Source organism: Mirounga leonina, unplaced genomic scaffold (assembly GCF_011800145.1).
Source record: "Mirounga leonina isolate KUSES-001 unplaced genomic scaffold, KU_Mleo_1.0 Mir_418, whole genome shotgun sequence".
Lineage (NCBI taxonomy): Eukaryota > Metazoa > Chordata > Mammalia > Carnivora > Phocidae > Mirounga > Mirounga leonina.
In genome coordinates, this window is record NW_023270739.1 from 7,635,948 (window position 1) to 7,704,966 (window position 69,019).

General features: G+C 54.7%; 3 protein-coding genes across 4 annotated transcripts in view; all 3 read left to right on the forward strand.

The window, feature by feature from the left end:
* The first annotated feature begins 25,597 nt into the window (after positions 1-25,597).
* Positions 25,598-42,850, forward strand: RAC2 (Rac family small GTPase 2). 2 transcript variants are annotated; one of them, XM_034987574.1, is made up of 7 exons: positions 25,600-25,766; positions 27,978-28,049; positions 35,061-35,178; positions 35,835-35,897; positions 36,294-36,453; positions 39,817-39,948; positions 40,571-42,850. In XM_034987574.1, exons 1-6 carry the CDS (start codon positions 25,732-25,734, stop codon positions 39,945-39,947), a joined length of 579 nt encoding a protein of 192 aa, XP_034843465.1. In that variant the 5' UTR covers positions 25,600-25,731; the 3' UTR covers position 39,948; positions 40,571-42,850. The 2 variants fall into 2 exon arrangements, with proteins under 2 accessions (XP_034843466.1, XP_034843465.1); XM_034987575.1 differs by lacking the exon at positions 40,571-42,850 and having other exon boundaries at positions 25,598-25,766; positions 36,294-36,460; positions 39,817-39,877.
* A 14,425-nt stretch (positions 42,851-57,275) lies between these two features.
* On the forward strand, positions 57,276-58,544 carry SSTR3 (somatostatin receptor 3). Its single transcript, XM_034987260.1, has one exon. The coding sequence runs from the start codon at positions 57,276-57,278 to the stop codon at positions 58,542-58,544; it is 1,269 nt and encodes a 422-aa protein (XP_034843151.1).
* A 10,376-nt stretch (positions 58,545-68,920) lies between these two features.
* The window catches only part of C1QTNF6 (C1q and TNF related 6), an 8,631-nt gene continuing 8,532 nt past the window's right edge, over positions 68,921-69,019 (forward strand). Inside the window, exon 1 of the mRNA XM_034987576.1 lies at positions 68,921-69,019. This exon is cut by the window's right edge and continues 98 nt beyond it. The gene's annotated coding sequence lies outside the window, so the exon portion shown is untranslated.

Genomic DNA, 69,019 nt, shown 5'->3' on the forward strand with positions numbered 1-69,019 from the left:
CTTTGCTTTCCCTCCATGGCATGTCTGGCTTTTTCCTATCTAGTGACCAATTGGCAATCATATGTTTAGTTTCTCTTTTCCCTCAGGCTGCTAGGAAACTCAGAGGCAAATCTGAGGCTCCTTTACAGCTGCCCTACTGTAGCATATGGACTTCGGGACCAGACTCAGCTGTGTGACTCTCTGCTCTGCCACTCGGGACCCGTGAGAACTCGGGCAAGGCCACTTATCTGCAATGAGCCACAGTTTACTTACCTATAAAAGGGAATGATAATGCTCACCTCAGGGTTACAGAAAAGAGGGTGGGAGAGAATGTGCGTAGGATGCTTGGGATAGTGGGTCCTCAATGAGCACTATCTCCTGTACCTTTTGGTTTCGATTTTCTTTCTGGATCCCAATTTTCTTGCTTGTGCCTTTCTGGCAGGCTGATCCAATTTCTTTGTGGAAAAAAGTCTCGTGTAAAGAAATATCTATAAAATAAATGCTCACTCGGTGTAACTTTTTGTGGCACCCATTGATTTCTTCATCTGTTTCCCTACCAGGCTGTAGGGGGCCCCATGAGGACAAGGTCACCTCCGTGTCTCCATGTCTGGTAAGAGCAATGAAGGAAGGAAGGAAGGAAGGAAGGAAGGAAGGAAGGAAGGAAAGGAACATAGGGGATAGTGTGGTTGATGCCAAAGCTGGCTACATTTTCCACCCTTCTCTGTGTGCACCCCCCTTTGCAAGGCTACCCTGCCACTCCGCCCATCAAGAGGTGGAGTCTATTTCTCTGCCCCTTGAATTTGGGCTGGGCTGTGTCTCTCTCTGGCCACCTGCCTGCCCAGCTTCCATGGGAACTAGCCTGGGCTAGCCTGCTGGGGAATGGGAGGCCATGTGGAGAAAGGCCCAGCCGTCCTGACTGCCACCTGGTTGCAGCCTCATGGATGAGCCTGGGCAACAGTGGGAGAAGGACCACTAAGTGGAGTCCCACCCTCATGGCTGTCCCATAGCACTGTGAGAAATAACAAATGTTTGCTGTTTTGAGCCACCAACTTTTGGGGTGGTTTGTTACGCAGCGAAAGCTCACAGGTGAAATCCAACGCCTTCCTTTCATTGAAGTGGAAACCGAGGCTCATTTCTGGGACATGCTTGACAAAGTTGGAACTTGAGTTAGTGGCCAGCTCAGGGCCAGACCTGCCAGTCTTGTGCTCTCAGGACTCTTGGAACCAGCCCCCCTGTTGCCCTTTGGCCCGTGCCTAACTCAAGGTCATTCTCTAGGAAACTTGTTGAAATGGTCTCCATAGTAAACTAGATTTTTCTCTACACATCTGGGTCTGAGGCACGAAAGCCCATTTCCTGGATCACTTCAAAAACAGAAATGGGGAGGAAGGTGTCATTCCCCATGCAGAAAAGTTAACACATCAGGATTGGGACTGTGATCCTTTACAAGGCCTGCTTGCAGGTTTGGCTTTTGGCTGGTGTCTGGGAACTTGGGTTTCTGGAGGGTTCCTGCTATTCCCTGATGAGAGTGGCTCACTGAGCCTAAACTGTACAAATACCGTGGGTTATGCTGAACACCTACTTTTGTTTTGGGCGTCTGCAAGTTTGGTATATGCTGGGCAGAGGGTGCCTACATGCCTGGCCCCCAATAAAAACTCTGGGTGCCGAGTCTCTATTGAGCTTCCTGGGTTGACAGCACCTCACATGCGTTTGCACACTTTGCTACTGGAGGATTTAGTGCCTCCTGGGTGGCCCCAGTGGGAGAGGACTCTTGGGCACTCACACCTGGTTTCCTGCGGACCTCACCCCAGGCACTTTCTCTGGGTTTGCTTTGTACCCCTTTGCTGTCATAGATCAGAGCTGTAGGTAAGACTATATGCTAAGTTCTGTGAGTCCTCTAGGTGAATCACCGAACCTGAGGATGGTCTTGGGGACCCCTGAAACATGCCCTAATGCTGCAGCCAGGCCCAACGGCTGGACCTTGCTTGGGGCTACAAGCTGGCATCTGGGGCTTCCCGTTCTGTCTGAAGGGCTGGTTAAATGGTTCAGTTATTATGACTAACTCATTCTTTAAGACTCAACTCAAATGCCACTTTCTCTGTGAGGCCTTCTGTGATCACAGCTCCTTTCCCTCTGCTCTTCCAGCCCTGGCCATGTCTAGCAGCTTGTATGCAGGTAGTCTGGGAGGGAGAGACCCTCTCATTGTGGGTGGCAATGGGTTTGGGAGGTTTAATTAGAGGGGAACTGTGGAGACCTGGATTCAAACCCCAAATCAGCACTGGCTAGTTGTGTAAATTTCTCTCATCTGAGCCTCTTTTTTTTTTTAATCTGCAAAATGGGGACAGATAAAATTAGGTTTCTTTATATGACACAGAAAGCCCAAATAACAGTGGTTTAAAGAAATTAGAGGTATATTTATCTCTTATGAGAAAGAAGCCTGAGGTAGGTAATATAGGACTGTTCTCATAGAAACCTGGGAATCAGGGATCCAGGCTCCCTCTAACTTTTTGCTTCTATCCTCAAGATCTCCTCATGGCCCAAAATGGCTGCCTGATTTCCAGCCATTGTGCCTGAATTTCGGGTAAGAAGAAAGATGAAGATGGGAAGGGCTTCCTTTAAAGGCCTCTTCCTGAGGTTCTTTCTGGCCTGAGGTCAGCCCTTTTCCCTGAAATTGGTGTCTGCTTCCTCCATGTGAACTGCATGGAGGTCCATAGTTGGCTATGGAACAACACACAGCAGTCTGCAGACATGGGGTCTGGGAGGTCTTTAGACAGCCTCCACCACCATCATTTATGGAGTGCTCACTACATGCCAGGCACTATGTTAAGTGCTTGCATATCCTTTCATTTAATCTTTTCCACAACCCAACAAAGTGTATTACTATCCTTGTTTTATAGATGTGGAAACTGAGTTCAGAGAGGTTAAGTTACTTGCTCAAGGTCACACAGCCAGGAAGAGGCAAGCTCAGATTCAAGCTCTGCGCTGTCTGACTTCATTCCCACTGTGAACTTACACAAGCATCACTTTCAAACATTTAGAAAGAAGTTTAATAGCTTGCCCACCCCTTGGGGGAGAGGTAGGAAAGGTCTGGCACTTGAATCCAACTGAGGTAAATCCATGTAGGTGATGCTTTCTGTTGCCCACAAGCTCAGAATTCCTCACCTGTTGGACATAGCTGACTTGAGGGCAAGAGAGCTGGAAAGAGCTTAGGAATGGTCTAGTTCAATGACCTCATTTACATGTGTGATAACTGAGACCTGGAGAGAGAGGGTCTTAACAGAGTGAGTAAGGGGCAGACCCTGCCCTTGAGCCCATTTGGGCTGTATAGTTGGAGTAAACCTTCCATCCATCCATCCATCCATCCATCCAGTCAGTAGATGTATGTACATTCACTATGTGCCATGTGCTGTGCTTGGCATTGGAACAAGACAGACAAAAATCTTGGCCCACGTGGGGTATGTGGTTGAGTCATCTGGACCAGGTAGGACACGGCAGGTAGTAGGCAGGGTGTGTGTCTGGGATGAATCATCTCTGAAGTCCCTCCCTTTCATAATTTTCTCTGATTTCTCATTTTTTTCTCGTGACTAGGTACTGGCCTGGCAGAAGGAGCACCTCTGAATCTTTTTTTTCTTTTTAAGATTTTATTTATTTATTTGAGAGAGAGAATGAGATAGAGAGAGAGCATGAGAGGGGGAGGGTCAGAGGGAGAAGCAGACTCCCCGCCGAGCAGGGAGCCCAATGCGGGACTCGATCCCGGTACTCTAGGATCAGGTCATGACCCGAGCTGAAGGCAGTCGCCCAACCAACCGAGCCACCCAGACGCCCCGCAGCACCCCTGAATCTTAGGACTGCTGAGGCTCTGGCCTATGATACTCCAGCTGCAAGTGGGGCTTCAGAGGGGACTTTCCAAACATGCCTGATATCCCCCCGACCTGTCATTCCTTGTCCAGGTTTGGCCGCAAGACTTACTGGGAGCCTGTAGCACAGAGGGACAGGAGGAAGCTGGGCCTGGGAGACAGTCCATGGCTCAGTAAGTCAAAGGCAGGGATGGGGGTCAAGGGCAGCAGAGAACACTTTGATGTCCAAGTTCATGTCAAGAAATTGCCCCTGATGAGATAATTGCACAAATGTGGAAAAGGACGAGCCCATGAAGATTCTTCCCAGCATCCCGTTGGTAACAGGGGAATTTGGGAAGAGTCAAATGCTCATCAGGGACTGAATGGTTAATAAATTATGCTGAGTCCAGATGATGGGCCAGTGTGAGTCACTGAAGAGAATAATGAGGATGTAGAATTCAAGCATCTTTTGGTTTTCAGTAAATGTAACTCAGTCTAGCTTAAGCTGGAGTTTACTGGCTCAGTTCCTGGAGAGTCGAGGATGTGGTTGACCTTGGGGATATGGAAATCAGAGACTTAAGATGTCTCTCTCTCTCTCTCTCTCTCTCTCTCTCATTTTCTTGCCCATTCTCTCAGTTTGTCTGAGTGGTTTCTTTCTTAGATGGGTTTTCTCCATGGTGCAGCCAGTCCAGCCACAGACAGTGCCAGACTCCCATTAGATCACCTTTGACTTTGGAAAGACAGCCTACCAAAAAAAAAAAAAAAAAAAAAAAAAAAAAAAAATCTCAGGGAAAGACTGATTGGCTAGGCCTGGGTCACATGCCTATCTCTGGACCAATCCCTGCAATATCATAGGAGGAACGCCATGATTGGTCAGTTCTGGGTCACATGCCCCGCAACCTGGTTGGGAGGGAGGTGAGAGGGGAGGGACAGACCTGCCAGAATGGCCAGGAGAAGGGCAGTTCCTTAAAGGAAGGAAAACTGGGTGGAAAAAGCAACAAATGTCCACTCTGGCTTTTTTTTTTTTTTTTGGTAAGTTTTGACTTTTTAGTTTCTCTTGTTTTTATGATACAGATGATCCTACACTGTATGGATTGGTATGGAATATTATCCTCAACCTCGGGCTGAGTGTGTGTGTCTACATACAGCACGGGGTCGGAGGCAGACTCTGGAGCCGGACTGCCCGGGTTCCAATCCCGACTTTGCTGCTTTCTCACCGTGGTCTTGGGCAATTGATCCCCAGTTGCCTCATTTGTAAAATGAGCATAATAATAGTGCCTACTTTGGGGCGCCTGGGTGGCTCAGTCGTAAAGCGTCTGCCTTTGGCTCAGGTCATGATCTCAGGGTCCTGGGATCGAGCCCCGCATCGGGTTCCTTGCTCAGCAGGGAGTCTGCTTCTCCCTCTTTCTCTGCTGTTCCCCCTGCTTGTGCTCTCTCTCTCTGTCAAAAATAAATAAAATCTTAAAAAAAAAAATAGTGCCTACTTCATATCATTACTTTGAGAATTAAAGAAGTTAACTCATGTCAAGCACGTTTGAGTGGTGCTTGGCGTGTTGTAGGTTTTCGATAAATGTTAGCTGTTGTAGATGCCTACAGAGAGGTTGTCAGCCTGACGGGGGTCAGGCAGGGAAGCGAAATGAGGACACAACAGGGGATGGTAGGACTGTGGCAAAATGGAGAGGCTTGTCTCATGTGAAGTGGGCAGCTGGTTCTCAGGGCCAGCAGACTGTTGCCTTGAAAAGACAAGAGCTTGGGATGGTAAGATCTCTGTTTTTCAAGGGTCACTGGATTTATAAATTTGTGTGTGATATTAATAAGCAATTAGTTTTTTTTTTTTTTTTAAATTACAAAATGCTAAGCTGGAGAACAAGGTGAAAGTCAACAAAATGGTTGTCTCTGGCTCATGGCTTACTTCTTTGATGCCTGGGCTACCAACACATGATGGAAGGATATTCACCAAAATGTTAACAGATAGTCTCTGGGTTATGGGATTTAAGGTGGTTTGAACTTTCTGCGCATTTTCTATGTTCGTCTGAGACTTGGGCTCAGATCCCAGCTCTACCCGTGTGGCCTGGGGCACGTGACCTTCCCCTGTGAGTCGGCTTCCTTATGGGCAAAGAGAAGATAGGAATGCCTCCTTCTTTTGTGTGGAGGAGATTGCAAAAGCAAAACGTGTAAAGGTCGGGGCCCAGTATTCAGGGCACAGGTGTGTATGGGATATAGGGCCAGCCGGTATCTGGCTGTGCCGCCCAGCTCAGACGTCTGAGAATGTGGGCCCTCCCCAAATGTTTGAGTCTGAGCATGGGACTCACAAAGTGGAGTTTCGAGGGGAGGGGAGTTGTTAGGTGAGAGTCATCATTTCACACTGAGTTCCTGAGTGTGACCCCAAGTGCTGGGTGGTAGGGACAGAAAACTCAGCAGCCACCACCAACACTCAGTGGTAAGCCTGCGGCTGGAGGGGCTCCGACCCACTCGGTGAGGACTTCCCAGAGCAGGGATGCCCGTCCAGAGTCTTGGATACTTGTACAAGAAAGGAAAGAATCCTGTGGGGGAAGGTCGATTAGGAGTGTGTGCCTCAGCGAAGGTGGGGGTGGGACGTGTTCCAGGTTGAAGGAACAGCATGAACAAAGGCTCAGAGGCTTGAGATGGGGTGGACATCAGAGGGCGGGATTGGGAGGAATCCAGACCCGGCCCTAGTTCTGCCTCAGGTTTCCCCCTCCCCCGGCTCCTCCTCCCAGGCCTCCACCCTCCACTCAGCCGCTCCCTGACTCCCACTTCCCCTTTCCAACACAGGCGGCAGGAGTTTCGGGTTGGGACTGTAGTTTCTGCTGGGGACCGGAATACACACATTTGCACATCAAGCATATGTATACATGCATGTCACGTGCACACGAGAGGTGGCCCCGGGCTCTGCCTCCTCGAAAGCTCACTTCAGTGGGGCCTGGAAGAGGCCCAAGCCTCCAGTGGGCCTCGGTGGCTGTGCTGTGGGGTAGGATGGGGCCAAGGTCTGGGGTTAGCCAGAGGCAGTGTCTCCCTAGGCTGGGCCTCCCTCCTGGTTGCCAGATGGCTTGGGCAGTTTCAGGTGTCTGTATCTGTTTGGCGACACCCGCCAGGGCTCTGCTCATCCCATTTGGTCCCGGCAGGTCTGTGCTCACACCTGGATGCAAGGCATCCTGGGAAACGGAGCACCTGGCATTTGCGGCATGTCGGTGGGAGGTGGGCTTCCCCCAGCCAGGGAGGCAGGATGGAAGGGGCTGCTGGTGGGAACCAGGGTGTTAGTCTGTGGAGCCCTGGTGGGAAATGCTACCACAGGGCAGGAGGCCGGGGAGGAGGGAGCAGGTGGAGGCCCAGGAGGAAACCAGGCATGTCCAAGACCCCGAGTTGAGGGCCTTTGAAGAAGTGGTCAGCAGTGCCTCTGGTGGGTGCTGGGGAAGTGAAGGTCTCTGGGCGCCCAGCAGCTCGGGGTGGGAGGTGGTGAGACAGGGGCCACAAGCAGGGGGAGCTGAGGATGTGGAGGCAGAGAGGTCGGGTGTCAAGAAAAGATCAAGAGGTGGGGTCCACTGGAGCAGGGGTGGGGGTGTGCAGAGTGTTTTTAAGACCAACACAGAGGCTCAGAGGGGTTGCCACAAACACGCAGAGATTCCGGCCCAGAGTTTGGTTCTGACTCGTGTGTTCTCGTGGTTAAGGTTGAGTCATATTTCTGGGACATCAGTTCTAGTTATTTGGGAGGCCACGCCTCTAGTTTTTGTCAGTCCTTCAAAGATTGAAATCTGATACTTGAGGATTTAAACTTATGGCAGGTTCAGTCTGCTGCAGAGTCTCATTTTTTTTGGCTCAAAATTGTGATTATAGACTTTGACAAAGTGCTCTGTTAACACGTGTTCTCGTGGGTCCCCTTTTGGCCATTTTGGTGTCATCTCTGGGCAGTGCTGGGGCTCCCTGGGACCTCCAGCTTTGGAAGCCAACCGATCACATCATTCTTCTGCAGGGGCTTCCCACTGCTCTCCGGATGGCATTGAGACTCCATAACATGACCTGGGAGACCCTCTGGAAGCTGACGGCTGCCTGCTACCCCATGCTACAGCACTATGGACCTTCCTTCTTTGTCTTGGTCAGACCATGTTCTCTCATGCCCCAGGGCCTTTGTATATGCCACTCCTTCCACCTGACTTACTCTTTCTCCTCACCATCTCTGGCCAGCTCCTACCCATGCTTTAGGTCTTTGCTTAAACTGTGCTTTCTCTGGGCATTGTGTCCTAACCCGAGTGCTCATGGCTCCTGCACACCCTGCCAGAATCCTAGGACCCATCTAACTGCTGGCTCAAAATCAGTTTTCATCACTAGAGCATAAGCTCTCTGAAGGATGAGGCCGGGTCTATCTGACTGGCCTGTGGTGCTAAGTAAGTTTTGTTGAATGAATAATAGCTGGGATGGGGGCCAGGGATGAGCTCTAAGGGCCTGTGGATCCCTGACTCATGATGGCCCGCAGTGGTCAAGCGCCATCTAACTAAGGCAGCTAGCTGCCCAGCAGGTCGGAGTCCGAGCATCTTCCCCGCCGTTAACCTCTGTCAGGTGGTAACGCTTCCTCCCACAGTGACCCTGGGAAAAAGCAAGAGCGGAGCCTATCAGCAGTTCCCAGCCATTTTCCAGCGTTGAGCTCAGGTCCTCACCCTCGCTCTGAGGTTGGCCATCCCCATGTTGGCAGGGTAACTCTGTTAATCCGAACCGATAGTTATCCAGAAGCTGGGTGAAATAGACCAGCGTGTGAGCTTGTGACCCCTGAATCCCAGAACATTCTGCTGGAAGGTCCTCAGGGGTGTCTGAGGTCTCTCCCCCAGTGAAGAGAAAACCGTGGCAGGGGTGGGAGGCTGGGGGCCTGAGCACCCTGAGGCTCGTTTTCATTCTCTTTTCCTACTGCCCTTTCTATCCCCTCAGCTGCCCCTCAGGCTCTGTGTGCTGGGGAGGAGGCCACGTCTGGTTTCTCCGTGTGGCCCCAGGTCCACAGGGCCCTGAGACAGGCCTGGCATAGATAGGGGGTGCACCTTGCCCACAGTCAGCACCAGGGGGTGTGGGACAAAGGACTCCTGACTCCCACCTGCTAGAACCTTCTATTTGGACCTGAGTTTTGAGGCCAGGACATGGGGCCTCGCAGGTGGGGGTCCCACCGGGTGGCGTGAGGGCACAGAAAGAGCACGGGGCTTGCGCTCAGGCAAAGCCAGCCTTCCCGCACTGGCTCTGTCCCTCCTGGCCACGCGATGGGAGCTGAGTCACTCAGCCTTGGTCTCCAACTCCGCAAGATGGGTCTTGTGCTCCCTTAAACCTTAGACATGCCCAGAGTGCATGTCCTCTCCCCCTCTGGGCCTCGGTTTCCTTTTCCACAAAACCGGGAAAAATGACGGCACCTCCCACGAGGACAGGTGTGAGGGGTTTCATGGAGGAATCCCCTAAAGGTAGCCGGCACTGGGCCCGGCCTTGGGGCAGTGGGAGGGCCTGGCCTGGGTCCTCAGCTTCTGGGAGCCTGGGTGGGGAGGAGGAGCCAGATGGGGGTGGGGTGGTGGGCCGGTAGATGGGGGGAGGGTGACCGGGTAGGGGGACTGGAGGGTCTGTCCCCTTGGTCACCCCCTTCCTGGGGTTTCCTGGGAGACCAAAGGCAGCTCGCGGGCTCCGCCCTGTGGTGGCCGGAGGGATGCCACTCAGAGAAGCCACAGCCTGGGACTGGGGGTGGGGGTTGGTCCTGGGGCGGTGACTGTGGCTGCGACTGAGCAGAGCCCGGCAACCCTGCCTTCCCTTTCTCTCTCTACTCCGTCCCTCCTGACCCTCCATTGCTGGCCTTAGGGTGGCGGTGGGGGTGAAGGGGGGGAATAGGGAGGTGCTGGGTTGGTAGGTAGGCCCCGACCAAGGGGAGGTGGGTGAGGTCATGAAAGGTTGGTTCAGATCCTATCTTTATTTAAGTGGTGGATGTTTTGTCCACCATGATTTATGGCTTTGATTTTGATTTATAAAGATATCACAAAATATTATTTATCTTGATTCATGAAGTTTTGGCCTCCCCCTAGGTTCTGCGCCTGAGGTGATGGGGTTTCATGCCTCACCCTCGCCCAGCCTTGCTGGGGGGAGGGGGCAGGTGGAGAGTGGCTGGGCTGCAGCTGGAGTTCTGGAATCCCCCTGACTGTTCCCTTGTCCCCCTTTCCCAGCTTCCCTCCATCTTCCACCGCCCATCCCTTCATCACCTGTCCATCTTCCATCTGTCCGTAGTTAAGAACCTGCATTCTGCATTTAGATGGTCTGAGTTTGCATCTTGGCTGCCCATCCTGGGTGAGCTATGAAAATTAAAAATTTTGTGCGTCAAAACCCACCATCAACAGAGTAAAAAGGCAACCCACGGAATGTGAGAAAATATTTACAAATCATATATCTGAAAAGAGATTAACATCCAGAACATACAGAGAACTCCCAGAACTTCTAAAATAAAAAAGCTACCTGGGTAGCTCCACTAAGTGTCTGACTCTTGATCTCAGCCCAGGTCTCAATCTCAGGGTCGGTCTCAGGGTCGTGAGTTCAAGCCCCACGTTGGGCTCCATGTTGGGCATGGAGCATACTTAAACAAAATGAAACAAAACAAAACAAAACAAAAACCCAGCCTGATTAAAAAATGGGCAAAGGACTTGAATAGAGGTTTCTCCAGAGAAGACATACCAATTGCTAATGAGCACATGAAAGGATGCTCAATATCGCTCATCATTAGGGAGAAGCCGATCCAAACTCCAATGAGATACCACCTCACACCCATTAGGATAACTTTTATTTTTTTTTAATAGATTTTTTTTTTTAAGATTTTTATTTATTTATTTGACAGAGAGAAAGAGAGAGACAGCGAGAGAGGGAACACAAGCAGGGGGAGTGGGAGAGGGAGAAGCAGGCTTCCCGCAGAGCGGGGAGCCAGATGTGGGGCTCGATCCCAGGACCCTGGGATCATGACCTGAACCGAAGGCAGACGCTTAACGACTGAGCCACCCAGGCGCCCCAGGATAACTTTTATTAAACAAACAAACCAAAAACAAGTGTTGGTGAGGACATGGAGAAATTGCAACCCGTGGGCACTGTTGGCAGGAAGGTAAAATGGCAGAGCTGCTGTGGGAAACAGTATGGCGGCTCCTCAAATAATGAAAAGTAGAATCACCAGATGATCCGGCAATTCCACTTCTGGGGATACACCCAAAAGAATGGAAAGCGGGGTCTTGGAGAGATATTTGTACACCCGTTCCCACAGCAGCATTATCCACAGTAGTTAAAACGTAGAGACACCCCCGTGCCCCTTACAGATGAACGGATAAGCAAATGTGCTGCCTCCTTACCCTGGAATATTATTCAGGCTTAAAAAGGAAGGAAATTCTGCCATCTGCTACAACATGGATGAACCTTGAGTTCCTTATGCTCAGTGAAGTAAGCCACAAAACTACAAACACTGTATGACTCCACTTATATGAGGTATTTAGAGTAGTCAAAATCATAGAGGCAGAAGATAGGGAGGTGGGTGCCAAGGGCTGGGGGAAGAGGGAGTGAGAAGTTATTGTTTAATGACGAGTTCTGGTTTCACAAGATGGAAAGAGCTTTGGGGACTGATGGTGGTGCTGGTTGTACAATATTATGACTATCGAATACCACCAAACTATCTGCATAAAATGGGTAAGATGGGAAATTTGATGTCACGTGATTTTATGGCTGTCGTAAGTATTAAAATTGGCTCCCTCAACAGATCTGGAGCTCCATAGCAAGATCTAGTTTGGAGAAATGTATCTGGGTGTCATCAACATGTGGGTGACAGAGAGGTCATAAGACAGCCTGCGCTTGTTCATGGAAGCTTTGGACAGTTGAGTTCAGATCCCTGTAGAAACCAGCATTATGGGGTCCAAGCTGTAAGAAGGGCCCAGAGCTGAGGATGAGATCCGAAAAGTAGAAGAACAGGAAGAGACTAGTCGAGGGAAGGTGAGGGAGGGAGCTAGAGGCCTTTGTTGTTGATACTTACTCGGCATCTGCTCTACCTTATTCAGACGTAGGTCTTTGGGAACCACCACACCTCCACTTCTAGTCCATGTGGTTTATGAGGCTCCATCCCTAGATCCAGGAAGGGGGTGGAGAAGGCAAGACAGACGTTCCATCTCCTGACTGTGGTGATTGGTTCAAGAGTGGACCTGTGACCAAAGTAGGGCCAATGGGATTCAACCGTGGGATTTTTGCTGGAACAACTAGGAAAACGGAACTCCTTTCCAGCTGTGATTTCCAGCCGGGAGGATGATGCAAATCTGGAGCTGCTCGTGCCCCCAGAGGGACCCTGACAGGAAGTGAGTGGGCAGATGGAGAGCAGGAGATTGAGTCTGGATGATATCCTATGAGCTTCTGGATCCACCAATGCCCGAAGCCTGGACAACTTGATTACATAAGCCAATGAATTGCCTTTATGGCTGTGACAAATATTAAAGATTGACTCCCTCAACACCTATTTCCAGTTTGTCTCCCAATTTCCTTCCTCTGCTATAGAGTCTGGAAAGCTAAATCATTTCCCAGTGTCCTTTGTGGCCAAGGTGGCCGTGTGATTCTGGCCAATGAGGAAGTCCCTGGGACTTCCCTTTCCAAGGACACCCTTTCCTGAATAGAAGGAAATTCTCATTAGGAGAATGCCATTTGGGCACCCCTTCCCCTCCCCTTTCTTGCCACTTGGCATGTGGGTATGGGGCCGGGAGCTGCAGCCGCCATCTTGCAGCGAGGACAGCGAGCATGAGATTTAGGACAAGCCCTAGGGGTGTTGGGGCCAAAAAACGGGATGAGCCTGGGCTCCTGATGGCATCACAGGGATGCGGCTCCAGGCCTGGGCTGCCTCTTCCTGACATCTCGAGAGGCAATAGACCCCTGCGTGTTCTGAGAGAGTCAGCTGATACCCAGAGATACCCAAAGGAGCCCAAAGCAATGCAAGGTGAGCATTTCAAAAGTACTTAAAAGGGGGTCGGTAGCCCCCAGGCGGGTGATGCAGAGAATCTGGGAGAATGGGGCTTGAGATGAAGCTGTGGGTCGGCTCACTTGCCTTCTGCTCTTCCCCCTCCCCTGTGCTTCCTTGAACCGTGGAGCCTGGAAAGCTCAGAACGCCATTTCTCCCAGACCCCTTGCAGCTGGGGTTCTGGCCGCACATTCGATTCCACCGCAGGAGATGGGGCCGTGGGGGTGCCTACCTGCCACTCTAGGCAGCTGCGCACACCCAGGAGATGCTGTAGCAGATGAGACGGTGGTCAGTGGAGAAGGTGGAGGTGCCTCCAGCTGGAGGAAGGAAGGTGGAGGAGGTGGAGGAGGACAAGGGCCGTCTCAGGATGGGTTTGGTGGGGGTGGGAAGCTGAGGTCATCTGAAGGAGAGGTTGGTGGTTCCAGAATGTGGTCAGGGGAGGGGTGTGTGTCAAGGAAAGCACTCGGGGCTCAACAAGGGCATGGCTGAGCACCTGGGGTCTTGCTGAGGCTGAAGTGGAGTCCACAGGGGTGGACGGGGTGGGTCAGGAGGTCTAGGTTCCTGGGTGGGGACCAGCCAGGTGTGTGGTGAGAAGGACAAAGAAGGAAGATGTTAAGGGTGTTCTGGGTAGCTTGTGTAGGACGAGGGATCTAAGAATGGGCTGTTGGCTGGGAGTGCAGGGGGAGGGGTCCCTGGGCAAGTGGCCAAAGAGAGGACTGCGCGGCCGGCGAGGTCAGGGCTGAGGGTAGGGCCGGGAAAGCCTGGAAGGGACACAGATATGCCCCAGATAGGCATGTGTGGTAGAAGAGATTTTCCTGCCTCCTATCCCCTCCCAGTTCCTCTGTCTGGTATTGGGAGGCTGGCAATGGGAGGGAGCTTCTGGTCATGCAGCTCAAGGCAGAGAAGGAGGCAGCCCCGTGGTCCTTCGGGTGGTCCTGCCTGTCTTCAGCGGGACTCGTCCCCTGGGTGACTTCCTGCCGCTTTGAGTATCTCTACCTCTGGACAACTCCATGCTTATGTCTACCCTGTATCTTTCCCCTTGCTCCAGACTCATCATGCAACATACTCGGCATGCATGCCTTTGTCTGACAGGCTTCTCAACCGAAATATCCAGAATGGAAGCCTTGATTCCTGACCCTGCAAACACTCTCCTTCCAGTCACTGCTTTCTGGTTAAAGGGCACGTCCATCTTCAGGGTCGCTAGGAATGAAACTGGCGTCATCCTTGGCTGCATCAGCAGATCCTGTAGACCCCACAGAATATATCTCAGGTCCAGCCACTTCTCCTATGCTCCACCATCACCTCCCTGGTCCCGGCCTCCGTCCCTCTCTCCTGGACCCCTCAGGGAGGGCAGGCTCTTCCAGCTTCTGCCCTTGTCCCACCAAGGGCTATTCCTCACGTGGCCGCCAGGGGGCGCCTTCGCGATGCGGATGGGGTTGCCCTGCTCACGGAAGGAAGGCAAAGGGGTCACTGGTGCCTCCAGGCCCTTCCGCTGCTCTGCGTGTACACTTCCCTGAGTCCCACCCGCCTTCTTGCTGCCCCTGAAAACAGTCTGAGCGCCTTCCCGCCTTTGCCCTCGGCGGGTCCTTCCGCCTGCAGTACCCTTCCCCCATCCTTGCAGAGCTCAGTCTGGCTTCTAATCACCTTGTCTTCTTCCCTTCTTGGTCTTTCTCTTCTCCCCGGCCTCCCTTGTTAGCTTTTCGTGACACTTTTCACCACGTGTATTCTCATTATATGTATTAACTTGTGTATTGTCTGTGTCCCTAACAGCAAGTGAACTCCCTGGGGCAGGGACTTGGCTTTGCCCACTGCCATGTCCTCAGGGCCTAGCACCCAGGACTAGCTTGTTACATATATGCTGCATGATGCATAGTGCGTGTCAACCTAGCACGGCCCAGGGGACTTGTCGGCAGGAAGCCATCCTCCCCCTCCCCGCCTCCTCCCCTCCCCGGGATTGAAAGTGTCTTCCCCTCCCTGCTCAGCATCAGTGTCCTCTGGCCCACCCAACAGTGGAGCCAGCAGAAAGGCAGGAGCGAAGGGGTCAAATGGCCTGGGAGTCCATGGAGGAGGAAGGGGACTTTGAGAGTCAAAACCCAAGACCTGCCCATTGGACAAGATGGGGAGGATGTAGTGCATGGAATGGAGAAGTTGCCCCAAGACTCCTTGCCTTGGTCTGTCTAGAGCAAAGGTGTGTCCATACCTTGGCTTGTTCTGTGCCCTTGTGTGCATGCCTGAGGGCTGCCAGGCAGGCTGGGGTTGGGGGTCTCTGCTCTTACCCTCCCATGAGAAGGCTAAGGAATGGGGAAGTAATCAGAGGGTGCTGGGGGTCAAGGGGGGACCCCTAATGCCGAGTCTTGGAGAAGAAATAAGATCTGGTCAGACAGAAGCGGAGGGCAGGGATTTGGGGCATCGGGAATGGCAGGTGCAAGGCCAGACTGAGTGTGGCTCTGAACCTTCCAGGGGTCTGGCCTGGGCGTGGTAGAGGGACAAAAGTGTAGGGGTAGGGACAAGCACGGGGACCCTCCCTCCCTGAATGAGAGTGAGCCTCACCAAGGGCGAACAGGATCCCATTCACAGGTGGGAAAGCTAGTGGCCCTCCTCCCGCAGCCCCCAGCACTGACACTCACCCACCTGCACCCCTTTTTTTTTTTTTGAGTTTTTAAATTTATTTTACAGAGAGATAGAGCAGGAACACAAGCAGGGGGAGTGGGAGAGGGAGAAGCAGGCTTCCCGCGGAGCAGGGAGCCGATGCGGGGCTCGATCCCAGGACCCTGGGATCATGACCTGAGCCGAAGGCAGACGCTTAACAACTGAGCCACCCAGGCGCCCCATCCTACCTGCATTCTTAATTAGAGCTGCGGGGTGGAAAGTGGGAGCCCAAGTGGAGAAATAATAAGGGGGGGACCGTGGGGCCCTGACGGGGCCTGGTGCTGGGACTGAGCAAAGGGAACGCTGCCCCATCCAGGAATATTCAAATGCATGAACGATCGGGTAGCTGCTGACCGCAGCTTTTCAGTCAGTGGGGAGAAAATACACTGTTAGGGTAAATGGTGCTGGTCGATGGGTAGCCACCTGGAAAAAAAAAACAAAGTAGCATCTGCTCTGCACGATGTAGCAACTAACCAAATGTAAAAAGTTAAACCTTAACACTGCACGCAGAAACACTGCAGGAGAACGCTTTCAAAATGTGATTTCAGAGGGGCAGAGACCTTTCTAAGAATCACAAATGACCTGAACAATATCAATATGAAAATGTCTTCATGGCTCAAACCGCCATTAGTTGAAGCCAGTGATGGAACTGGGAAAACACGACTTGTGTGATGGACAAAGAGCTAATTTCCCTAATATGGAAATCAGTGAAAAACCCAGACACCAAATAAGAAAATGAGCACCGGGTATGAAAACACAGTTCACAGAAAAGAGAAATACAAATGGCTTTTAACCCCCTGGAAAAATGCTCACTGGTACTAAAAGAAATGCAAGTCAACACCCCATCGCGATATCACTGCCTCCGGGAACATCAGAGATAAGAAAGTCGTCTGAATGACTGTTGGTGGGAATGTGGGAGATGAGCTCTCATGCACTGCTGGTGGGAGGGTGAATGGGTACAACCCCCCGGGAGGGCATGTAGCACAAAGGACACCCCTGTCACCCAGCAGCCCTCCCAAAGGGCAGGGCCTTCAGACGCTAGCACCTGGTAGAAGGGCGCGCGCACTGTGGGAGAAGCCAGAGGTGGAGGGGAAACCTACCTGCCCCTTCATAGGAACTAATCAGACTAATTCTGGCACGCCTAAGCAACGGAATCCAGCTGCGAAGATGAAGAAGGAAGCTCTTTCTGGATGAATACGGAACAAACTTCAAGGTAAACAGTAAATGAAAACCAGCAAAGTGCAGGACGCTGGGCATCATGGGCTCCTTTTGGGGTCAGAGAAAGGAAGTGAAGAATGCTGTTTTTTCTGCTGGAAGGTCCCTGGAAGGACACACAAGAAATTGGCAATGGAGGTGACCTTCTAGGAAGGACTGGGCGGCTGGGCGGCGGGTCAGAAGGCTGACCTATCATAATAAGCTCTTCTGCACGGGTGTAGGTGAATGTATTACTCATTCAAAGGTAATGTGAAAATATTAAAATATAACCAAAAAAACTAAAAAAAAAAAAGTTTGCTGTCTAGGTCCCAGGTTAGGGGAGCGGGATGGTTGTGTTGTACTGGGAGGAGGGTTGGGGGGTGCTGAGTTGGAGGAGCTGGTGGGTGTCTGGGGTAAGGGGAGGGCATCTTCAGCAGATTTCCAGGATGGCGATGGTGGCCCTGGAGTGGCTGGGATGGTCCCCAGGGTGTGAAGAGAAAGGCCAAGACAGCGTCCTAGGAGCAGGTATGTGACATGGAGGAGCAGAGTGCCCCTGCACAGGAACCAGAAGGAGCTGCTCTGTCCACCCATCAACGGGAGGAGGGTGGTCTGGGTGTGCACCCTGAGGTCCGGGGCAGAGGACAGTGGGAGCCTGGCTGTGCGGGGTCTCTGGGTGTGTCTGGGACAGAAGGAAAGCCCCTGATGAAGAGAGGGGTCTGCACTCGCATCTAGGGCTTCATGGGGGTCTCCTAGGAGAAAATCCCCTCCCTGAACCCAGAATTTGGCCCACGGAGCCCTTGGGCCCAAATATGGTCCCTCTACCAGGAAGGAGGGAGATGACTAAAACTGACAGGTGGCCCAGGAAGTTGGGTTAGGGGCAGGAGTGGGGGGAGGGAGGGGATGGGAAACAATCATCAGCTCTGTCTGAATCCACCTTCTGGTAATTTGAACCCAGTCACTACCAAAAGATGGTAATTTGAGCCCAGTCACTCTGCCAGGCTGGGGACCAGACTCCAGCCACTGGGGGCTGCTAGAACTGGCCACCCATCTTTGGCCGCCTCTCTTGGTTGTGACGCTGAACATGAAGCTGACCCAAAGCAGAGTGGACCTCCACCCAAATGGGTTCCCAGCATGCCTCCGGGGGGCCTGCCAGAGATGCCCACCTCCCAGGGGTTTCCTCATTTCTTTAAAAGCTCTCATTTCTATAATAATTTTTAAGTGCTGACTTAAAATATAATAGATATGATAAAGTCTTTAAAGATGCTGGCTGCTATTTTAATAAAAGGTTACACATTTTCAGTAAGATAAAATAATTCTAAAGTTGTATGCATGTGATGATATAGCCTAAAGGTTTATAAAGCAAAAATAAAAAGGGAGAGAGTTACAAGGAGAATTGACAAAGTCACCATCGTGGTGGAAGAGTGGACATACCTTTCTAGTAGCTGATGGATCAAGCAAGACAAATGAGAACAATTTGTAATGATATAAACGATTTTTTTTAAAAGATTTCATTTATTTATTTATTTATTTGAGAGAGAGAGAGAAACAGCATGAGAAGGGAGAGGGTCAGAGGGAGAAGCAGGCTCCCCGCTGAGCCGGGACCCCGATGTGGGACTCGATCCCGGGACTCCGGGACCATGACCTGAGCCGAAGGCAGTCGCTTAACCAACTGAGCCACCCAGGTGCCCGATATAAACGATTTGAGCACTGCAATTAACACCTTTGGTTTCTTAGACATATAGAGAACACTGAGTATCTACACATCTATGGAAAAATGAGCCTCATATTAGCTCATACATAAAGCAAGTCTCAACAAATTTAAAAGCATTAGTGTGATGCAGTCCATGTTCTTTGGCCACAATACCACTAAGAAAACTTAACAAAAAGACAACAATTCCTTCCCTGAATTTGAAAATGAACACACTTTCAAATAACTCATTGATCAAAAAGAAAATCAGGATGAAAATCTTAAGATACATAGAACTAAAACATAATAAAATGTTACATATCAAAGTTGTAGGTTGTGACAGATTGTATGTCTTTTTTTTACCACAATTAAGAAAAGATGGTAGGTTGCAGCTAAAGTATCTGAGGAAAATTTATAGCCTTAAAAAACTGCTATTAGGAACACAAGGCTGAGAATACATGAACTGAGCATTCAAAATTGAGAAGTAAAATAAGAACAATGCAATAAACCCAAAGGAAAAAAATAAGGAAAAATAAAGGTAAGAACAGAAATTAGTTAAGTGTGAAAAAATTGTATAATAGGATTAAAAAGGCCAAAAGTTGGTTCTTTGAAAAGCTTAGTAAAACTAACAAATCTGGGGAGCAATTCAGAACAAAGGTTGGAAGCAAAAAGTCAATATGGAATGAAAAGAAGGGATATAACAGAAATTAAAAAGGAGACACTAAAAGTTTATAAGATAATACTATGAATAGATTCCTAGCAATAAATTTGAGAACCCGAACAAAATAAAAAGCTATATAAACTATTTCTAGAAAAATATATAAAAGATGGTTCCAGAAGTAATAGAAATTCCAAATAGTTCTGTATCCACTAAAGAAATTGAATTAGTAATTTAGAGCTACTACTTTCTTCTCTCACATAATTCTAAAACCAGGCCCAGATGGCTTTATTAATGTTATAAAATATTCACGGTAGAGATAATTTCATATTATCCAAACTCCTCTAAAATTAGAAAAAGAGATAATGTCAGGCACCCCTGGGTGACTCAGTGGGTTAAATGGCTGACTCTTGGTTTCCGCTCAGGTCATGATCTTGGGGTCCTGGGATCCAGCCCCACCTGGGGCTCCTCCCTCAGCAGGGAGTTGGCTTGATGATTTCTCTCCCCCTCCCTCTGCCCCTCCTCCCCATAAATAAATAAATGATTTTTTTTTTTTAAAGAAAAAGAGGTAATTTCACCAACTCATCTAGTGAAACCAGCACAACCTTGATTACCCCTTTCCCTCCCCACCAAAAGACAAAACAAGAAAGGAAGGAACACGATTGGCCAATTGCACTGTTGAACATGGGACCCTCCCCGCCCGCATGTTGGCAAGTTAAAGTCAACTATACACACAAGACAATCATCTGGACAGCATTCCTTGGGGTGTAGTTTAAGCTGTGATAACAAAGAGCCACCAAAACACAGGGCCTGAAAGAAGACACAGTGTATTTCTGTCTCAAGTCCAGAGGGAGCCATCCTGATCCACCATCCCCCACCCATCCAGGATTGCACCAGCATTTCTATTTCCTAGCCAGTGGGGAGAGGGGCAAAAAAGATGGACAGGATAAATGGTTTAAGCCTTCGAGGAGATGGTGGCTCAGAAGTTGCCCACATTAATTCCATGCGCACCCTTTCCCTCCACACTTAATCACAAGGCTGCACCTTGCTGGGAGGGACACTGAGAAATTTGGTTGAGCTGGGTGAGCGCATGGCAGGCTACAAGTCCTTGAGCTCTGTTACTAAAAAGAGAAGGCTAGTGAGGGACTAGGGTCAGCAGCATTCCCCAGAGTGGCTAAATTGGATTTATGCAGGAATGCATGGGTAGTTGAACACCAGCAAAATGGATTAGTGTTGTTCACATCTCCATAGACACAGAAAAAAAGCATTCAATAAAATTAAACCCTTATGATAAAAACAGAACAAAACTGCTGTTACTAACAATAACAGGGAAACTTCTTTAATGGATAAGAATATCTGCCAAGAGCCTACATCATCTTTAATGGTGAAACGCTCAAAGCACTCTTTTAAAAATCAGAAATAAAACAAAGATGCCCATCATCACGGATTCTATTCAACACTATGGTAAAGGCTCCAGACACCCCAAGAAATTAATATTATAAAACTTGGGAAGGAAGAAGTAAAACTGTCATTTTCCACAAATGAAGGCTATCTACGAAGATAGTCTTAGACTTGTTAGTAGCAAAATCTCTAGATAAATTATAATAAGAATTTCCATCCATATGGCCATATATATAAGTCCAATATGCAAAATTTGACATTTTTCCGGCACAGAAGCAACCAACAGAAAATGCAATTTTCAAAGGTGTTCGTTACGATGACACTGAAAATAATAAGGTATCAAGGAATAAATCTGATGAGAAAATGTGCATGACCTTTCTGGGGGGAAATTATAAAACTTTATTGAAAGATATAAAGAGGAACTATAACACGTTAATGGGTAGGAAGACTGAATATTACAAAGATGTCAATTCTCCCCAAATTCCTCTATAAATTGAACGGAATTCTAATTAGAATCCTGACATAGTTCTTCTCGGAACTTGACAAGCTTATTCTCAAATTTATACGAAAGAGCAAATGGTCAGGGATAACCATTTTGAAAAAGTTCAAGAGAGGAGAATTTTTACCCTGCCAGATATAGAGAGACCTGGCATAGGATTTCGGTAATTTAGGCAGCGTTGTGCTGGCTTCAGGGAAGAGCCGACTCACACCCGGGCAGACACCTGCCAGGAGACAGGTGGGCGGGCTCACTGGGGAAAGGCAGGGGGTGCGCCTCAGCGCTTTGTGCCAGAGCAGTCTCAGATGGAAACGACAAAATTAACTCGGTATCTCCCCATATCCTAAAATCCACCCCAAGTGTGTAAAGCTTTGAACATGAAAAGCAAAACTTTAAAAGCTTTATTATTTTTTTAAAGATATTATTTATTTGAGAGAGAGAGAGAGAGAGAGAGAGGACGAGGGGGGAGGGGCAGAGGAGAAGCAGATTTCCCCCTGAGCAGGGAGCCTGATGCAGGGCTAGATCCTTGGACCCTGGGATCATGACCTGAGCCGAAGGCAGACACCTAATGACTGAGCCACCTGGGCGCCCCAAAACTTAAAGTTTTAGAAGAAAACATAGGAGAACATCTTTATGAAATGGGGGGTGTAGGGAAGGATTTCTTATGACTTACTCCAAAAGCAACATCACCAGGGAAGAAGTTTACATGAAGCTACATTCAAATTAAAAGTCACAACTGATAAGAAGACACCCCAAAGACTGGAAAAAAGATATGTAATGCATTTAGCAATTTAAGTTGGGAAATCAGAGTATACAAAGAACTTCCTCAAATAAATATAAAAGTATAGAAGAGTGGACCAAAAAAATATGAAGAGGTAATTTAGGGAAGAGGAAACACACACATCCAATAAATACTTGCAAAAATGCTCGATGGCACCAGAAGTAAGTGAATATAAATTAAAACCACAGTGAGATGGGCCCCTGGGTGGCTCAGTTGGTTAAGCGTCTGCCTTTGGCTCAGGTCATGATCCCGGGGTCCTGGGGTCGAGCCCCGTGTCGGGCTCCCTGCTCAGTGGGGAGTCTGCCTCTCCCCCTCCCTCTGTCTGCTGCTCTCCCTGCTTGTGCTCTCTCTCTGTCAAATAAATTAATAAATAAAATCTTTAAAAATAAATAAATAGATAAATAAAAAATCTAAAAAAGTCCCCCAGAACCCCACAATGAGATGCCAGTTCATATCCATGAGGTTGACTGAAGTATAAAGCCTACAAGGCCAAGTGTGGGCGAGGATGTGGACTCTGAGCGCCCCTGAAACATGACTCCTCACTCTATTGAAAGCCAAGATGTACATGGCCTCCAGTTCTGGGGCTCCATTTCTAGAGAGACCTCACCCACCACCTCCAGAGTCCACATGCATCATAGTGGAGCTGTTTGTAAAGCCAGCTTTGCAAAGCTCGCACAGATCCATTCACAGGAGACTGGATAAATACATTCTGATACATTCATATCATGGAAGATTACATCCCAGCAAAAATAATCAAACCAGAAGTAGAAGTTTAAACATTTATCAGCACATTACCGGGTGGAGGCCGTGCTTCCCAAATCCTCAGGCTTGTGGTGAGGAGGAGGGAATGCCCTGATCTGCATGGCCTCAGAATAAGAATGAGGACCTCTGTGAGGACCACCTAGGGAGGTGGACTGGGGCTGAAATGAACAAGGGTTTTGTAACAGGCCCAGGTGCCTGAGGATGGAAGAGACTGTCTCCTAAGGAAATGAGCTCCCCGTCACTGGAGGTATGTGAGCAGGGGCTGGGCGGCTGCTCTGTGGAACCAAGCGCTGGATACCAGTGGTGCAAGGGCGGGGCTGGGTAAATATGGCCTTTGGTGAGCTCTGCATGCATGCCCAGAGGCCCCGCGGTTCTGTGATTCAGTGTGGTTAAAAGAGGACAGGACTGAATGAATAACCAAAGTGTGACACATCCCCATGCTGGAACCTGCCCGTTGGCGCGAGGGGACGGGCCCGGCTCATGCAGCAGCATGGATGCGTCTCCAAAACATGCTGCATGAAAGAAGCCTTCTGCAAAAGGTCCCATACTGGGTGATTCCATTTCTGTGAAATTCTAGAAAATGTGAAGTAATGTAGAACAACAGAAAGCACATCAGAGCTTATGTGTGTGGTGAGGGGAGGGAAGGAGCTTTCCGCAGTGATGGAAATGTTCTGTAAGGTTCTGTATCTTGATCGTGGCGAGGGGTTCATGGGTGTATAATGGATGGAATCGTACACTTTAAATGGATCCATTTATTGTATGCAAACTATATCTCAATATGGACACTTAAAAAAGAAAGAAAAAGATCAGGTGGAGAGGATTGGCAAGGAGGCCTCGGCTGCTCATCTTCGCCTTGGTCACAAGGACTGGGCCTCAGTTTCCCCATCTGTGAAAGGAGGGAGAACCTGTAAGGAGAACCCACATTTATTTCCAGTGTAGTGGCCACAAGTGTGTCCTCCTGGGCAAGTCAGGGAGCCTCTCTGTGCCTTGGTTTCCTCCTCTGTAAAGTGGGGGAGCAACAGAGCCCCCTCCAGGCATGCGCTCAGAGCCACGAATGTCACGCTGGATGTCACAGTCGCGGCTACGGTCCTTCTAGTCCTGCGTCCACCTGGATGCTGCTGTCTGGGCTGCTCACTTCCCATCTTGCTCCTCTGCCAACCTTGGCCTTGTCCACACAGCCTGCGGGCCGCCTGCAGATCGGGACATCCCAAGAGAGGGGTTTCAGGGCACCTGGGTCACTCTCAGCGCAGAGCGCAGGTTCTTCGGGGCCAGCTTTCTAATCTGGGTTTTGTGTTCCCTGAAGTATCAAGCCCAATGCTAGGTATTCAAGTGATGTATCCTTGAATGCATGCAGGAGGGAGTCTGATGGCCCTAAGTCAGGGAGGATTTTGCTTGGGTTGTCTTGGAGAAGTGGCTTTCTCGGCCTGGAGGGCCACCAGGGCCCTGTATGGTTGGGCAGGCTGTTCACTGCAAAAGGAAGCCCCGCCCTAGAGAGGTGAACGGGGGATAAAACCCATACATATACCCCTTTGGAAGTCATACCGTGCCTTCCCAAAGAAGTGCATTATTCTTTCTTTCCTTTTTAAAAAAATAAACATTTTCTTCTGGAACAATTTTAGATTTACAGAAAAGTCACAAAGATAGTAAGAGAACTCTCCTATATCCTTCACCCAGTTTTCCCTTACATCAACATCGCTTACATAACCACGGGACACTTGTCAAAACTAAGAAATTAACATCGGGACAATACTGTCAACTCAATTTCAGACTTGATTTGGATTTTACCACTTTCCCCACTGATGTTCTTTTTCTGTTCCAGGATCCAATCCAGGATATCACGTTGTATTTAGGTTTTGTTGTTGTTGTTTAGATCAACAGGGGTTGCCCTAGGGGCTAGCAGGGGATGGGAAAAAGAAGGTAGGTACAGGGGAGCACCCAGAATAAAGTCCTAGGGGGTTTGTGAGGGAGAAAGCCCAGGGTGGGTCATGGGGGGGGCCACTGCCCTTCCTGACCGGGTCTGAGCACCGTGAAGTGTTTCCCACCATCTCAGCTCAGCTTATGCAAAGGACAGAGGAAAGATATCAAAGTTTGTTGGCTGGTTTTAATTATTGACTGGCCACATATTGGAGCCGGCCACTGTCTTGTGGTTTCCTGGTTCGTCCTAAGTGACAGTCCAGGCTGGGTGACCAGTGGCTCAGCTTATTTCTTCCCTTGGGTGTGGGGCGCAGTGGCAAAATGAACGGTAAGAGCCAGGTGAACTCGGAGCCCACGGGGAGACGCCGTGCTGCTCAGATCCCAAGTTGACTCATGGCTAAGGGGGAGCACTCACCCTCCCCACGAGCTGCAGAACTCCGGCTTTGTCCCCTCAGCAGCTGAGGTGCCAGAAGAACTTGGAGTCACCTGGCCCTGGGTTTGGTTTCAGGCCGGGTGGTCCTAGTGGGTCAGCTGCCTTCTCAGACCCTCCCATTTGCCCATCGTTAAAGTGCACCACGGAGCCTCGTTCCAGGGCGCCTGGTCCCCCAAGGCTGCCTTGAGCACAGGACTGGCTCATGTGGAGCACTGCCCATCATTTCCCTTTAATTTCCTCTTCTCCCTCAGCGGGGCCCCCGCCCCCTTCCTGCCCCCCTGTCCCCCTGCATCTCCCGTCCTTCCGCACTCTGGGATCCCCATGCTCGCACCTGCTTGGGGGAGCCTCGTGTGTTGCTCGTGCAATCCCCTCACCGGGAGAGTCCTCTCTCTGGCGAGCTTCCGAGTGCTGGCTCAAATGCTCACAGGCCCCAGCTCTCCCTCCATGTAGCTCTGAGGTCCCCTCCCTGGAGATCCCCCCTGACACGTGGCAGGTCGCATCTGCCCCAGGGATCAGCTGTGCCTTTTGCACCTTGGACTCACCAGCACCTGATACTATGCCTGGCACACAGTAGGCACTCATTAAATGCTTAACACTTAGAATTGAGATGAATTGGGTTCCTGGAAGCCTGACGTCTTTGGAGAACAACCCTGGCCCTCCCCCATGGGCAAGATGTGAGGCCCCAGCCGGCAGGGTACCCCGGTCTCCTGCGGGTGCCCCAGCCCAGCACCTGAGGGGCCCCGAGCTGTTCTGCCAGACCGCATGCTCCGCCTTCTGCAAACGGCTGTTGGGGCAGCAGCTTGGGTAAGTTCCCCTTCCGCTTCCTCCTACCTCTTGTCTTACTGTTGCTCCTCCTCTGCCGAGGCGCCTCGCCTCTCTAAACCCCTGGAGCCCGCAGAAGCCCTCTCTGCCCTGAGCAGTCACCAGCACTGCCTCCCAGGCCCCGGACGCCATGCAGGCCATCAAGTGTGTGGTGGTGGGAGATGGGTAGGTACCTGGCTGAACTTCCTCCCCTGGCTGAAGCTCTCTACTGGGGTATCCCTGACACCCGCCTGCCCTGCAGATGTAGGAGTCCCTGGGAGGCAGCGGGACGAGCTGCTCCCTTCTTGTCCCGGGGCCCAGAGACGGCCCCTGAGGTGGGCAGAGGACAGCTTCACCCTCTTTGCCTACTTTACTCCGGAAGCTGCCCGGGTGGCGGTGGGTGGAGGTGCCTGGGGTCCCTCCCCTGCACCCTGAAAGCTGGAGCAGGTCTCTCATGGGACCTGTCTTCAGCTCTGTGGATGCAGGGGCAGGGGTGGAGAACCAAGAATCTGGCCTTTGTCCTCCGGCTGACCCGGGCTCTAGTCACTGGCTCGCACTGCTGTGTGTCCTTGGGCAAGCCACAGAGCCTCTCTGAAGCTCAGTTCATCCATCTGGGAAGAGGCCACGCCCCCAGGATTGATGTGGGGTCACCTGACATAGTTTGAGTGGCTGTCCTGTGCATAGTGTGCTCGATAAATATTAACCTCCTCCCCCTCCCCCTTCCCTGGCTCTCCCCTCCCCCCTCAGCCTGCCTGGTTGGGGAGGATGTGTGGGGGATGTGGGTGATGAGCAGAAGGGGGAGGGGGACATGAAGGGAAGTTGGAGGGAAGAAGGCATGGGAGGGTGATTGGGAGGGTCAGTGTGGGCTAGGCTGGGCTGAGGGGCTTTCTCAGCTGCGGGATCTCAGGGACCTCGGGTTGTCATGTCCCCGTGGGCCTCAGTGACCTCAGGTTGTCATGTCCCCGCGGGCCTCTTTCTAATGAGGTCTAAGATGCCGATCTCTGGAGCCAGCCAGCAGATGTCTCAGGGCCCAGCCCACAGGTGCATCCTGGCATTTCCTGTGAGTCCAACCCAGTAAACCCCAGCATTTCTAGCTGGGCAGGCCTCCCTTCCAACTCTCCCATTCTACAGAGGGGCAGCCTGAGGTTGGAGAGACTCAGATCTTTCCTGGCCTGGGTCACAGTGGCCCTGACATGACAGACCGACTTTGGCTCTGATAGATCTCATGGGAGCAGGTCCATTTATCAGCCCTCAGCTGATTCCGACACACTGGCCTGGCCTCATCTGCCCGCCTGCCCAGCCCTGCTCACTTCCGCTCTGTATCTGATCTGAGGAGGGGAGGGCAGGAGCCAACGTTCCAGTCATTCAGTCACCTTGGTGGCAAGCTCTGGGGAGGGCAGGGGGGGAAGAAGGTGGCCGGCCTCCTGAGAACAGGAAGTGACAATGCAGGAGTGGGGCTGGGGGGCCCAGGGCTGCCCCTTTGGCTGCTAGCCTTCCCACCGCACCACCCGCGCCCCCGCGCAGCCCAGCCGACCCGCAGGCCAGGGGAGGACAGCGCGTGTTATGGCAGTTACTATCGTTTGCTGTGTCAGGCACTGGACTCAGTCACGCCCCCTCTATTTGGTCTTCCCACCAATCTAAAACTAGGCCCATTTTACAGGTGGGAAAACTGAGGCTAGGAGAAGTTAAGTAATTTGCCCAAGACCTCATGGGATATGAGGCCGGGTCTCTCTGACCTCAAAACTCCATGCTCTTAACTGCTGTTCTCTCTGGTGAGGGGGGAGGGAAAGAGGAGGGAGGGACAGGCTTCCCCTAGTGTTGACTACTAGCCGCTAAGCTCTGCCAGACACGGTGCTGGCTGCTTCTATGGGCTTCCTCTGATTTACTACTCAGCACACTCCTAGGAGGAGGAACGCCTCGGATCCCTATGTTCTAGATGGGGAAACTGAGGCCTAGGGAGGCTAAGTGCCTTGCCCAAGGCTGGGCCACTGGTAGGTGGTGGAGCTGGTATCTGGAGCCCAGGCGTGTGACGGCAGAGGCCTGGTTAGGTCCCTGGGTATTGTCTGGTTCAGTGGGCTCCTGGGCTCTTAACCCTATGTCCCACACTGGTGTCACCTGGGGAAGCTTGTTACAAATACAGATTCCCAGTTCTGCCCTGCACCCACGGATCAGAATCTCTAAGGGAGGACCCTGAAGTCTGCCCTTTAACAAACACCCCTGATGACTCTTACGACTCAGTTTTGGGACCCCTGATACTGGCGTTCTCAGGTGGGGAGACTGAGACCCAGAGAGGTGGGCCTGGGTCTTCCCTGAGGGCTGGGCTAGGGGACCCAGAAACCTCCCAGTGTCTCGGGCAGGGCCCATGACCGCTGTCCTCTCGAACCTCCTGTCTTTCAGAGCCGTGGGCAAGACCTGCCTTCTTATCAGCTACACCACCAACGCTTTCCCCGGAGAGTATATCCCCACCGTGTGAGTCCTGCGGGGGCCGGGGCGGGGAGCCGGGAGGATGGGGAGACACGCATCACCAAGCCCACCCCCTTGTCAGGCACTTCCTGTGTGCCAGGCCCTGTGTGGGCCCCTGGGGGGGTCTCTGCCTGGCAGAGCTGCCTGACGACCCCATCGGGAGGCGGTAAGCAAGGTTGAGCTGGGCAGTGACGACCAGTGCCCAGGCCCGCAGAGCGGGAGAAACTGGGCGGATGGGGCAGGACGAGCGGCCTCCCAGCTGGGCCTCGGCAGGAGAAGCGGAGGGAGGGTGGGCTGTGGAGGAAAAGGAGGCAGTCGAGGGCCTTGACACCAGGACACCAGGACTGCGGGGCAGCCGCTGTTAGGGGAGAGGGCAGTGCCATCTGGAGGCCAGGGGGAGGCCCTGCCCTCTTGCGGGTGTGGAGGCAGGGCCGTCGTTCGAGGCCATGTAGGAGTCCTGTGGGTGGCAGCCTCGGGACGGAAGGGTACCTGGGGAAGCACCGGCCCTCGGCGGCCCCATCGCTCCCAGGACAGTGTCCCCACCCCCAGCACTGCATTCAAGGCTCCGGGCGGGCTTCTCCCAACCTTCCCTTCCAGCATCACTGCCCTTACATTGCCTCATGTTCTGTCTACTTGTCCCCACCAAACACTCCCTGGGCATTTCCACCTCAGGGCCTTTGCTCAAGCCGTTCCCTCTGCCTGGGGTGCTTTTCCTTTGCACGTGTCTAAGACCTCCAAGGCCCGCTCCAGGGCCCCTCCTCCGGGAGCCTTTCTCACCCAGTCCGAGGGACCTCTCACTCCCCAGAGTGACTCTATCTGATCTTTCCCATGACTATGAGTCTCTGGAGGGCAGGGAGCCTCATCCAGTTCCTTTGGGTCACCCCGTGAGCTTAGCACGGTATGTTAGGCACACTATGATCCGTGCATTGTCTTAAACACGCTGGACGTGTTCTGAGTTGACCTGAACTGAACTTCATGGAGAGGCCCTAGGAGGATCCACTGGGGCTACCCTCCATCTACTGAGGGCCTACTGTGTGCTGGCCCCTGCATGAGACATCACACATGTGTGCCCTCACTTGATCCTCATGAGAGGTGGGCATTCCACCCAGGCTACCCACGGGGGAAGCTGAAGCTCACGGCTGCCAAGTGGCCTGACCCCCCAGGACACTGACCAGCACCCCGGCCTGGGACGGAGGAAGGCAGGCAGCAAGGACAGGGCAAAGAAACTGGGGTAGGGAGCCTGGAACACCGTTTTTTCGGCCCCATCTTGGCTCCCAAGTCCCCAGGGGGCCTGGGGATGGTGCTCATCTCTCTCCGCACCTGCCATATTTGCCCCTTGGCCATCAGTCATCAAGTGTTTATCAGGCACCGCCTAATGCTGAAGGAGGGCTGGCTCTAGGCCAGAGGAAAGGCAGCTTCTGCAGAAGGTCATTGTCACCAGCCGTGCACTGGCTGCCTGCTGTCCTGCCTCTGCCTGTCCCAGCTGGGCTGGGGCCCGTTTGCTGAAGGACCTTAGACCAAACACTTCCCCTCTCTGAGCCTCAGTTTCCCCTTTTATAAGGGCAGGGCTGGGCTGGGCAATCCCAGGCTCACTGCCGGGGCTCCTCCCCTGGGCAGGGAGCCGAAAGGCATGTTCTCTGGCGCAAGATGGTGGGAGGAACAGAGACCAGGCTAGACCCAGTTGTTCCCAACAACTTGGAGAACGCTGGCCCCTGGTGGCCCCTGGTGGCCTCAGGACACTGGACACCCTTGCGGGCCAGATAGAATGAACCAGGCAAGGTCTGCCTTCCCAGGACTCTGGGGAGTTGGGACAGACACTAGGGCCATCTTGAAATTCTTGACCTTTGCACAAGGGATCTTCCATTTTCATTTCGCATTGGCCCCTGCAGAGGATGTGCCGGTCCTGCATGTCACCCTCCTGTGTCATCCAGGACCGAGATGCTCAGCTCTGGACAAGCCCTCCTTCCAGGGCTCCTGCTACAATGCCTGTTACCCCCGTTACAGGGAGGGGGGGATAAGTCACGCTGAGCCCTTGACATTGGAAGGTGGGGGCCGCCGGGGAGAGTGGAGTTGGGGAAAACGGGAGATCTCTGGTACAGAGATAAAGACGGGGAGAGCAGCTAGGGCTTGGGGCCAGGAGGGTTTGCTGGGGCCGGGGGGGGGGGCACATGTGCTGGTTCACAATCAGAGAAGCAGGCGAGCTGAGCTCAGCTCAGGGTCAACCCCCCCATGCCGCACATGGGGAGACTGAAGCCCGCTGTGTGGGTGGTCTTGTGCGGGCCGTTGGGGACACCAAAACAAGGCAGGAGCACCCTGCACTTGCGTGCCTGTGACATAGGGGCTCTCTCCCTTCTGCCTCTCCTCCTACAGCCATTCTCAAAAGGAACCCCAGACGAGTTTTCAAAAGGGAAAATCAGATGCAGCCAAGCCCAGGCCTAAACCCTTCCCATGGCTCCCCTTCACGTCTGAAACCATCTCCTCTTCTGGCATGTGAAGCCCTGAATGACAGCTGCCCCCCAGCCTCATCTCCTACCTAATCCCCCTTACCCACTGACTCCAGACTCCTGGGCTTCCTTGCGGATCCCAGACGCACCAGCCTCCCCCACTCCTCTGTCCTCCTTCCCATCACTCAGTTCCCTGCTCAGGGATCAGCTTTCTGACCCTCTGTCTCAAGTGGTCCCTCCCTCCACCCAGGCCCCATCACCCCACCCCCCCTGCTTGATGTTCTTTATGGCCCTTCCTGATCTGACTTTCCCTGCTGGCTCTGGGAGGACAGGGCCCTGGTCTGTCCAGTTCACGGCTATCACACCAGCTTCTAGAACAGAGCGAGCACATCAGTGATGCTCTGGAGTGACTGGATGCTCTGGTATGTTCTGAGAAGGTGTCAGAACTCGGCCACCAGTGGGTGGCTCAGCTGGTGGGAAGAAAGAACACACGGTTAATTTAGGTCCCACTGGCCAGTCCTCGATTTTCACCTTCAGTTCACCTCCTGGCAAGTCAAGCCTGGAGCTGCATGAACTCGAGGACACCCAGCGTCTTCTGCTGGGCGCTCACTGCCCCTCGCCCATACTCTTGGTGCCGTGGGCGGGATTCCCTCACTGCCTCGGCTGGCTCCAGCCTCCCCTGCTCATGTACCCGCTCCTGTCCCCTCGTGCCCTGCCTGGGAAACCCCCCTGCCTCCCCCCACCTCCCCCAGCTAGAAGTGATAAAACTGCTAGCTCTGTAAGCCTCCCACTGGCCCCCCCAGCTTCCTCTCTGACCTTCCTCCCAGGCTTCTCCATCCAGTGGCCAAGAGGAGCCTTTTCTAAGTGCAAATATGATCACATCAGCCCACCCCATCCCCGCCCGGTGAAGCCCCTCAACGGTGCCCCATTGCCCCGAGGACTGAGACCCGAGGCCCAACAGGGGTCCACGCCCACCTGACCTGGTCACTCCTCCTTGGTCCATGTGTCACCAGCCAAGCATGCCCCCTGGCCCCTGGGTTCCTTGAATACACCATCTTTCTTTCTGAGGGTGGGCTTGGGTGGGGCGATCAGGTGATGCTGGGTGCTGGGCCCCCTTCCTCCTGCCCCTAATCCCCTATTCTACTCCATTCCAGGGTCAGGGCTGGGCCTGCAGCCCTGGGAATGCAGAAAGAGGCCACACGGACTCTGGGTGAAAACTCTCCATCCGTGTAACCTCGGGCAGATCACTTCCGGTTTCTGAGTCTGTGCCCTCATGTGTAACATGGGGACAAGGGTAACACCGGCTCCCTGGGCTCCCTGGGCCCACTGAAGTGGTCTAAGTAGGAAGGGCCTGGAACAGTCATTGACACCCCTGGGTGCTCAGCAAACGTGAGCTCTCTGCCTTCCCACAGCTCAGGGAAGCCCCTCACCCAGGCTCAGACCACTGACTCTCCAGCCATGAAACAGCTCCCATGTTTAGCCTGTGAGATTTTCTGAATTGGGGAATAGGGCTAGGCCTAGATCTGCTGCCAACTGACTGTTAGATCTTGGGCAAGTGCCTTCCTGTCTGTGGGCCTGTTTCCTCATCTGGAAAAAGGGGTGAGGGCTGGCCAGGGTGGGGGTGTAAGGTTCTTCTGGTCCCCACTGCCAGTGAGTCTCAAGTAAGGGGGACCCCCGGGGCATGGATCCCGGCTGCACGTGTGCAGTGACCCCTCAGGCTCTAGTGGCTGGGCCTCTGGGGAGGGACCAGCGGGTTATGTGTGAGGACATTGAAAATGAGACCACTCAGCTGCTCAGCATCTCCCCGTGGGATGGCTTGAATGTTTTCTGTCTCTTCGGATCCTCCTAATGGCCCCAAGAGAAAGGACTTTTTTTTTTCACATTGAAGAAAGTGAGGCTCAGAGAAGGTAGGTGACTCACCCAGGGTCACACAGCCAGGACGAGGCTTCGCAAGGAACTCTGTTCCCTCCTAGCTCTGGGTGGCTGTCCCTGGGGAAATCAACCCCCTGCAGTTCATTTGTCCACTTGCTCACTAACAGGTGTCACAGAAGGAGCAAGGCCCGAATCCCAACTCCTTTGCTTATGAGATGGTTGGCTTTGGAAAAGTTACTTGACATCTTGAGGCCTCGGTTTCCCCATCTGTCTGATGGGAATAACTTGAGGTTCTTTTGTCTTCGGCTACCTGGGACTTCAAGACCTAACATAGAAAAGTCCCTAGATTTCTGCCAAGCCCCAGATCTGGTGCTTGGTGCTGTTACGAGGTCCCAGGACCCTGCTCTTTCCCCATCGCCATGGCCCCTGAGACCCTGGGGATGGCTCCGTGAGGACACGTGGCTTTGGCTCAAGGAATCTTGGGAGGCTTTTTGGCACCAGAATTTCAGGCTGGACATTAGAGAGGAGAGTGTCCCAACACCCTAAGTGTGTCCGGAAGGAATGTTTCTGACGGAAGCCAAGGACAACCCAGGTGCTTCTTTTCCCATCATGCCCTGCGGTGTCTCCCTGGACAGTGCCTTCTTCCTGACGTCCCACGGCAGTGTGGGTGGTATCTAGAGTTGGTACACGGAGCACCGACTATGTGGCATATGTTGTGCTGGCCTCAGGGCGCCGTGAGGAGCAAGCCAGGCACGGTGCCTGCCGTTGGCGCAGATTGCTGGCCTGGGGCCTGGACTGGCTGGGGGCCAGGAAAGGCTTCCTGGAGGAGGTGACCTTGAGATGGGGCTAGAGGCGAGTGAGTAAGAGTCAGCTGGGCACCAGGAGGGGTGGGTGGGGAGAAGGAGCAAGGGGGAAGAAGAGTGGGAAGTCAGAGGAAGAGAGTCTGTAGGAGCTTCCAGGCAATAGGGAGTGGGTCATCTGTGGAACTGAGAGGTGACTGGAACACTCCATGGATGAATAAGCACGATGTGTTAAAAATGTCAGGCTACTCACTTTTGGGTGTGTGTGTGTGTGTGTCTTTCTCAGAACAGGTGTCTTTGGAGTCACTCTGAAGCATTAGGGCTTCTTCAGCCTGTCCCTGAGCAGCATTCTGTGAGGGCTTCCTGGAGGAGGGGGCATTCCAAGGGCTTCAGTTCAGTTTGCTTTAATTCCGATGCACTCACTGGGTGCCAGGCCTGAGCCTGGAGATGAAGCAGGCATGGGTCCGGCCCACATGGAGCCTATGGCCCCTGGCAAGACAGAGACACACTAACTGCCTGTTTAAGTCGAGATAGAGCGGTTGCCTGAGGGAGGGAACAATGAGCTCCTTCCAGGTGGGGCACAGGGAAGGAGGTGGCCTGGAGGTTTCCCCACAGAAGAGGAACTGCCTGGGCACGATGTTGAAGCATGAATAGGAGACAAGGGTCAAAGGGGGCAGAAGCGTATTCTAGAAGGAGGCACAGACAGGAACAAAAACCCTGGAGAGTGGGTAGCCTGCATGGTCAGGGTAAGTGGGAATGTTTGGACAAAGAGAGGTGGGGAAGGGCATTCTGGGCAGGAGCAAGTACAGGGAGGTGGGCAGTGCAGGCCTTGCCCAGAAGACAGCTTGGCTGGTGTATGAGGGGAGGAGAAGGAGGAGGAGCCTGAGGTCTCAGTGGGCCAGGTCAGGGGACGCAGAGCAGGGCCTTCATGGGTGGCCTCAGTGAGGAGAGACGAAATGATGATCCTGGGCCCTCACGGGCAGGAGGTGAGGGCATCTGTGGAAGCATAGCTGGGGCACGGGGCAGGGAATGCTAGAATCACGCACAACTGGTTTCTCACTTGGTTTGTTCACTCACTGGCTGTGTGGCCTTGGGCAGGTCGCTATACCTCTCTGATCCCAGTCTTCCTTCCCACAGGCTGAGACACCAGCACCTTCCTCTCAGGGGTATGTGTAGTGAGAAATACTGTTGGGTTGAATTAAAAGAAAACCTGGAAGCTTGTTTGATTGCCCTGGAGGCCTCTCTGGTGCTGGTGGGAGATTTGGGCTATCACTGTCAGCACCCCCTGTCCCAGCACCCCTTTGGCGTGTGTCTTACCTGTGTGTGCTGGTAGCATTTCTTGACATTGTCTGCAACAGCTGGCTTTTGGTGTGCACTCGGGGGTGGGCTGGAAGACCAGGGCTTTAGCGCCACAGGACATCCTTCTGCCAATGGAAGACAGAGACCCCAGGTCGTGCCCCTCAGGGGTGCCCCGTCTTCAGTGGCCCCAACAGTAACAGCTCACTGACTGACCCTTCCTTGTCTCTTCCCCACTCCCCTCCCAAGGCTGCCACTGTACCAGCTACTCGGCTCAGGGTTTGCTTCGGGGGGCACCCCACCTGCCGCGGGGGTGACCGACCTCAGTCCAGCATAGGAGGTGGGGAAAGTCGGATCAAGCCCTAGAGGGAACGGCGTGCAGCCTCACAAAATCACCTCTCAAAGGGCAGGCCAGGGCAGACAGGTGATTGGAGACAATATTTTCCTCTTGATGCTTACCTGCCTTTAACATTTTTTAATGTAATGAATCAGTAAGGAAACAAAAGAAAAGCTGAGCGCCCAGCGCCGTGTGGCTGCCCGTGGCCGCCCCTCCCTGGGTCTCGGCCTCCGCACGCAGCAATACTGATCCTCCTGTCCCCCCACAGGTTCGACAACTATTCAGCCAATGTGATGGTGGACAGCAAGCCCGTGAACCTGGGGCTGTGGGACACAGCAGGGCAGGAGGACTACGACCGCCTCCGGCCGCTCTCCTACCCACAGACGGTGAGCTGCCCTGCCCTCCTGCCGCCAGCCGGAGCTCAGCCCGCTGCCACTGGGGGCGACGCCCTGGGGCCAGTGGCTTCGGACCCTGCCCATCTCAGCAATGCCCTCCCAGGCGGAGCCGGACCTCCTCCCCGCGCCCCTGCCCGCCCTCCTTCAGTCTCCCTGCTCTCACTGTGCCCATCTCCCCAGCCCCTCTGCCTCAGGGGCTCTGGCACCCCCTGGCTCCCCATGGGTGGGGCAGGCAGACCCTGGATGGGGCCCCAATAGGGAGCCCCGGACTCTGCGTCCCAGGGGTGCTGGGGAGGGGAGGAGAGATGGGGGGCAAGCCTGCAACTGTGGTTGCTAGACCCTGGCGTCCTTGGTTCTCCCTCCAGGCTGGCAAGGGAAGGGCTTCTGGCCAGATGACCGGTAGTGAGCGCCCGGTGGGGAGTACGGGTTCTGTGGCAAGCCCTTGACCTCACTTTCCCCATCTGTAGAACGGGGTGGTAGTGGCACTGACTGCAGAGGGTCGCGTGAGGATTCACCACTTAGGACAGGCCTTTCAGAAGGGTTGGATAAACAAACAGCTCAGGGGCTGCCCAGGTGTGGAAGGGCCCAGGCGGGATGCCTCCAGGCCCCCTCTCATGGGTGACCGTGGACCGTTGCTCTGTCCCCAGGACGTCTTCCTCATCTGCTTCTCCCTTGTCAGCCCTGCCTCCTATGAGAATGTCCGGGCCAAGGTGAGCAGCACAGAGCGGGGCCTTGGGGGCTTGGGGGCTTGGGGGCTTGGGGCAGGTGACCCCGACAGAGGGAGGGGCCGCAGAGGGCGTGGGCAGAGAGCGTCCCCAGTGCCAACCGGTGCTGGGGTGAGACTCAGAGGGGGTTCAGAAGGGGCTGGGGTCATTAGCTGTCCTGCCCACCCTCTATAACCGTGCCCCCTCTCTCCTCCCCGCACGACCTCTGCCTGCCTTTCATCTCTCACGAAATCTTGCTTCTTTTCCTGCAACCACGCCCCCTCCTGTACCACCTCACGCATCTTCTCCTCGCCCCCTCGCGCCGCCTCTTCTCGTCTCGCACTTGGTGCCCCTCTTCTCCGCACACCCTTGCCCCCTCCGGCCCCCTGCCCGCCTGCCCAGTGGTTCCCCGAGGTGCGACACCACTGCCCCAGCACACCCATCATCCTGGTGGGCACCAAGCTGGATCTGCGGGACGACAAGGACACCATCGAGAGGCTGAAGGAGAAGAAGCTGGCTCCCATTACCTACCCGCAGGGCCTGGCCCTGGCCAAGGAGATCGGTATGGGGCTTCGGCTCAGAGAGGGGAGCTGGCTGCAGGAGGACCCCGACTCGGCCTCATTGGGGATTCAGGGGGCTCCCGGGCCGCTGTGCCATGTGCTGGCTGGGTGACCCTGCCTGTGTCTCTGTGCCTGTGTTTCCTCACCAGCAGAACGTGGCAACAGTGATCGTTCCTGGTGGCTGGGGGAATCAAATGAATTCACACCCAGGAGGCCCCTAGCTCGGCGCCTGCATGCAGGCAGGACCCGGGGCTGGGTAGTGGTGGTGGGAGTATACACACTCCATAAGCAGATGCTGAGGTTAGCGCACTGGAGCTGACAGGGGCAGGGAGAGAGTGACGTGTGCTGTGGTTGCGAGCAGCCAAGTCAAGCTTAGGTTTTCCAGGAAGGCTTCCTGGAGGAGGTGCTTCTGCCTTAGTTTGAAGGGTGGTTTCCCTGCTGCCTCTTCCTCACCACCTTTTCCCCAGCCCCCCTCCTCAGCCCAACTGCTCTTTGCCTCCTGATCACTGGGCCAGAGAACTAAAGTGACTTCTCAAGGTCACACAGCCAGGAGGTGGCAGAACTGGGATTTGAATGCAAGACAGCAAATTGCTGGCTTGGGGGCCTCCTCGCGGGGGCTCAAGGCTGCCAGCACCAGGGAGGCCGTGACTGGTGGGTCTGGCCTCTCCCATGGCGCCTGGGCCTGCTGTCCCAGGTCAAGTCCTGACCTGCCTGCAGCCGGGGGTTGGGACACTTGCCCAAGAGCCTGGCATCCCCAGCCGGGTTTGACCACTATGAGCCCTGGCCCAGCGGCCCGGGGCACTCTGCCTCGCCACAGGGTCCTGCAGGCCCAGGGTTTGGCCCCTGAGTAGGTAGGGCCTCCCCACCCCAGGCCTGCCTCAGCCCCACTGCTCTTCCTTCCACCGGAACTGGGAGGGCTCTGGGGACTCACATCTCTACAGGAAGAGAAACCACAGCTGCCACCTCCCCTTTCCTGTGACTAGTCCAGCGACATGGCCATCTTCCTTAGGGGGCCTTGGGCTGCCTCTTAAGCCTTGGGTCCCGAGCCCCACCCTGGGGTCTTTGGCTCCTCGGCCTGCTGGCTTTCCTCACAAATATGGGGGTGTACCCTTGCCTTCTCTTGTTCTCTGGCCAGCGCATCCCCCAACTCCTTCTGCCCAGGGCTGACGCTCTGGCCAACATGTGACCCGTCCCCTTCTAAAGCCTGTGCTTTGGGACAAGGAGAAGGGGGCTGGAAGCCTGGAGGCTGGTCCTGGCTCTAGCACGATGGTGTGTGTGACCTTGGAAAAGTGGCTCCCCCTCTCTGGGCCTCAGTCTCTCCATCTGCACAAGCTGGCCCGAGTGATCCACAAAGGTCCTTTCTCCTCTGTAAGGAGGTGGCTCGGGGTCCTGCCTTGGTCCCTAGCCGATCCCTCTGGGAGCCGATCCCAAGTGAGGGTGGAGCAGGGGCAGTGACTCTGAACTTGACTTGGACCAGCCTAGGCCAAAGGGGAGGCCCAGGAGACCTGCGGGTCTGATGAGGCGGACAACAGCTGTCTCTGGCCGAGCCTGTGGTGGTGAGTTGTGGAGTCGAGGCCCCAGCCGATAATCACTATAATCACGGCTGGCTGACCAAGACCGAGCACTTCCTGGGCGCTGGGTCGCTGGTTCAAGGCCACCCAGCCAGGCTGGGGCAGAGCCCAGATTCAAAGCCGGGCTGCCTGGCTCCATCAGTCATGGCGATCAGGGGCACCTGCTGCCTCCTCGCCTGCCCCCACACCCGCTGCAGCTCCTCTGCCCCACCTGCCTCAGCTTGACAAGCTGTCCCAGGTCACCATGTCCTAGACTGATGGGAGGCTCAGGCACAAAGAGGGGGACTGACCAGAGTCCTAGGGTGGTCAGGAACAGAGCTGAAAGGAGCGCAGGATCCCCGCTCAGGACACTTGCTCTGGATGCTGCTGGGCCAAGAAGAGCAAGAGGGCAGCAGGTTCCAGGGAGGAGGCAGTTGGTGGGTGTGGCAGAAGTGGACACTGGCTATGGTCCCTTGCAGGGAGACAGTGGCCAGATGCCCAGCGACACCCTTCTAGGCACAGAGGGTTATAAGGTGATGAGGCTCCCGGACTGAACCAAAGGGAACTCTGTCCCTCCCAGCCAGGCCCTGGGACCACTGCCCATGCTCCCTTGTGGGAGTATGCTCCCAAGTAGAGGGGAGACATCCAGCATGTGACTTTGTGCAAGTGACATGCTCTCTGAGCCTCAGAGACAGTTTCCTTGTCCCCACCCCACCTTTTCTTTCTTCCCAACCCCAGGTCATCTGTGGGCTTCCTCCTTCCAGGGGCTGCCCCCTCGGAGGTCCTGGCTTCCCTCTCCCCAGCTGTGTGTCTCTGGGACCCAGGCTTCCCCCCTCTCTTGCCCTGTTTCCTCATCTCTAAGTGGGGAATCACAGTATTTCTTCACATGGTTTTTTGGAAGCACCCAGCTCAGGGCTTGGCAGGGAGCAGGTGCCCATCAGAGTCGGTCTGCTTCCTTCCCCCCAGAAGAGCCAACTCCAGCATGGGGACAAAGTTCTCCTTCCTGCCCCTCTCTTTCCTCTTGTTCCTGAAATCAGCCCCCAGCCCTCTCAAAGAGGGGGTTTTGTGGTTCCTTACTTCAGGGAAACTGAAGTATGTGTGGGAACTCACACAGGTTCCTTCCAGAAGGTCAGGGAATGCTGCCCCTGGCAGTGGGGGCTCAGCTGGCCTTTCTGGCTGTCTGGGCCCCAGGCTCCTGCCCTGAGCCATAAGGTGGGAGAAGGCCAATCCCCTCAGTGAGGAGGGAAAGCTCTCTCATCCCGTTCCCTCACTGATAGCCCCAGCCACCCCGAGGTGGGGAGGAGAAACATCCAGCATGTGGCTTTGGACAGATGACTCCCCACCTATGAACCTCGGTGTCCCCGTCTGTAAAATGAGGTGATGCTAAGGAATGGTCAGATGACATTTGGAAGGTCCTGGTGCCTGAGCCATGAGCACTTCAGGCCTCCTGGTGGAAGCATGGAGGCAGGTATGCGGCTGTTTTCTAGAAGAAACTGAGGTGTGGAGAGATTCAGTCACGGTAGCTCGAGCTCCCTGTCCCCCCCCCCCCCAGGAATGTATCCAAATGCCTCCCTGCCTTCCACAAATTAAGGGCTGCTGTGTCTAAGAAAGATACAGACCTGCCTTTGTGGGTCTTAGCCTCTCCTTTTGAGATCAAGCTCCTTGTTCCAGGCATGAGGAAGTGGAGGTGAAGGGCAGTGGTTACCCGACCCCACGGCCTGGCACTGTGTGGCTCGGGAGAGGTTTCTGCCCAGGGCCGTCCCCTGACCTCGGCTTCTGCCCTCTTGCCACCCCCCCCACCCCCCACCCCGCCAGACTCGGTAAAATACCTGGAGTGCTCGGCCCTCACCCAGCGAGGCCTGAAGACCGTCTTTGATGAGGCGATCCGGGCCGTCCTGTGCCCCCAGCCCACGCGGCCACAGAAGCGTCCCTGCAGCATCCTGTAGGGTAAGAGCGCCTCCTTCACTGCTCCGTGACCCACCCGACCCACACACGGCAGGCTGGGCAGGCTCCGGCCGGGAGGGGCAGTCCAGCCGCAGCTCCAAGGCCTTCTGCTTCACCGGGAATGGCATTTAGGCCAAGACAGGACGGGGAGTATCAGAGTGGCCTCAGTTTCCTTATTTGCCTGAGCCAGTCCGACTCGGTGGGGCCCGGGTCCCAGAAGGAAGGTGCAGGGTGTCAGAAAGTGCCAGAGCCACGGCAGGGCTTCCACTCTGCCAGTCCTGCAGGAGGGACAAGGGATGGAAAGATGCCTTTGGCCCCTGCCCTCAGGAGAGCCCAGCGGAGCCAGGGAGACCCGACACCCACCGATAAGGGTGGAGGGGGGGCAGGTGGAGCTGAGACTCCTGGGGCAGAGGAGGGACCTGAGTGTGTCAGAGGCAGCCTGGAGAGCTGGGACAAGAAGGATGGAGGGGCCTTGGTGTGGTGGGCCCGCAGGGTGGGCTGGTGGGAGGGTCAACCTGGAGAAAAAGATGGGAGGTGGCAATGAGCTTTGAGTGGGGAAAGCCGTGAAGGGGCAGGCGATTCTGCTTGTCCCCAGGGTCTTACCCTCCGCATGTCTCCCTTCCAGGTTGCGCCCAGCCCTCCCAGCCAGATGGCTGTGACCTCCAGGGCCCTCACCCAAAGCCCGGTGGCACCCGGGCTGGCCCTGCTGTCCCCTCCCTGTGGTGTTTCTTAGCAGATGGCTGCAGAGCTTGGTTGCTCATCTTCTCCGGGCTGGAGGCCCCCTGGGGCTGGAAGGCTGTGAATTTGCAGGCTCCGCTCCCGATCCCTTCATGCTCCCACCTTCACAAGGGCCAGAGGGGAGCCACCCTTGCATTAGTGTGGCCAATGTCAGCTGCCGCACGTGACAGCATCTATCCCTTTACCCCAGTCCCACCTGATGCCTGAATCCCCTCTGGAAATTTCGGGCCGGAGGGTTGCCAGCCACCACTCGCATACCTTCAGGGACGGGTCGCTCACTCCCTCCTGAGGCAGGCTACTCCAATATTGATGGTCTTGCTTGTCTGAAAGTTCTCCTTCTGAGCTAAAATGAGTGTCTCAGACGTTTGCTCCTGCGGCCTTAGCTCTCCTTTTTGGAACAACATAAAACAGATCAAATTCTCTGCATGTCGGTGGGTACCCGCAACAGCCAGTCAAAACCCTCGGCCCAGCTGTCTCCTGCTGTCTCTCAAGTCTTTCTATGCCACTCACAGGATCCTGAGCTACATGTGCCTGTGGGAGTCTTGAAACTTTCAGACCCTGCCAGGCAGGACTTTTGCTATTGCAAATGGAAAACCTAATTCAACCTGCTTAAGCAGAAAATAAATCTATTGATCCAAATTTGGAAATATCATGACTTCAGGTGCAGTTTGATCAAGGGGCCTCAAAGCATGTCATCAGGACTTGCTTTCCTGTACCTCTTTCTTTGCTCTACCTTCCGCTGTCTGGTTCATTCTCTGGCAGTTGACTCTCAGAGCATCCTTCCAGGTTCAAGGTTTGGAAAAAAAAGAAAAGAAAAGAAAAAAAGGGGGGGAGGGCAAGTTTCTGCCCCAGGCGAAGTTCTAATTAAGGTTTACTCTGATTGGACCAGCCCAGGTCTTGGACCCCACTTCAACCAATCATATTTGTTGGGGGGGGTGCTGAGCTCTGATTGGTCCACTTGTTATGCTAGAGCAAGGAGGGGAGGCAATGGTGTAAAAATCTTCCATTCTAGGATGGAGGGGTTGGTGCCCAAATGAAGACTGAGACCTTGCTGGAATTTGGGTGTGTGGGTGGGTGTCAGGCAGCCAGAACTTCCCAGCCTCCACTATTGGAGCTCACGGGAAGTGTCCTAACAGTGTAAGAAAGCAATGCCTGTACGGCAGGCACTAAGCTAAGGCGAGTTTCTTTACGAGAGAAGGTGGGGCTGTTGTAAGGAGTTAAGTTCACCCCTCAAGTCCAACAGCGCCTGGTGTGGAGCTGGTCCCACTGTAGTGTTTGTTACGTTACAAGTGCCGGCCTTTCCCTCCTGTGGATGATTGCTCTTCTCTATCCCAACTTCATCCATGCATTCAATGCATATTTATCAAGCACCTTCTCACTCTGTTCTAGGTGTGGGGTCCAGCGCTACGCACGAGTTCCTGCCCTCGTGGGCTGACCCTCTAGAGAGGCTACAAGGAAGGAATAAAAAGAAAGATCTAAGACCCCACCCCTGATAGCACAGAAGTCTCCCGATTCCCAGCCAGCGAGATGCTTTGGGTTTCTATCTTCTGCTCCCCCAGAGCTGCCCCCTAAGTCCTGAGGTTCGGGGACAGGGGCTTCCAGCTCACTGGCCTCCCTGTATCCCCACCCTCTTGAAAGGGGCTGGGCTCAGGGGGGAAACCCCGTGGCGCTTCTCAGTTTCAGCTCAGACAAGGCCTTTATGTTTTTAAGGTTACTTCTCCTTGGAAACCAACCACCCCCGTGAAAAACCCAGATAAGCATGAAGCAAACACAGACCCCACACCGAATACATTTGTTGTTTAGAAGCCCTGGGGCGCCCCCTCCAGTTGGCCAGAGTCTGAAGAGAGCGTCTTTTGCTCCCTGCTCTTCTGGAGCCTCCAGATAAATCTGGGGCCCCTTCTAGTGTGCCCCCGGGGCCCGGTCACGCTCGCCTCCCTCTCTCCTCCCCTCCACCCTGAGACTAAACTTTCGTTTCCTCAAAGCCACTTTGACACCTCTTTCATCCAAGCCCTTCCACACCCTGGTCTGGTCCTCTTTCCTCGAATGATTTCCTCTGCTCCTCGAACTTCCTGCACATCGAGGGTGGGAGGGGGGGAAGGGGCCTAGGCCGTGCGCCTCTTGCTCTGAGCCCACCCCAGTGGGCACAGTCCTCGCTCTATGCCAATAATAACGTCAGCAAATAAATTCTTTTGCCACTGTGTGTTCTCACCTAGCACAAATGATCTCCTTTAATCCTTAGGGGCCTTCCCATGTAGGTTCTAGCAGCTGGGTTTTGCGGATGCACAGGAGGGCCCAGGAATGGGAGCTAGAGCTCAACTCACCATGACAGACCCTCTACTTTCCCACCTTCTCCCACTACCCCCATCCTTCTTGCTAACAGATACCTAGTTTCGAGCAGAGCAGCAAGGTGTCCAGCCCCAGACCAAAACACTTGTTTTCCCCGCCTGCTTTGCAGTGGAGATCCCAAGGTGCACAGCGCTGGCCAAAAAGACAAGTGTAAGTCAGCTAGAGAGGTGACTTCTGTGACAGTGTTTGTTTTCTTCCACAAAAAAAAAAAAAAAGGACACTGCCCTTTGTCCCCAGCCCCTTCCCTGATGAATACTGATGCAATGTCTGGAGCCGCAGCAGCCATCTTACACACTTGAAACCACAAGCATGAAGATACAAACTACCATGCTCAGAATGGAGGAGCGGAAAGATCAAAAGAGCCTGGATCCTTGACAACTTTGGTTGGCAGCTGAGCCAATGCCAATGGCTGTCTTGTTATGGGAACAAAAGGAAAATGAAACCACCCAATGTGTATGCCACTGTTGGTCAGGTCTCTGTTACCGTTAGCTGACAGCATTTGTAACTAAGGTCTTAGGTTGCTTAGCCCCGTGCTCTTTCCACCATATCATTGTGTCCAGCGGTCACTGGACATGGGGTGAGTCACTCATTTCTGTTCTGCGAAGTGGCTGAGCACCAGAGGCCCTTTAGATAGGAAAGAGAAACCTCAAGGGGAGTAGGTGAGGAGCTGGTTTTGAAACAGGAAGAACTGTTGGTTTTGGCAGAAGCTGACAACTTGGTGATGCTTCACTCCGACACCAACCACCCCCGAACACCCACCTAGTGGTGCCAGGCCTGGGCTAGGCAGCAGGGCATCAGGCTGGGCACCTTGCAATGACAGCACTGCCTGGTGGGCCAGGAAAACACCTGCCAGATGAACTGCTTCATTTGGGGCTTTTGGTCTCAGAGCCTGGCTGCTCCTTGCTGCTTCCTCCAAAGCAGAGGCCTGGGGGGCCCCCTGGCACCTCCCATTCCCCCCGCCCTGCATCCACTGGTCACCAAACCTGGAAAATCTGGCCTCTCATTGTGTGTTAAACCCACCCCTTTATCTGGACCCACTGCCACTCCCTGCTCCAGGCCTTGCATCTCTTCCCTGGACGGTAGCCGTGACCACCTTGCTGGCCTCCCTGCATCTGCTGTCTCCACGGGGCAGCTCAGGGCTCCTCTTCATTTACAAACAACTGTGCCACCCAGATGTCACGATGTACACCTCTTGCCTTAACACATGCTTGTACGACCATGGATTCACTCAGTCACCCACTCATTTAGCAAATCATTATTGGGACTGTGCATGAAACACGGGCTTTGAGGGTGAGTCAAGCGTGGGCCTGCTCCTAGGAGCTTGCAGCCCTGGGGGGAGCCAGCGGAGAGCCCTGAGAAATGGCCCCTCTGCTTGGATTGCTCACCATGACTAGCAAGTATCTGGCACCTTGCAGATGCTGGACAAATGTGTGTTGTTTATGTAAAGGAATAAGCAGATGGAAGAATAGACTTCAATGGAGAGAGAGACCCAGACTTTCCAGTGACCCAGGTGAGCCCAGCCCTCCAGTCATCCTTGCCAAGGCACCTGTCATGTGCGTCGGAAATCTTGGATGTGCCAGCCCAGTCAAGTCCCCGGATGACAGTGGTCCCAGCCAAAATCATGTGTGGCAGAAGAGCATCCAACTGAGCTCAGCCAACTCGTAAAATAATGAGAAATAATACCAGGGTATACTGAAACAGTGACTTTTGTGGGGCTGAGGTCCCTTTTATCTCTTGGTGGGGGAGTTAAGAGGGTAGGGAGGAGAGGGAAAAGATCAAAGGAGCAGAGAAGTAGTCACCTCTGGGGACATCTGACTCCATCCAGGTCTCATGAGATGTAAGAGGCAGGCAGGGTAGGCTCTGGGGAGGGAGACAGGAATCTAGGATGGTTCTTGAAGACTTCTGAAGGCCCTAAGGTAGGTGAAATGATGAGCAGTCATCCATGTAATTCGAAGTTCAGTTCAGTTCAGTTCCCATGTACTAACCCCAGGCTCCATGCCAAGCTGTGTGGGAGCTGGAGGTGCAGAGATGATGAGATCCAGCCCTCTGCTCCCCGGGGGCTCAGGAGCTAATAAGACAGACAAATGAGCAAATCAACACCTGCCATGCGGTTGATCCACATACCACAGAAGTGTATGCCATAGAGTAAGGAAGAGATTCTGGTCTCAAGGTGCCAGGGTAGAGATTTTTCTGCCCCCTTCCCTTGCTGAAAAGCAGCCATGACAATAAGGAGAACATGAAACAAAAACACAAACTCTCATCTTCATAGAAACCAAGAGACACCTGTGACCCCAAACCACAGCATACGAGTCTGGAGAGCAGATGGAGGGGTGGTAAATGATTTAACAGAGCTCACGGAAGGCAAACTTCAGTGCCTGCTGTTTTGTGGTGGGGCGGGGTGAGGGGTTTGGAGGTGGGAGAGATGCAAACCGACTGACCTTGCAGAACCCCCAGGAGTCTCTGAAGTAGGGGATCCAGACACCACAGATGGCAAGGCAGGAGGCTTAAACCCAGTGGGTTGTTTGTAAATTTGTTTAAGGAGCAATCAGACCCGCAGGGCCTCCCCCATGCACTATGCAGCCAGGCAACCATCCCTCCCTAGCCTGGGCAGGAAAATCCAACCAGAGATTTCTGGACCCAAGGACACCAGCTACAGGGCAGGTGGGGGTGAGGCCCCAGCCTGATTATTTGGGATGTAGTGGGTTTGATCATGCTTGGCAGATTATCACTCCTTCCACACCCACCTCCAGGGGCAGACCTACTTCCCCATTCCACTGATGCTAGCTTTGGCTTTGTGACTTGCTGTTTGCCAGTGGGATGTTAACATATGCGTCATAAGGTGAGCCTGATGTGCTTTCACCCTTGGGCGTGCTCTCTTGTGCTGATGAAAGAACATGCCCTGGGAAGCCCACCAGTTCCAAGAACATAAGGGCAGAGGTGTCCAGCTGACCTGCAGCTCAAAGCAGATCTGCCTAGCTTAGCCCAGCCTAGATCAACCCATTCCAGCTGAACTGAAGGTGTGAAGTACAAGAAATGCTTATTGTTTGTGTGGTTGTTTGTTACACAGCAATAGCTGACTGATGCAGGGGGATTCAGTGGAAGTCTGTATACTCATCAAGGTGACCCTAGCCCCCTTCCCTGGCTGAGTTCAGGAATGCTAGCACCCAGGCAGACACTTATCCCAGACAGGAATCTGTGGCCAGGATCTGACCATCCCAGAGAAAAGTCTTACTGATGCTGACATTCGGTAACATCTAGGCATCTTTGACAAAAGAGCCAGCTGTCCCCAGAGATGTTCGCTATCTTGCAAACTCTGCCTTTTGACACAGAGCTGCCAATCCAAGTTTTAATGTTTCATTCTGAAAAATGAATAGGTAACAAAAGATGAATGGACAATTGAGGAAAGCTCTGTCATGAAAGGGACCCAATCAAACAAACAGAGAAAAAGGAACTAGCAAGAAATAGAGACAAGGCAGTGAGCAGAAGAAAACTTAAAAGAAACCATCACTGCTATCCTTGGAGAGAGAAGGAAACATATTACACCCACAAATAAATACAGAAGACCACAACAAGGGAACAATCAGAAAACAGAGAAGAGCTCTTAGAAATTAGAAATGTGTTTATTAAATTTTTTTTTAAATAGAAGGTTTGGAAGATAAAAGAGAGTGAGCAACAAAAACAACAAAAACAACTCCTAGAAGGGAGAATAAGATGGTAAAAGTAAACAACAAGAAAATTACAGGGTTAATCCAGGAGGCCGATAGTCAAGTAATAGGAGATCCAAAAGAAAATAATTGAAATATCTTGTCCAGGAGCGCCTGGGTGGCTCAGTCGGTCTGATTCTTGATTTTGGCTTGGGTCATGGTCTTGGGTTCGTGGGATTGAGCCCCACATCAGGCTCTGTGCTTAGCTAGGAGTCTGCTTGTCCATCTCCCTCTGCTTCTCCCCCCACCATAAATAAATAAATAAAATCTCTAACAAAAGAAAGAAAAAAAATCTTGTCCAGAACTGAAGAACACAAATCTTCAGATTGAAACAGTTCACCAAGTGCCCCCAAACACTTGGTGCTGGGACCAGATGGGGAGGGGGGTTGGTAGAGAGGGCACAATGCAAGTATTACAAAATTGCAGAAATTTAGGGGTAAAGCAAATATCTTAGAAGGTTCCAGAATAAAGGGAAAACACCTAAGGTTACACACAATGGATTGAGAATAAGAATAGTACTGGGAAGCCAAACTATGGAGAGAGTCCAAATCTCTAGTGACTGATGAATGGATAAAGAAGAGGTAATATATATATAATATTATATATATATATATTATATATATATACATAATAGAATATTACTCAGCCATCAAAAAAGAGTGAAATCTTGCCATTTGTAATGATGTGAATGGAGCTAGAGTATATGCTAAGTGAAATAAATTGGTCAGAGAAAGACAAATACCATATGATCTCACTCATATGTGGAATTTCAGAAAGAAACAGATGAACATATGGGAAGGGATGGGAGAGAAAGGAGAGAGGAAAATAAAACATTAGAGACTCTTACAATAGAGAACAAACTGAGGGTTGATGGAGGGAGGTGGGCAGGGGGATGGGATAGATGGTGAAGGGTATTAAAGAGGACACTTGTTGTGGTAAGCACTGAGTATTGTATGTAAGTGATAAATCACTGAATTCTACTCCAGAAACCAATATTGCACTGCATGTTAACTAAGTAAAATTTAAATAAACATTTTAAAAATGAAAATTTTAAATAAAATTAAAAAAAATTAAAATTAAATTAAAAAAAAGAATAGTACTGGGAGCTAGACAGATGGACAGATGCCTTCCACCATCTGAGTCAAAGTAATTCTCAACCTAGAATTCTATACCCAGCCCGGCTATCAGTTGACGTGTGAGGAGAATGAACAATTTTCAAACACGCACACTTGCTCAGGAAATTACTGGAGGATGTGTGCCCACAAGATCAGGGAGCAAACCATTAAGGAGGAAGATTCAAGACATGGGATCTAACACAGGAAAAAGCTGAAGGGAACCGCTGATAGAATGGTGAAGAGAGACTCTCAGGGCGGTAGCCGCACACAGGCATAGAGGATAGCCGGGACAGCAGGGAGGAGTTTAGATGCCTCCAAGGAGAAATCTTCACAGAGCTCAGACCCTGGAAACTCCCCTGCGAGGTTTTGACACAGCAGTAGGAGTGTGTGCAAATATGGAGTCCTAGAAAACTGAGATATTTAAAAAAAAAAAAAAAAAAGCAACTAAGTAAATGAAAAAAATGAAACAATTATGAACTCCGGGCTGGGCAAGAGAGAATATTTGCAGTGCATTGCTAATGAAAACACCAAACATATACTTAACCGAAAATGTCGTCTTGTGGAGAGGGTGGAGAGGAAGGACCAGAGTGTAAGAAATCTACAGTCCTCGTCTTCCATAATAGGAAGTCAGTAGATAATGGACAAAATTGGGGGATCAAGAGACAGAAAAATAAATCTGGTATTTGGCAAGATGGAGAAAATACAAGGAGAAAAGAGCCGAGAGGGTGGAATTGCTTCTGGGATCAGGGGTGGGTCGGGGCCATGGGAGGACTGCTGTTTTCTGCTCTTGTAAGTCTTTTTACCACTTTGGTTTTTAAAATTTAGTTGCAAACAGTACTTTGCTAAAAATAAAACCAAATAAAAAATAATTGCTTTACAGATTAAAAAAGAAGCCAGAAGAGGGAGCGTCAGAGAATGGGAAGGCTTCAGAGCAGCTGGTGCCTACACCTGCCAAGGGATTAAGAGAGCGACAAGGAAAAGCCTGTGCAAAGGGCCTGGGGCACGCACGGGGTGCTGTAGAAAGAGAGGAAGGGGCGGGTGGGAAGGAAGCAGGCAGAGGCAGTTTACACGGACTCCTCAGGCCACAGTAAGGATAGCAGATGTCAGTCTACAGCAACAGGTGGCCCTAGAGGGTCTCAATGAGGAAGCAAGTGGCTTGACTTGTTTTTTAAAGGACTCACTCTCCCTGCTGAGGGGGCGGGGCGAGGGCAGAAGGACGGGACGGATGAGGCAATGGTGGCTTGGCCTAGAAGGGAGGCTCGGGGGATGGAGAGCGGTGAGCAGGTCAGAAAACAGAGAGTCCGAGGTACAAGCAATGAATCGTAGTGCTGGGGGCCGCAAGCTCACAGCCATTTCCTCCGTTTGACCATCATAAGAACCCGGGGCCAGACAGGAAGGTGGACACATTCGACTGAAGGAGGAAGTTAGCAGAGGGGTTTCACAAAGTCACGCTGCTTGACTGGGCCAGGGAGGGGCTGAGACTCAGCTGTGCGGTCTGCTGGCCCCTCCCCGCCCACATAGGAGGCCGGGGGTGGGGCTGGGGGCTCATGCTGCGTGTAGTTTCTCAGTGTCCCTGGGATTAACTAATTCTGGTCTCACCACCCCTGTGCAGCAGGTGCTGAAGCTGAGGGTCGGAGGCTCAGAGAGGTTAAGTCACATATCCAAGGTCACACAGCCAGTGAGTGGAGATGCTGAGATTCGACCCTAGCAGGGAACAGCAGGGGCCAATGAACCCAAGGACACCTTTAATGGGGACTCCTGTGGCAGAGGCCCAGGCGCTGGGCCAGGAAGGTATTTTGGCTCGCCTTGTCTTATTTGAAGGACAGACCTCAGCATCAGTGGCTCAGGCCCCCAGCCTACACTGTGGTTGGCTCTGGCCCAGGCATTGGGGGGTGGGGGGGGCAGACAGTACTGTCTGGGCTCTCAGGAGTGGGAGGAGCCTGGGCCCCAGCTTCTGGAAAACTGCCTGTCTGATGGCAGAGACACAGCCCCTGGTCACAGGAAGCCCTCTAGTCTGAGGGTGGAGACGTGGCTCCAGTTTGGGGGAGGTCAGGGTCTGATGGGGCAGACATAGCACTGTCCTAGTTTTGAGAGGCAGTCCAGGCAGCCCCTCCAGGGTACCAGGCAGACATGGCAGCACCGAGTGCCAGGCCTGAGGTCAGAGGTTCTCATGCTCCAGGACCTCCATGCCGAGCAAGGTGGGGCCACCTCCCGGCTCCGACACCCAGCAGCCCCAGCCTCCCAGGGCTCACAGGGATGGAGTTGCACTTCCTCTTCCTGCCCTGCCACCCCCAGAAGGAGAGGCTGATCAGGGATCCCTGAGTTACTTCTGCTCGGGGAAGGCCCCTGGGTGGCAGTCGGTGTCTGACTCAGGCCACACCTGCCCCCAGCCTGGTGCCGGGGACCCCTTACCACCCCTCAGCCTCCAGCAGACATTCAGCAGATTATAGTCTCTCCTCCTCTGTCACCCTGTTGCTCGCCCTCCACCCATCTTCTCTTCCATAGACACAACACCTGCGCTAGGCCAGTGCCAGGCCTGGGGACATGGTGAGGCTGGGGGCTCTGGGGAGGCCTAGCTCATCTAGGACAGGGAAGGCTCCAGGAGGAGGCCACCTGAAGGAGGACTTCAGCTCACATGTAGGGGTGGGGTGGGGTGCGTGAGGGGAGTGACCAGGGCTGGGGCACAGCCTGTGCAAAGGCCCTGTGAGAACCAACACTGTCCCCGGTGCCTGACTGGTAGCCCCTGAAGAACAGAAATTAGGTCAAGAAACTCCTCTGCTCCCGCCTGTGACGCTCCCGACCCACCCAGCCTGAGATAGGGCCCTCCGTGGTGTGGCCTCCAGAGGCCTCCCCTGCCTCCCTCCCCTCCAGCCACCCTGCTCTCTGCCTGGGCCCTCCCCCTTAGTTACTGCTCGGGCCTCTCACTGTCTCAGAGGCCTGAGCCACCCCTCTAGAGGCAGTGAATGAATGAATGGGTGAGGCTGGGTGTGCCTGGAGCTCGGGGAAGAAGGAAATGAGCAGAGCAGGATGAGGCAAGACTAGTGGGATATAAAGCCTGGAGGGCTGCTGGGCGGGGGCGGCTAATTCTGAGGCGCCCTCAGGCAGGGGAGGCACAGGGCCATGGAAACCCCTTCCTCACTCCCAGGAGCTGCCTGGAGCCCTCCTACTCTTCAGGAACTTGCACGGCAGGCAGACGGACAGAACACCGGGAACCCCTGGCAAGCGGAAGGACAGCGTCAAGGAACGGGGTGTCCAGGAGCCTCTGGAAGCGCGTGTGTTCCTAGTCCTACCGTGTTCTGCGGTAGCCAGAATGGCTCTTCTGGAAGAATCTGATGCCGGGCTCTCTGAGGACCTACTCCACCCCATCCCTGGGTGCCTAGTGACAAAGCAGGTCCAGCCCCGGCCCTGAGAAACGGCCCACGATGGGAAGGGGCCTGGATGGTGCCTGGCACGCTGCAGGTGCTCAACCAAGACCCCCTGCCGTCCTTCCTCCCTCCTGGGACTGGTCCCGCCTCGCCCTCTGAGCAGGGGCAAGGCCGCTCCGCCGGGAAGGTGCTTAGCGGCGCACCGTTAACGTGGGGCCGGCCCTTCTCCACTCGCTGGCTGTGTGATCGGAGTAAACTGCTTTCCCTCTCTGAGCCCCAGCTTCCCACCCGTAAACCAGATACACTGTACTGCTCACCGGGGGCAGTGTGGTGGCCACGACGAAGACGCAAGGCAATGCGTGTGAAGCAGGGGGCGGGGCTTAATACCAAGCGGCCATTGCTCATTGACCCCCCGGCAATTATAATGGTCACATAGAAGGAGGAGCTTAGGAATGATCCAGTCCAACCTCCCGACTATCCAGATGAGGAATCAGGCCCAGAGGAGGGTCGACTCACCTGTGGTCACAAGGTCGGTCAGCAGGAGCTGGGGTACACATCCAGGGGCAGCCAGGGGTGTGCTCAGGCCCCGGGCAGAGCACCTTAGACCATAGGCTGGCAAAGCCGGCCCACCGCCTGCTTTTGTCCAGGCTGCCGACTCAGAATGGATTTTACAGATGAGCATTTGCAACCGATTTGAGGATAGGAAATACTAACTTGAACTCCAGTTAAGCACAATGTCCCCCTCAGCCCCCACCCCCGCCCAGAGAATTCCACTCTTCTCAGTAGTAGCAGATTGGGTTATAAAACGTTGTCCTCAGTTATTATTATATTTTAAATTGTGTCAATTTAAAACAGTGGACATTTGTTTTCTCCTGTATAATGTCTTTGATTCTGCCCTTGACCCCCAAAACCTGAATTATGTATTCTTTACCCCGTCCTCCAACCCCCCCACCCTGCCCTGGGCTCTCTGGGCTCAGTCAGGACTGCTGTCCCCAGCTGGCCTTCCTCTGCTTGGTGTCCAGCTGGCAGCCAGGACCATGGACTCCCAGCCCAGTGCTCGTTCGTGCTCCCAGCCCTCCTAGCACTGCCCAATCCCTCACCTGCCTGGCCTCGGGACCCAGCTGTCGCCCTGGGGGACATGTGCCACAGGGGCCCGGGGGGCATCCGGCTCCCCTGAGCACTGCGTTTCCCCCCTCCGCGGCATGAGCCAAGGCCAGCGTGGGTGGCCAAATCTCCGCAGTAACAGGGTCTGCCTCTCCCCCACCCCGCCTCCTTCTCTAACCTGCCACCCCTCCCCCCTCCCTGCACCTGCTCTCCAGCCCCCCCGCACCCCCCCCACTCCTGCTCCCTCCTTCCCTGGCTCTCCATGTCACCATCTGTAGCATAATCCCTCTCTGTCACTCTGCCTGCCACCCCCTCCTTCTCCTTCCTCCTTCCCCGCTCTCCATCCCTGCCTCTCTCCACATCTCCCTCTCGCCCCTTCTCTCCTCTCTGCTCCTGCTTCTCTTCTCCCTGCCACGCATTTCTTATCACTCCCCCTCATTCTGGCTTTCCACCCACTCACTGTCTTCTCTCTCTCTCTCTCCACCTCCGACTGATCCCCCCTTTCCCCTCTATTTCTATTGGCTTCCGACAGTCCCTGCTCCCCTTTTCTTTTCCTTGGGAGGTTCTCTGTCCACCCCCACCCGGAGCTCCTGCCCACAGACCCCCCTCTGTGCCTCTAACCGCCCCCCCAGGATGTGTCCTGGAGATGGGGGGGGTGACGCACCAGGCACCCGTGGGAAGTCAGGGCCGGAGACCAGATGGGAGAGGCTCTGTGGGCAGCCGTGGCCGCCGCAGGCCTAGGAAGGGGCTCGGGCCGTAAGCTGTCTAGAAGTGGGCAGTGTGTGGGGACCCCAGCTAAGGGTGCTCTGGGCACTTGGGGCCTGGGAAGGGAGAGGGGGCAGCAGAATGGTAACCAGCCTGGCGGCAAGCAGGGGAGCCCTCACCCCATGGGCAGGTAAGGAGGCTGGGGCCTGGGTGGGGTCCCAGAGGGTGGGGTGCTGGAACCCACCCTCTGCCCAGGAGAGAGTGGGAAGGCCCAGGGAGGAAGGAGGCCTCCCTGTGACCTCTTGGTGGGCTGTGGGGGGTGGGGGGCAAGTTCATCTCAGATTCTCGAGCCATGGTTCTAGAAACTGGAACCACAGAGCAGCAGAGTGTCAGAGCTTGGGAAGAAACCAGATGCATCATGTCGGTGGGCCTCTTCGGCCCCCGGGGCCAGCTTCCCTAAGGTCTCCCTCCGTGCTGGGCACTGCGTTTGGCACACTCCCATTTAACCTTACAGCAACCCTGGGACGTGGGTTTACCTGTCTTCATTGGAATAGGAGGAAACTGAGGTCCAGAGACAGGATGTGATTTGCGCAAGGTCACACAGTAATTGGGTATCATCATTCTGTGGTAGAGCCCAAGCCCCCAGCCCAGCGTTTGTGGAGTGTGTTCCTGGGGGTCAGACCCCAGCCCTGGAATGGGAGTGAGTCCGTCAGCACTGGTTAACACAATCCAGATCTTTGGGGGGGAAGGCCCAGGGTTGCAGAGGGCAAGCAGAATGCGGTTGGCCGGGGGGCATCAGCCTGCAGGCTTTGGGCCGTCCCAGGTCCCAGTCCTGGATTCCTCTCAGCCGGGGGCCTTCAGGGGAAGCCAGCAGGGCCAGGAGGTACTGATGGTTTATGAGTAGACAGAACTGGGTTTGAATTCTGGTCTCCCACTCACCAGCTAGGGGACCTTGTGCAAGTTACTGAACTTCTCTGAGCCTCAGTTTCTTCCTCTGTAAAAATCCTCCCTCCTGGGCTTTGTGAGGATTTCATGATGTGGGTCCGAGTCTTGTGCCCAGGAGCAGTGGCCCGCCTCGTTTAGAGCTCTACTTGCTGAATTGCTTCGTCTGTCCTCATTTCCCAGTGCCAGGCGCTGTGCCAGGTGCTGGGGCTAAAGAAGTAAGTAGCTCAGGGTTCCCACAACCCAGATGCAGCACTCAAGAGGGTAAGCGGATGGGGGCAGACAAATGGAAAGTGGTTGGGGGTGTCTGGCATCTCTGAGCGGCTGTCCTGAATTGCTGTGTGGCTCAGGGCAGCCCCTCACCCTCTCTGGGCCTCTGTCCCCTCTCAAACTGTCCTCTGAGGAGTCCGCCCCCAGTTTTCAGGCAAGCTTGTGCCAAAGATAAACCAGACAGGGAGGAAAAGTCCCTCCTCCCTGAGGATGAACTAGATCATGGACAGGATTCCGGCTCCTTAAAGAAAAGGGGGCACCTAAATTGCAGGTTGGCTTATGCCTGCGGAAATCTGTAGTTTTCCTGCTTCTGGCGCCCGGCCTGTTCAACTTTGACAGGGAAGATGGGCCCAGATGAGGGCGGAGGCAGAGTCTTCCAGGGCGGCTGGGGCTTTGGGAGGGGCTGTGGCATCCCCCCCAGTACAAAGGCAGGGCCTGGCTGGGTATGCTGTATTCCCAGGGCCGCGCATGTTATTACGTGTGCGTGTGTGCAGGGTACACGCGTGTGCCTGAGCAGGAGGGGGGCGGTCCCCAGAGCTACCTCCAGGCTTCCCTGGGGGCATCTGTCCCTGCAGCCTGGAAATTAGATTTGCCCAGCTCCCTGCTCCTCTCTCAGGAGCCTGGCACTTTCCTGCCTCCTCCGGCCCTGGGCTGTGATTGGCTGCCCCACAGGGACACTGGAAAGAGGATGCGTGCACAGGGCGGCAAGGTGGACGGATGGGTGACGTAGGGCTCCTGGGCCGAGGAAGCCAGAAAGAACTCCGAGGTCTCAGATTCCACAATTCCAGGTGGAAGAGGGCTGATTCTGGCATTCAGGAATTCTGACATTCTGATTCAAGGACACAGAGTCTAAAGATTTAGAACTCCATAACTGAGTTCTAAGAATCTAAAATTCTATTTTTAGGACCCTACGATTTCAGAGGTTTGAGCCCCTGATCCTAATAGTTCAAGAACCCAAAGAGCAGTGAGGGGAGCTCTGCATAGCCTGGTGGGAGAGTGGGATGCCAGCTGGGGGCCTCCCCAAGGCTCAGCCTCAGTCTGCCGGCCTGTGAAATGGAGGTGTGTGTGTGTGTTGGAGCATGACCTTCAGCGTCCTCCCAGGTCTGCCCCTTCCTAGCTGTGTGACCAGGGTGGTATGGCCTCACCTTTGCGGAACTGGCAGCACTGTTAGGATCCTCCCTGTCCAGATAGGCCCTCCTTTAGTGCCACTGTCCCAGGCTCAGGAAGGCTGATGAGGTCCTGGGGTGATGACAGGTTGGGGGCTCCTCCCCTGGGGTTGCTCTGAGCCCAACCAGCCTGGGGTGTCATCAGGAGGAGCCACGGCCAAGGGGTTCTTTGCCATTCTCTGGATTGCCTGGCCTGGTGCTCAGAGATTATTTGGAGCCCAAGGTCCTTGGGCAGGGACAACCAGGCAGGCTCACCCACCCAGGGGTGTTTGCTCGGGGTGCCTCTCCTTTCCAGAAGCTTTGCATCCTAAAAGTAGTGTCTGGATAGGGCAGGCAGGTGGCAGGTCCCACTGGAGGGGATCCAGGCTCAGTGTTGGCTCAGAGTGGGGATATCGGAGGATTTCTCACGGTTTTCTGTAGGGAGAGGCAGGGGACGGACAAGAGCCAAGACACTGGGGGAAGCCATCAGGAAGAAGGGGTGGGGAGAGGTCCAGGCCCCAGAGGAGGCTTGGCCTCCAACCGGGCCTCCTGAGAGCCAGGAAGTCCCACTGAGAGAGGCTCACAAGTTCTGAGGCGGGTGGCCTTTCCGAGCGAGTGGGGCTTGAATTTCTGCTATCAGCAATTCATGCCCCCTTTGCATTGAGAATTGTCTACTCCGGGTTCCTCTGATTCACTCAATGCTTCAAACACTGATGCAGAGCCTATACAGTGTGAAGGGATGAGGAGACGGTTCAAAGCTGAGAGGGTGTCTCCACATTTAAGGGGAGCCAGTCTAGCCGGGGAACAGGAAGAGTCCTAGCTCCTTAGGATACACGGCAGGCATGATAAGAAAGGGACTAAGGAAGTGAACGGGCATGCTGGTTCCCACTCTGTCATTTGGCAAACTCTTATTCATGCTTCAAGACCCATATGAAATGCCCTCTTCTCTGGGAAGCCTGCCCCACCGGTGCGGAGGGGGTGGCTCTTCTTGTACTTACTCCCAGTGTGCTGTGAATGTCTCACCACAGGGAGAGAAGGGGCCCCATGTGCCCACCCCCCAGGTTCACAGCTAGCCACCCCAGGCAGGGCCTTTGGGGCACTATGGGATGGGCTAGGCTTGGGAGGTCTCCAAGCATTCCAATTCCCAGGAGAGGGGACATCGCTATACTTGTGGTTCTTAACTCCGTTCAGAATCTGAGGAACCTGATCACAGCTCTGGGATTTGCCCAGGAAAGACATGGACTCATTCACTTGCACCAGAGTTTCGGGGGTTCATGGATCCTTTGCAATTCATCTAGAGACCCAGTTCCAAGGTTAAAGACCTGCGATACTCAGCACTGGTTTTCAAATGTGAGGGCTGGGACCTGCTGGTGGCCGTCTTAGTCCATTCGGGGCTGCTATAACAAAATACCACAGCCTGGGGCGGGGGCTTATAAACAACATTTATCTCTCACAGTTCTGGAGGCTGGAAGTCCAAGATCACGGTGCCGGCAGATTCAGTGTCTGGTGATACCTACTTCCTCGTTCATAGTCATCTTGCTGTGTCCTCCTATGGCGGGAGTGAGGGAGCTCTCTGGGGCCTTTTATACGGCACTGATCCCATTCAGGGGGGCTCCGCCCTGAAGACATAAGCACCTCTTGAAGGCCCCCGCCTCCTAATGCCATCTCTGGGGGGTTAGCATTTTAACATACAAATTTGGGAGCAGGGGGGACACATTCAGTCTATCACGGTGGGTGATCCACTTGGGGTCAAACTCTGGCCAGGCACACTGCAAGTCTCCAAGGTCAGTGTGATGGGGGAAGGGCGTCGCAGAGCAAGCCGTCATCCACCATGACGTGGCTGTGTCCTTCCTCCTCCAGGCCAATAGCTGACCGCTGACCACCCTCCCCACGGCCATGGACGCCCCTGGCTATCCTGCATTGGCGCCCACAACCTTGGAACCTGGGAACACCTCCTCGGCCTGGCTCCTGAATGCCACCCTGGCAAATGTGTCGGCAGCCCCCAGTGTGGCAGGGCTGGCCATCAGCGGTGTTCTGATCCCACTGGTCTACCTGGTGGTGTGCGTGGTGGGCCTGCTGGGCAACTCACTGGTCATCTACGTGGTCCTGAGGCATACGGCCAGCCCTTCGGTCACCAATGTCTACATCCTCAACCTGGCCCTGGCCGATGAGCTCTTCATGCTGGGGCTGCCCTTCCTGGCTGCCCAGAACGCCCTGTCCTACTGGCCCTTCGGCTCCCTCATGTGCCGCCTGGTCATGGCCGTGGACGGCATCAACCAGTTCACCAGCATCTTCTGCCTCACCGTCATGAGTGTGGATCGCTACCTGGCCGTGGTGCATCCCACCCGCTCCGCCCGCTGGCGGACGGCGCCCGTGGCCCGCACGGTGAGCGTGGCCGTCTGGGTGGCCTCGGCGGTGGTGGTGCTGCCCGTGGTGGTCTTCTCAGGGGTGCCCCACGGCATGAGCACCTGCCACATGCAGTGGCCTGAGCCGGCGGCCGCCTGGCGCGCCGGCTTCATCATCTACACGGCCGCCCTAGGCTTCTTCGGGCCGCTGCTGGTCATCTGCCTCTGCTACCTGCTCATCGTGGTCAAGGTGCGCTCGGCCGGGCGGCGGGTGCGGGCGCCCTCGTGCCAGCGGCGGCGGCACTCGGAGCGCAGGGTCACGCGCATGGTGGTGGCCGTGGTGGCGCTCTTTGTCCTCTGCTGGATGCCCTTCTACGTGCTCAACATCGTCAACGTGGTGTGCCCGCTGCCCGAGGAGCCCGCCTTCTTCGGCCTCTACTTCCTGGTGGTGGCGCTGCCCTATGCCAACAGCTGTGCCAACCCCATCCTCTACGGCTTCCTCTCCTACCGCTTCAAGCAGGGTTTCCGCAGGGTCTTGCTGCGGCCCTCCCGCCGCGTGCGCAGCCAGGAGCCTTCTGCCGGACCCCCCGGGAGGACAGTGGAGGGGGAGGAGGAGGAGCGGGGGGAGGACGGGGAGGAGGGGGCAGGGAAGCAGGGGGAGGGGCGGGAGGTGAATGGCCGGGTCAGCCTCATCACGCAGCCTGGCACCAGCAGGCAGGAGCGGCCGCCCAGCGGCAAGGCCAGCAAGGACAAGCAGTTCCTCCCGCAAGAGGCCTCGGCTGGGGACAAGCCGGGCACACTGCACGTCAGCTATCTGTAGGGGCCTGCGGAGGGCCCGCGGGGCCCACGGACAGGACAGAGGCTGTGGGTGGGCCTAGGGCATGGCCGTCCATGGTGCCAGAGGCCCACGATGGGATGCTTGGAGGCCTGGGCTCTGATTCCATAGCTGCTGAGACTCGCTGGGTGACCTTGCCTAGGTCCCTTTCCTTCTCTGGGCCTTGTGTTCTCTTCTGTGACTCAGGGATGGGAGTAGTCGGCCAGGACAAGCTCTGCTGGATGAGAAGTCCAGAGGGGCATCGCCACTGGCTGGCCTTCCTGAGGGGGGCCGAGTTCAGGGGACAGGTGCAGACTGGCCTTCCCCCTCAAAGAAAGAGCATCCTGGTGGACCAGCCTGAATCTTGGCCCTCGGAGCGACTGACCAAAGTCTGGATTTCCTGGGCTCAGAGTCAGGTTCGCAGGGAAGGGATTGGTGTAGGAGTAGAAGAAAGTCTTAGCCAGTGCAGGGAGGGATACAAACTGCTCAGGCCCCACCTCAGCTCTCCCCGACTTGCTGCAAGGCCTTGGCCGGCTCTTCCCCTCTCTGGGCCTCAGGCCTCACCTGCTGAACAACCCAATAACCTCCAGGCCCTCTTGGCCCAGATGGTCAATGCTGGGACTCCTGTGTTCCTGGCCCTGAGAGGCCGTGGATTTTCCAGGAAAGCCTCTCAGGCCAGCTTCAGGTTCCCTTACCACTTGGGCCCATCCAAGGCCCCGTATCTCATTTTGTACTTGGAATTTTATATTCATTTTCATAAAGAGGGTCTCCAAACTGCATAAGTTTAGGCCACTCAAAGCCCCACTCAGCCCTTTTGAGGGCAGCTGACCAATTCCCAAAGCAGCTCACATTGTGTCCTGTGGCTGGGGAGGGGGGTGTCTCCGGGTGTCTGAGGGCTCCAGGGGCCCCCTTATAGCAGCACCCATCAGCGTTCCTCCCCTCCCAGAGACCCAGGCAGGGCCCAAGCCAGGCAGACTGGTGGGGAAAAGCAGTATCTAAATAGCATGGTGAGGAGAAGGAGGAAGAGGAGGAGGGGGAGGATGAAGAGGGAGGAGAAAAGAAGAGAGGAAGGAGGAGAAAGAGGGTGGAGGACAGATCTGCCCCATGACCACTCAGCCATCCTCAGCCCCTCTGGGCTGAGCTCGGTGGCAGCATTGCTGAAAGCAGGTTGTGGATGCCTGGTCTGATCAATCTCAAGGGAAGGATGCAGTCAAGATGGGATAGCAAATGCTCTGGAAGGTACAGCGCAGGCTCCCTTGAGGGCCTGTCTGTGCTGGTAAGAGGGGCTGCGCCTTGACGGTGGCCTAGGGACAGAGCTGAGACTCAGGGCCTCGCGGGTCGGGGATCAGGCCTCCCCATTCTCTATATTCTCTGGGGCCACAGTGTGGGGCGGCCCAGGGAAGACAAGACAAGGGGGGCTGGCGAGGACAGAAGAGGCCGCCATGCAAGGACTCTCTCCCAGAGATAAGCCCTCAGAGCCATGGTGAGATCGGCCCTGGGGTGAGCGGCACCTCAAGCTAACTCCCTCCATCCCCCACCCCGGCAGAGGGCAGGGGAGTCCTCAAGGAAAGCACGCGAACCGCAAGTTGGAAGACCTAGATCTTCAACCCACCTCAGGATCCTAGCCTGGACTTCCCTGGGGCTCAGTTTCCCCATCATAAAATGGAGGCTGTCCCAGTCTGCCTACCTGCTCGGATTTGGCAGGGGTGGGGTGGGGGGGGCGGGGGCGGGGGATGAGTCATGCTGGGCAAACCGGCCCACACAATACAATGGGTAGAGGTGGGGGTGTCAGATTACAAAGTGGAGGCAGCTCTCATGCCAGGCTTGGCCTACACCTGCTCCTTCATCAAGTGGCCTCCCGGTCTCTGGCCCTTAGGTGTAAGGATAGTGCGTGACCCAGGTTCGGGGGATGGGGGGAGGCAGAGGCCAAAGATGGAGAGGTGGGGTTTGGGGAGTGTGCCCGCTCAGAAGTTCACAAAACCAGACCTTGTATGGATGTTGGAGCTGGAGACCCAGCCCTCAGTCTGGGGTTCCCCTGAGGAGGATCTGAGTGAAGAAGGGCCCCCGGCATTTCAGCATTTCCTGGCTGACCCTGCCTTCCTGATTTCTGGGACAGGTGAGCCTATTCAGCAGGGGTGGCTGGAAAACCCCTGAGGGAAACCCTTTGCTTCTCCTGCCCCAGCTCTTGTCAATAAAGACGGTGACACATGACACCAGCTGTGACCTGGGCCAGTTCCTCTGCCATGTGCTGTGTGTGTAGCTTGGTGGGCATGGATGGGTGTGTGTATGACGTCTCTCCTTCTATTCATCTCTCAACCCTGCATGCCTAGGTCTCTGGGTATGGCCTCCCGAGTCTAGGTCTCCAGCGTGCAGGGAAGATGCCCCACAAGCCTCAGCTTACATCCTTACAGATCTTGATCCCAAAGCAGTAGATAGAGTCTTTTCCTGTGCCCCAACAGCAGATCTCATGGCAGAAAGCTGATTGGCTTGGCTCAGTCACGTGACAGCTCCTTGGGCCAATTACCAAAGACAAGGTGATGGAGTGCGATGATTGGTCAGGTGTGGGTCACATGCCTATCCCCCCCCCCCCCCCCGGAGAAAGTGGGACGCTGTGAGGGACAGTCTGGCCTGACCCAAAGGCAGGGGTGTGTGTGCTCCATGCAGCAACAGACTGTGTGTGCGCTTGTGAGCACGGGGTGCATGGCAGGGGCTTGGGCATCTCAGCCACATCCACGCGAGTGAACGCGCATGGGGGTGTTAGCACCAAGGGTCTACTGTGCCCGAGGCGGGTGTGCATGAGGTGGGAGCAGAGGGGCTGCTGGGGGCTAAGTGTCCCATGGGAGTGGTTTCCCCGCCAGGGTTCCCCCTCTGGATCCCACCATGCCATGTGTCACTGCCTGTGCCCGCTCACATTTATGCGTGTGCATGTCCCAACGTCAGCCTTGTCTCCGCGGGCAGGGACTGTGTTCCCAGGGTCCGGTAACTACGACTACTTGCAATAAATGAATGAATAGGGGAATTCCATCTCACAAACTCCAGGGGCAGTTTTCACCCCGTGACTCTAGCCTCCTTTGGATGTGTGCCACGCAGTGACCCTGAATCAATGGGGGGAGGGCCAGGGGGATGGAAGGAACCTATATAGGGGTTTGGGCCTGGAATCTGTGGGTTATTGGAAGCGCAGGAGCCGTAGGGTGAGGAGAGGCTTGGGGCTGGGGGCCTGGGCAGGCAGGAAGGGGTGGAGATGACCCTCCTGCCTGATTGCCCCTCTCCAGATCTTCAAGTGGCTCACACCCAAGGCCTTACCTCGAACTTGTCTCTCAGAGGCGGTTGCCAGGCAACAGCCCATGGCCACCAGGCTCGGGACCAGGACTTCCTGCGTCAGCATCAGCATCAGTGGGGAGGACCTAGGAGTCTCCAGGGCCTGGGCTAGGGCAAGCCAGGGTCCCAGGCTTCAGGTTGTCCTCACCTACAAGCGGTTCCAGGAGACAGAGGCCACCAACCCGTGGGGAGGTGACAGTTGGGCTCCACAGGACTACAAACACAGAAGGAAACACTCTAAAGGTGGCAAGAACCCCAGGCTGGAATGTGGGGGCCATTCCCAGGAGTAGCACAAGGCCACAGTCCTGCCACGGCCTTGCACTGCCCCCTGTCACTGGCAGGCCCTGGTGACATTCTTGGTGAGACCACTGGAAGCCTGTGGGGGAAATGCATCCCCTAAAAGTTATGGGACCTGAATCAGGAGGCCTGGGACCGAGGCCCACTCCGTCACAAACCTACTGTGCAGCTTTGGGCCATTTACTTCACCTCTCTGGGCGTAGCTCATGAAGTTAACAAAGATTTTCCTGAGCACGGACAGTAGGCAAGGCTCTGACCCTGGACTGAAGGTGTGGTGGAGGAAGACAGACACAGTCCCTGCGCCCTTGTTGTTCCTGGGCAGCCACACAAGTAAATGTATGACTATCTAGTTGGGAGGGAAGCGTGATGGGGGAGGGGTCACGGGGGGGGTTTCTGCACGGGGAGCAGAGGGCAGCCAGCCGAGTGCCTGGCAGAGGGACCTGTGTGCGCTAAGACCTGAAGGCCAGAGGAACGCAGTCAAGAAAAGGAGGAAAGGCAGAGGTAGGGCCCAGCTGAGGGGCAGAAGTTGTGTCAGACAGGACCTCGTAGGGGGTTAATTCCTGTTGCGGGTTGAGTTGTGTCTCCTTGCCAAATTCATGTTCAAGTCCTAACCTCCGGTCCTCTGGACGTGACCTTCTTTGCAAGTCCGGTCCCTTCAGGTGAAAGTAGCTAAGATGAGGTCATACTGGGGCAGGGTGGGCACCTAATCCAATGAGACCGGTGTTCTTAAGCAAAAGGGAGATTTGGACAGACAGGAGCCCAGGACGCTGGGGGATGCTTCTACAAGCCCCGGGACACCGAATGTTGTCAGCCAAGCGCGGGAAGCTGGGCAGGAGGTCCTCAGAGCCCTCCAGAAGGAAGCAACTGTGCTGACTCTTTGATCTCAGACTTCCAGCCTCCAGAACCAGGAGCAAATGAATTTCTGTTGCAAGCCACCTACTTTGTAGTACTTGGTTACGGCAGCCCCAGCGAGCGAACACAGCTCCCCATGTGCAAAACAGAGACTACGGTCCCTCCTCTCCAGGACCTCCGGGGGGTGGTCTGCTGGACTGGCCCGCTCACTCTTTCATTCAGCAAGTGTTTTGGGGGGCAACTGCCAATTGCAAAAGGCTGAAGGCAGAGAAGTTGCAAGGCCTGTCTTTTAGGAGCTAAGGAAGTCATAGTAAAGAGAAGGGATAAACTAGCCCGTTCTAAAGCACATGGACCCTGGAACTGCCTGGGTTTGAATCCCGGCTCATCCATTCACTAGCTGTTTGACCTTAAGCCCGTTAATTAACCTTCCTGTGTTTTGTCTCCTCCTCTCTGAGAAGAGGATGAGAGCAGATGTCTTTATTGTTGGGAGGTTTAAATGAGTGAATATTTCTTAACAGTTTAGCACAGTGCCTGATGCGTTAGGTGCTATGTTCAATGAACGTGAGACGTGCTTTCACAGAAGCAAGAATCCCTCCACGGGTGGGGGGTAGAAGTCTCCGCAGGAGGCATGATGGCCCCGCTGAATGTAAAGAGGAAACGAGTTTATGCACAGGAAAGGGGGCATGCAAGACAGTCCAGGCACTGAGGATAGCTCTGATACCCATTTACAGCGGAGGACGGTGAGGCCAGGGAGGGTCAAGCACCTGCTCAGGGTCACGGTACCAGAAGCAGGACCAAGAACCCTGTTTTCCCAGCCCTCAGTCCAGTGTCTATAGTTTTTTTAAAAAAACTATGAAACTGAGGGGCAAGGTGGCAGGAGCGATGCGGGGAGTGGAGAGGTGCCAGCACTTCGGTGGCCACTGGGTGGTGGCAGATGGTGTCCTCAGGGAAGACCAGACAGGCATGAGGGCAGCCCAGGCCCGGCGGGGACTCCGTGGCCTCCTAGAGGCTCAGCCACCCTCCAGTGAGCCCTGCAGCCCAGCACAGGCCTGGCCGGCAGACCTCGCTGCTGTGCACACAGGGGTGAACGAAGGGCAAACACTTGTGCATGTGTGTGTGCAGAGGACATCCTTTCAAAAAAAAAAAAAAAAATGCCTGGGCCACACCTGGCATTTCCAGGGTCCCAGACACCTCAGGTCCTGGTTCACACATCCCAGGAACACAGCCTGGAGGCAGCCAGGAGCCGAGGTCCCCTGTGGCCGGCTTGTTACAGGTGCGGAAAGGGAGGCCAGGGGTGGGACGTGGCCCCGGGCCCTGCTATCTGCTTTAATTACCAGCAAATATGTCATATTTGCACACCGATCGGCCAGTCCTGCGCTGCATTTGGTCAACACGGCCCGGAGCCTGCTTTGTTTCTCCATCTGTAAGGAGGGGTTGTCTCTGAGCTCCGGCTTCCCTCCGCTCATCAGACAGCGCAGGTCCCTCCTGCTCTCTGGCCGTAAAATAGCAGCAATCACGGGGACAACAAAGCAAAGCCACAATGCCTGTTTACGTGGGGGGCAGTCAGCTGAGCTGTCAGCCACGCAATCAGGCTCCAACCCCAGCGCCACCACTTCTTAGCTCTGCGGGCCTCCGGGCTAGCCTTGGAACCGCTTGGAGCCTCAGTTTCCTCATCCATAAAATGGGCTTCCTACCCTCACCTCACAGGACTGTCGCAGCCAGACTGGCTCCGGCCGGGGCCCGCGCTGTGCTCTGTGTCCGGCAGGGGGCGCCGCGAGACCTCCGCCTGGTCGCAGCTCCGCTCGGCCGGACTCGGCTCTCTTCGGCCACGTTCGGCTCCACTCGGTCAGACTCGGCCGTGTTCGACCGCCCCCGCCAGGCTCGGCCAGACTCGGCTCTGCTCGGTTGTCCTCGGCAGCACTTGGCAGGATTCGGCTCTGCTCGGCCGAGTCCGGCCTCGCTTGCTCCTGCCGGACTCCGCTCGGCGCTGGACGCGCAGAGGCCCCTCCCTGGCGCCGCGGCGGCTCGTCGCTGCGGCCTCGGGTTGGGCTTCCCGGGTAGAGGCCCCTAGGCCAGGACAGAGCCGCGAGTGTCCGCGCGGCGGGGTCCGGTTTGGCTGAGCCCTGGGCCGTGCTTTGCCGGGGCATCAGCCCGGCTGGCAGTCAAAGGAGCGTGCCCGCGGCCGGCAACGGTCTTTTCCCAGTGCTCGGGCCGAAGCGGGTGGGCCTGGGGTCGGGGAACCGCTCCCCTACTTCTGCCCAGCGAAGCGGGGAGGTTGGCTGCTGCCTCCCCACTCGCCTTGGCGGCCTCATCATTCTGGTTCTGCCACTAGTCGGCCGTGGGGAGGGAGCCCGTTGCTGCACCTGTTCCCTTTAGCCTCAGTTTCCCCTCTAACAGTTCACAGGGTTCTTCTGGGGCGGGGTCGGGGGCGGCGGGCAGACGCCCCGAGTCCTGCTGGCTCTTTCCTTCCCTGGGCCTCTTGGGGATTCAGTTTCCCCTTCTGTAAAATGGAATTAAACTCTCCCAACTCGGATTAACACCCTTGGGATCAGACATGGATTGTTGAAAGCAAGTGGGGAAACTGAGTCTGGAGGTGGAAGTTCACCCAGGACAACCCGGCTCCGTAGAACCAGGTCTGGGGTTCTCCGCGCAGGAGGAAGTGGGACGAACTGCTTGGGACAGTGAGGGTCCCATTGGACCCTCTGGCCACTTTGTGGGGAATGGGGTTTGGAAAAAGTGCATGGGCGCCCCAGCCAGCCCCTAGCGGGTCGCAGTGGGCTCTTCATCCTTCTCCTACCCCTCTCCTACCCCCTTAGCTCCTGAAGAAGGGGATGGGACGGGTGGGGAGCGTCACAAGCCGCGGGTGGGATGAAGTGGGGGCACGGGGGGTTGGGTCACACAAGCCGCCGGGCCGAAGGCTCTCCCCAGCAGGTGGCGCTCGCGGCCTCCTTTGTTTAGTTTCTTAATTGGCTACAACCCTGAGCAATTAGATCTGTGACTTGCCTTTCACAACTTGCAATGCTGACTCCAGGAATCATGTTTGCTATATCACGTTTTGACAGGCACGCGTTTTATTTTTTTAAATAAATGAGGGGTCCTGGCACTTTGTAAACACTGACTCACTATTTTTATACCCTCTCCCCAACCCTGGGCTGTAACCTAGGTGTGGCTAGGAGCTTGGTTCTGAGAGTCTTTGAGTCCGGGACGCATTCTGCTCATCTGTAAAATGGGGATAATACTTGTGCCTACCTCAGAGAATTGTTGAGGGACTAGATGAGTTAACACACGTAAAAACCTCAGAACAGAGCCTGGTAGGGAGTAAAAGCTGTCTTTTGTGAGCAGGGACAATAGGCAGGGGGTGGGTGGGGGCAGACACGGCTCTGCCCTGGGTTTCTGGTCTTGGTGACCGAGGTTTTGGCTTTCTACATTGGGGTTGTACCCTTGCTGATGGGGGTTATTGCAGAGTGATGAGGGGTATCCCGGGCCATCTTCTCCTCTGGACGTGCTGTCCTGGGTCCCAGGGCTTCCGACTCAGGTGTGCATGAGGAGAATGGGCTCATACCCTTACCCTATTCAGAATGTAACCATGGAGAAGCACTGATGGGTGACCAGTAGAGGGTACCCCTATTGGGTATCCCACCAGACTGCTCAGGTGCTCTTGGCCTCCTCATGTCCCCCTGGCCCAGGGACACCAAGGCTCAGAAGTAGGAAGTGTGCCCAAGGTCACCCGGCTAGAAGGAGCTGGAGATGAGACATAACCCAGTTTTGTCTGGCCCAGGTTGGAGCTCTGTCTCCAAGCTATCTGGCCAGCCGGGGAGATCCTCCGAATGGCTGGGAGACCAAGGGATGCAGCACAAATGAAGGTATTTTTAGGCAGAGGGAGAGTGAGAGGAAAAATACTGAAGTATAATATAGCTGAGTCTTGCTCTCTTGTCCGCCCTGCCTGCAGCCAGCTATTCTGGGCAAAGAGAACAAGGGGCCCTTTTCTGGGGCATCAGCCTGGCTGGGAGCCAAAGGAGTCGGCCCTAGAACCTGGCAAATCCAGTCCCTCTCCTGGCCTCAGCCTCCTCACCTGTTAAATGGGATGAGCGGCCTTTGGCAGAGGGGCTGTTGAGTGTGGCATGGGGCACAGTGTTGGCACAGCATGGGATAAGCTTCCTGTGTCCCCAGGCTGTGCCCCCCATCCCCCATCTGTCTTCCCTTCCCTTCTCCTTTTCCTCTGATTCTAGGCTTTTGAAGCCAAAGGGCTCAGAGGCAGCCGTCTCCCCCTCTGGTGCTGCTGACTCAGCCCTTTTCCTGGGGGCAGCAGCATGGGGAGGGTGGGGAGGGTGGCTCCCCTTGGCTCCCGCCCTCTGCGGCTCTGGCTCAGGGCCCTGGGAATGCTGCCTGGGGCAGGGCCACGTAGAGGGCATGGCCAGTGTGGCCCTGGTGTTTTCTCAATGCCATAGTACTTCAATCTGCTTTTTGGGGGACCCCCTGGACCCCTAAGTAGGCCTGTGCTGGGTGAGGGGGAGACTCCAAGTGGGCTTGGGAAGTGAGAGCCGCACCTCGAATCTGGGAGAATCTGACTCTCATTCCAGCTTGGACTCCGGTCTGCTGTGACCTTGAGCCAAAGACTGGGGTCTATCCTTGACCCAGAGACTGGGTCACAGAGTCTCCACTGGTCACATTAAGTAATTGGGTCAGGCCATCTCTCAGGGTCCTTACAGGCCTGACGTTCTGCTGCTTGATTATCCCCAAAACTGCTAGAAAAACCGAGGCCCAATGTGGTCAAAGACACACAGGCCCGGGCTTTTCTATCCTCCACATTTGCCCAGTTGAGTGGGGACTAGGGTCCGGTGTCTGAAGCCCCAGACTGAAATCCATCCCCCTCAGATCTCGACATTTCTATACAGAGGGCAGTAATGTCACCACCTTCCTCTTCCCAGGGGACAGACTTTACCTGCCCCCCCCACGGCCAGGCATGCTCATAGGACTCTAGTGGGGTGGGGACTGCACCTTCCTGTGGGGCTGTGACCCTGGGAAAGCGCAAGGCTGGGGTCGGCTTAGTTGAAATAATGGATGGGAACACCCTTCAGGGACCAAAAGCCCCTGCAAAGATGGGACCTGGCCCGGGCAGTAAGTACTCAGCCAGTGCGGAAGGAGAGGGTGCTGGAGGAGGAGGGACACTGGGGACAGTCTGTGCACAGGGGGGCCTCAGACCCCAGAGTCCCAGGGCTGCGGCTTTGGAAAACCTCCACAGACCAACGGAAGGAAGCTGGGCAGGACCCCGTCCAGGTCCAAGGGCATACTCCACAGGCTGCCCTCCTGCCAGCAGGACCCTTCTTGGGGCTCGTTTTCATAGAGCGGTTGGCTCCAGAAGACCCAGTGGGTGGACCCATCAGGGGAGATTTCCAGGCAGAGGATGGGGACTTCCACGTCCACTGGGGAGGGGGGTGTTGACCTGGCTGCCCAGCCCTTACCTGATACCTGAGGGGGTAATACCTGCTCATCGACATGTGCTGAGCCTCCCCTGTGCCTGGCACAAGGGGGCTGGCGACTGGAGTTCTGCAGACACCTAGGGACTGAGAGGTCAAGGGATCGGCCCAAGTCCCGAGCTAGTGGGCAGCCTTGCCCTCTCCACTCTGCATCCCGCCCCTGTGACGCAGAGCAAATAGGCCAAGCCCACCTCTCACCCCGGATTCTAGCGCTACCTCCTCCTTCCTGAGCAACTTGGGGGGCTCCTGCCCCCTCCCTTCCCTCGATTTTCTAGCCTGCACCTCAAGGGGCCTTAGGCCCCTTCCTGCTCTGACTCTGTTGGGCCTCTGACTCAAACCAGACCCCACTGGACCACCAAAGAGTTAAGCAAAGGAAATCCCCAGCTCCCTTGGCTCCCTTTATCTCCCGGAGATCATCCCAGAGGCTGGAGGGGAGGAGCAGGGAGGAGGGGAAGTGGGAAGCCAGCTCACCCCGCTCCCTCCGCCCTCCCTCCGCCTCTCTCCCTCCCTTTCTCCCTCCCTCTTCTGCTTGGCCTG

What these genes read in the sequence shown, in the direction of transcription:
- RAC2 (XM_034987574.1), top strand. Translation starts at nt 25,732, where the DNA reads ATGCAGGCCATCAAGTGTGTGGTGGTGGGAGATGG. An exon ending in CGCTCTCCTACCCACAGACG is followed by an intron (nt 35,179 to 35,834) that starts GTGAGCTGCCCT and finishes CTCTGTCCCCAG; the next exon opens with GACGTCTTCCTCATCTGCTT. An exon ending in GGCCCTGGCCAAGGAGATCG is followed by an intron (nt 36,454 to 39,816) that starts GTATGGGGCTTC and finishes CCACCCCGCCAG; the next exon opens with ACTCGGTAAAATACCTGGAG.
- SSTR3 (XM_034987260.1), top strand. Translation starts at nt 57,276, where the DNA reads ATGGACGCCCCTGGCTATCCTGCATTGGCGCCCACAACCTTGGAACCT.